This window comes from Homalodisca vitripennis, unplaced genomic scaffold (genome assembly GCF_021130785.1).
Source record: "Homalodisca vitripennis isolate AUS2020 unplaced genomic scaffold, UT_GWSS_2.1 ScUCBcl_781;HRSCAF=3485, whole genome shotgun sequence".
Taxonomy (NCBI): domain Eukaryota; kingdom Metazoa; phylum Arthropoda; class Insecta; order Hemiptera; family Cicadellidae; genus Homalodisca; species Homalodisca vitripennis.
This window is the reverse complement of record NW_025776945.1, coordinates 62,199-134,287: the sequence shown is the minus strand read 5'-3', so window position 1 is coordinate 134,287 and position 72,089 is coordinate 62,199. Positions and strand designations below refer to the sequence as shown.

Here is a 72,089-nt window from a genome sequence, read left to right as displayed (position 1 = left end):
CATTGAATCACAAAAAGTACTTGTTCCGCCGGGAGTCGAACCCGGATCTCTCACTTGCCGGGTGAATGTGAGACCATTACACCACAGAGCGCTCACTTTTTCCGATTCAATTATTTTGTATTTGGCCGTATCTGTCACATATGCGTTTAAATAAGCAAACTAACATATGATCGGAAGACCAAACACCTGTCAAACGACTAAACACTGTCAAAACTAAAAAAACATCGGTATTTATTGTGTTTTATTTATTGTGTTATAAATTTATGACATAATTTGCTAATTAAAAAAAGTCAGTGAAAACACATCGGTTAGTAGAGTGAAACGCCGCCAACCGCATCAGAATACGACGATCCAGTCAGAAATGGCAGCGCATAATGTACTTCGCAATGTGTACCTAAAACAACCCGCCATTTCTGATTGGATAAACCTTTTGAGATGCGGTTTGCGGCATTCAACTCTACTAAGTGAGCTCTTTCAAATGAGGTATCACTCGACCCATGCTTCAATTTAAGATTTCCATGTTTTCCTCTGTGGGCCGTCCCCCCATGGTTGGCATGTCATGGTAATAGCAAGGAAAAATAGTTTACATAGCCATATGACACTGTGCAAAGTTTATAGATGTTATCTCCTATGGTTTTTTTAAATATTAAGCCGTACCCATACTTTTCAAACACCCTGTATATATATATATATATATATATATATATATATATATATATATATATATATATATATATATATATATATACATATTTATTTAAAAATGGTTTATTGTTGATTGATGGTATCAGTTGCATCTATGATCTGATTCACGTTTCTAAAATTCCTCTCTTATTATCTATCTTTATCTAAACATAAGCCTTTACGAGTAAGACACTCTTTCTTTGACAGGAATTCAGGTTTGATTGGTAGTTTAACTGTGTTACTATGTGTGTTTTCTTTGATAAAACCTTAAACTTAAGAACATCCACATCTCTTAATGCACACATTCATTTCCACACAAATTTAATGTTTAGAATTGGTTTAGACTTTATGCAATGATTCCGAGAGTCTCAGAACTGCCCAATTTATGAACAGACTTTTAATGTTTTAACTGTTGCAGAACGCACATTGCAACGACAAATTTACTGTTTAGTTTATATTTAGATTTCACCAGTGAATAAACCATATAATACATTCAATAAATTGTTTCAAACAAACATCGATAAAAAAAACTGTGAATGTTTTGCACATAAGGCTATTGAAACTGGCCATCTGCCTTAACTATTTTACTGTAGTTAAAAAGCAAAGTGATGGTACAGTGTTCTCCTTATATCACAGGCTACGAAAGTTAATGCCTTTTAACTAAAATGGTCTTTTTAAGCTTACGCATTCACATATTTTCTTAATCAGTGTACAAATTAATATTACTTATCGCAGAAATAAACTAATAAACAAATAAACTATGTAAAATCTAAGTTGGATTCCAAAACCCACATACGTATTTATTTTTTGGACAGTTCAGCAAAATAAACGCTACTGTGGAACCGGCAATAAATGAAAGCGGAAGTGAATTGAATCGATCGTATCTGACTCTTTTGGTCCGCAACGAGGCCATAACGACTCTTTTGGCCTGATTCGTTGCGGGCCATCCCCCTGACATGACAGAAAATGGTAGTTACTTCAAAAAGTATATTTATAGGTGCAGTAATGATGTACCTAGTTTTATTGCTTTACCTGTAATCGTTCGGGAATTATCATACCTTGCTGACTTTTTTACACCCTGTATAAAGATACTTAACTTTTCAAGCTTACGTTTATTATATATTTTCATTATAAATAATAAATATTATATTATAAAATATTATAAATATTCTTTGTGGGACAAAAAGCCAACTATTACTGTACGACTTGAAAAATCTTACGCACAATGTAAATTATAAGAGCCGAACGTAGACGAGTTTTAATTGAAGCTGGTTAAGTTGGTATATATTTACTTGATTTGGGAGATAAACTCAACTATGGCACTTGAAATATCTTATGTAGAAAATTAATCTAAACAGACAGTGCCTTTAATATAATGGATTACAGTAACAGCGCAATATACAACCAGCTTCGGTATTCTATACATACTAGTTTCACAACTTGTAAAGTTGTACTTCGCATTAGATAAAGGAAAAGAAAATTAAATTGTAATATTCTATAATTTAAATATGTTCGGTCAATTGATGCTTTAATATTTAGTTTACTACTGATAATTTTAAGTGGCATTTATTATTAAAATATAAATTTGTAATAATGTTACAATGCATTATTATCAATTCTTATTCACACATTTATTTTTAATAAGTGATTTTTTAGCTACTGAAGTAATTAGTAGCAAAACAGTTAAGCCAGGAAAACAATAACAAATCGACTTTAACATATTGAACATTGTTACAAAGTCCGTATTTTATAGTTTATTAACAACGTAACAATGTTTTTACTTCTGTAGTTTTTTGCGATAAACATGGGATAATTATTGCTGTTAATGTTTACTTTACGTGTTGAATCTGCAAATTAGATGAATAGGCTGAAATCTCAATCGACTGAATGTAACGGGTGGGAAAACAAACAAAGGAGTTGTTATGGCATTGAAATGAATGGGACAAACAAAAACATCCGTATATCTTTATATTTCAAATCTAATATAATTTTCAAATACTCCCTTTAGAACTAAATATTTCATTCAAAGAACTGATCTTACAAATTAAGCATACAATTAAAATACCTAACAATGAAGTCTTCTTGTTTATGTGTTGCATGTTTCATTCGATGGTAAGACTTGCATCATTAGTGTATATATATATATATATTACCATTTTAATCTATGCTAATTATATTGGGCTACACATGTTTATATGTCAAAACATCAAATCATTGCATTAAGTCCATCGGTAAATAAACCTTATGTAACACGCAGCGATATTCCATGTAGTGACGTGTACAATCATGAAATTTGGAGTGCTTAAAAGAACTAGTCCGTAAGTCAGATAATTTTCTACAGAAATATAGCTATGTAATAGCATTTTCTTTAGTTCTTCAAGTGATCCGCAAAAGCTCAGACAATAAATCATAATTAATATTTTTTCTAATACTAAGATATGTGGTAAGTATCATATCAATGCCCGCGAATTTATTTTAATGTAATATGCTCCTTTCAGATGTATCAGGTCACTTATAAACTCCGGAGGTAAAATCGGATAAAATAAATTATGTCGATGTATACATACAGTAAAGGAAACCATTTATAATATTACGAGCATATACATAATATGTAAAACATTCATACAGTTAACAATATCACGACTACATCGCTTATAAGAGTTTATGGGATGGGAATCATTATTAAATTAGAAAAAAAGTCATGAATATTATATCACAGCCCCCGAATTTATTTTAATATAAAGTATGGCTTTCAGATGTACCTTCTCATGTAAACCTTGTAGGTGAAGTTACATAGCATGAATAGTGCCAATATAGCACAGAACGCATTTATAATAATACGAGTATAAATATTGTTAAAGTTGTCATAAGGTTAACATTATAACGCAAACGGCTTCCTTTCCATGGAAATCGTTACTGAATTAGAAACAAATCTACCATTGATCAACTCTAGTTGGGTTCGTATAAAGAACAAATTAATTGGATTGGCTGATTGTGAAACTTTTACTTTGTGGCTGTCAACAAAATTAATGCATGATTTCCTCTTTGGAATACATTACTCTCAGGATGTCATTGTTTACTTCGTTGTTGTCCCACATGAGCGAAACGTTTAAGTTGAGAGATTGTAAATAAATTGCTTAATACATTTTTTTTCAAAGGAATTCTTTTCTTGAAATTAAATACCCGTGTTTGTGGAACCTCTGTTCCATAATACAACGCAAAAAAATCAACAAGCTACACTCTTCTTGCAATGATTCAAACCAGATATAAAATACTCTGCAAGTTAAAAGCGTTCATTAATGGTTGAATAGTTTGATAGTGAGATATAAAATTAGAAGACTCTAATTTATAATTAGAGGTTGACTATGTTAATTTTAATTTAGTCCAAAAACAAATACTATTGTTATGTAGACATTGTTGGGAAGGTCAACGGTACGATGAAGAAAGGGTTAGATGCAATGATGCCACTCACCGACGTACGTCGTCTTCACATGTTACATGGTTAGCACGGAATAGATGACGTCACATCCTCTAGACAGGCAACCCACACAGTTGACATTGTGTCCATAAATAAACGGTCAGTTGGAATCACAAATAGGATTAAATAAAATCAACAACAATAATCACTCTCATCGGGGGGAGGGGAGACACGTGGTTATAAGGGAATTCATATATGTCATATGTCAAGGGCACAACAAGAACTCCGGAAAGCGGAACAAAGGGGTTCTTGACACCCTAAAATAGAGTTTGAAGAGTAAGTTACATTGTATAGTTACAAAGAGTTTTAAAATACATGAGAGACGAGCGAGAAACCAACCAGACACCGAGATACATGAGGGTATTCAATCTCAGTGGATGTTATCTTGTCTCGCCTATCGAGAGTAATTGTCTGATCCTATGTTAGCGTCTACAGTGCAATTCATACGAGAATGCTGAATTATTATAATAGGAGTGACCTAACAATAAAATTTAAATGATTTTTTTTGTCTGGAATCTGACTCCCTGGACCCAATCTCGACCATCTGACTATGGACTCTTGTGTTCTTATGATAACGAATATATAGTTTACTAAAACAGTAAAAAATAATAAGTTGTAAAGACTTTTCTTCAGTTTCACTATTATATATCAGACGATAATGACAATGAATTACTCTTGCTTCCATTTGTGTAAGTGGATCGAACAATTACTAGTCTTACTCGAATTATTAGTACCAACATTTTAATTAAACTATGTAGTTTTAGCCCTTTAAGTAAAATTTTTTCCACAAATAACACAATTATTATTGTACTTTTGTCTTTAAAGTGGTATTTAAAATCATTAAAATTATTTTATCTGAAACAGATAATCATATGTAATCCATTAACTCTGTTATTAAATCCTTCTGCACTAAATGGTAGAAAAAAGCATGCTTTGCTTATTTCTAAACACCCCAGTAAAAAAAACACGCCTGTATCATGCTGTAAAATATATATTACAAATATAAATATATGCATATAATATTTCTTACAGCTATAAAAAAACTGCTGTATGCACAAATATATTGCCACATACACTTAATTGAGATGTTATAAAAGCATAAAATATGAAGTCTATATAATCACGAACACGTTATGATGTATGTAATACGTGGTGGAATATTTTTCATGAAATTCAGTTTGATACAATCTCTCTTGCTTAAAAATGTCCAACACGTTATCCCTTTATCATACAGCGCGCATTTTCATGAGGATATACACATATTAGAATATGAATAAACTTTAATAGCTAGAAAACACTATTAACATTAGTCAAGTGGTGACTTCTTCCCTCTCTGGTAATTCACTATTTTAAATTGTAATGTTCATATTTAGAAATGTAAATATTAATTATTATTTAGTAAAATTTTAATTTCTGTTATAACAATATTTGTATATGTTAAATATCCAAATATTATTTTAAAGTTAGACTAACAAGAAGGGAGCGAGGACCCGCTGGGAGTCAATTAGTTCGAAGGACGCGACGCGACGATCAGCGATAAAAGATAAGGGACAAGGAGCTCGGGGAGGGCTGGCAACGACATACCGCCCAGCCTACAGCTCAACCTGCAACTTTCCCTTTACCACTTTAGTACTAATATACAGAAGTCGATAGCGCTGCCTCCACACTTCGTTACTAGCTTTGGAGTGCATGGCAGGTTTAGGAGTAAGGTCGGGCTCACAGAAGACGTACAATGTACGGTGGATGGCGACTCTGCAAGATACGGTAGCATAGTCTTCAGGTGTGAATCTGAAATATTCGCACCTAGCCCATGATTAGGTAGTTGATAGGTCAACTTACAACTCTAGACAAGATCAACTGACGTATTAGCAACCCGTATTGCTCAGGTACGTTTCATTCTGCAATCACGGTTGAACTAGTCAGGATGCACGAACAATTTGTCTCGACCACCGTTAAGTTAGGTTACTTCCACCCAAAAGCAGATAAACGCTATGCTGCAAACAACGGATTCCATCTCAGGTAAGCATTGGTCGTAGAGTGTTGGTTATCCGAGTTAGGGTGTCCGGTGGACCGGCATACATATCATCTGAACAGTTGTTAGGCAGGATCTTGTTTGTTGCGAGGGATGACTGGGTGAGGCCTCTGTGTTTAAAGTTCACACCTTCTAACTACATTTACTGCAGTCTAGCTCTAGTAGGTATCAATTCGTGTCTTTTTATGACGCTGGGAATCCCAAATTTTACTGTTTTAAGGGTCATATAATGACTATACAGGCATTATGAATAACAGTAAAATTATATTAAAGTAATCCCCAAATGTTCCTGTTCATCACGTGTACCATCATAAAACTTTTTTTCTTCTCGAAGTCATATGATTTATTTTTAGAGTCAGTTTAAAAAACTTATTTATTACATCATGATGGTAAAACTAATTGCTCTCTAAGTAATTGTAATACATATCATATTCCGTTTCAGTTAGGTACTTTAAGTTTCATAATTTTTTTTCAGAATTCTGTATGATTTCTATTTTGGAGTCGTTGGAAATTTTAGCGAGTGAATATTGTAAAATATTTTTGCTTAGATTAAAGATGTGTGATTGTGTAGTTCCATAATAATAAAATTAGCCTACCAAGGCTGTGTTTTTATTCCTGTTACTTCGTGAAATTTCAACATAAATAAATTTATTAAGACTCCTAAATATTAACTTAAGTAAAGAAATAATAAAAAGTAACATGTTTATTTACTATAATCTATTAATGGTACTTTGTGGCCTGAATATTCCATTTACTAATTATTGAGTAAGTAAACAAATAGCTATATACATTTCAGAATATTTGATTTTTAAAGTATGTGAATACTATTTCAGATTTAGAAAAAGGTAACTAAAAAACCTGGTAGGAAAGATAGATCAACACTAGATGAGACAATATTAAGATTTTATCATAACTATATGAACAACAGTGAAAGGCTGAACATCAATTCAGGATCGTTCGTTTATTGATTAACCCTTTGCACTCCAACGTCCGAAATATCGGACATCGTTGTTTTGGCCAAACCCTCGGACGTCCGACATTTTGGACGTTTGCTTAGGCCAAACCCTCGGACGTCCGAAATGTAGTGATTTGGAAAGCGGTTGCCGAATAAAGGGTAATAAGAGCAAAGTAACTGGAGGAAAAGTTCAAAAAAACTTAACATTTCAGTACCACGTAATGATTTTATTACCTCTTTGTTACAAAAGCAGACGTGTGCCTATTCGCATTGTTTCTTATTGCAATCCAGATAACATTTACTACAAAACATCTCGTATGTTGATTCCAGAAAGATTTTAACACTAACACCGATTTATCAACCTATATTTTAATATAATGAGCCAAACTATAATACTTTAATTAATTACTAGTACATCATTGTATTTATGTTATTAGAACATAACAGCTGACTAAAATTTACAACCCAGTTACGTCAGGTATTTTTTCCCCTCTTCTTTAATTAAACAGGCTCGTGTGAATTCCCATGACGCCTCGTGGTTCTCTGGGGGTTAAACTTCTGCCATACATATGTTATTTTGTGTTACTATGGATTTTCATTGAATATTTATTTTTCCAGGGAGACATATATCCAGGGAGGGACATATATGTTGGTGTACTGTCTTTGAAGCTATATGTGTTTTTTTATTTGTTTTAAAAATTGGTTGAGTTCCTTGTATATTTCTATGTTATGAAGTTTTTAATATATCAATCAAATTCATATTATGTGATCTAAGTAGATTATTTAATATCTTAAAGCGCAGGTCTCTCGCAAACTCGTAGGCTGGGCATCGTAGAATAACGTGGTCAAGGGATTCTCGTTCAGCGAGGGTACAACTTAAACAAAGTGTGGTGTGAAATATTGTTTGATGTCAAACAACTTTGTATTGACCCGAGCATGTCCAAATCTCATTCTAATTACATTGACTATCTCCCACCTTTTGAAGTTTGTCATGATGAACCAAGGGCTATGGCCTGTCGTACTTTCTATTTCTTTGTACCATGCCGCTTTTGGTGTACGTTGGCATACCTGCTTATATGCTACTGCATACTGCCTTTGTTGATAGGCTTTGAAGTCAGATGTTGGGATGTAAATATTGAACAATTTTGTGCCGTCTGCTATGGCTTGTTTTGCTAGGTTATCTATATATTCGTTATGATAAAATACCTACGTGTGCTGGAACCCAGTGAAAAGTGACGTTCTTGCCACTGTCTATTACATTATGGATGATACTCACCGGAATACCTTCCCCTTTGGAGTAGTTGTAATACGTTACTCAGTGCTGTTATGGCTGCTTGTGAATCGGAGAATATTATGATGTCTTTTTGTCTGATGGTGGGCGAGTGTGAAGGTTGCTTGCAATATGGCTATAAGCTCAGCTGAGTAGCTGGATATTCCTTCTTGCAGGGGAGAACGTACCTCTGATATCCAATTCAGGAATGTTAGAACGCTGCACCAGCACCATTCTCGGTTTTTTATCCATCTGTATATATTTTTAGCGATTGTTTGTATATTTTCTCTGAGGTTACTTCGAGAAAACGTTGTTTTACAATAGTGTTGTTGCTTACCTTTTTTGGATATTCGAGTGTGAAGACAAATTTTATTTCATTGTCCATTGTTAATATAGGTTGTTTAAAAGTCCCAGAAGGTTTTACAGCTTTCTTTAAGTGATAAGTTTGGGTCAAAAGAATTGATTTTTGTAAGGGAGTGTAAATACAATGGTTTAGTCTTCCTTCTCCCAATATGGTCTACATTCAGTTAGCATGTTGAGAAACATGAGACTTCTGTATGCAGGATGACATTGTTCTGATAATATTTTATAAAACTAACTTATCTGTAAGTATTGATCTTCTGATATTTAATGGTAGTATGTTAGCTTCAGTTTGTAGAGCAATGATTGGAGTGGTCCTTAAATGCCCCTAATGATATTCTTAAAGCTTGGTTTTGTATTGCAACTAGTTTCTTCAATTCTTTGTTACAGACATGACCAAAAAAAAATGATCCATAGTCTAACTTACTTCTTATCAAACTTTTATAAATATTCACTGCAAACTCTGGTGTTGCGCCTTTGAACCACATACAATGGATTTTATAATTCCTATATCTTTCTGGCATTTTAAGGAAGTATTGTTGATGTGATTCTTAAAGTTTAAACTTATTATCTATAAGTATACCTAAGAGCTTAATGCAATTTACAGTAGGAATCACTTGGTCATTAATTATTAACTGTCTTTCGACGTTAGTGTTTTGCTTGCGTGAGAATATAATTACCTTGCTTTTAGTAGCGTTAAACTCCAAGTGAAGCTGGTTGAAGTTCCTTTGGATTCTGCTTAGTGCGTTTTGAACATTTGATCGTACTGTTTCTACAAGTTTTCCAGATGAATAAATCATTACATCATCTGCAAATTGAAGTGATTTTACAAGGTTTGGTATATGAACATTTATGTGCGCTATGCTATATATAGTGCAAACAATAAAGGACTGAGCACACTGCCTTGGGGCAATCCTCTATTAGTATACCTAGTTATGATAAACTTAGGACTAATGAGAGTCATTTGTCTGTTTATGAGCCATGAGTTAATATAAGTCACAAACTTTGATGGAATGTTGTAGTACTTCAAACTTGTTTATCAACTCTGGTATAAAAAACTGTATCATTTGCATTGGGATAAGTCTAGTGAGGTTGCAATAGTTGTTTCATTGAAGGTTAGTGAAGTTTGAATATCTGCTACAAAATTTTATCAAGTAATCATTGCATCCTATTTTTTTCTGAACCCATATTGAGTACTAAGATATGGGTAAGATGTTTGACTTTTCAATGTACCGTTCCAATCTATTTTTTAATCATAGTATTGAGCAGTTTTTAAAACACACGGTATTAATGCTATAGGCCTATATGAAGTTTCCAATTGTTTGTCTTTATCTTTTTTTGAGAAGTGCTATAATTTTAAATTGTTTCCACTTACTTGGTAGATCAGTGATTCCATTCCAAATATTGTTGAATATTGTCAGTATGTATAGTCGTGCATTATTTGGTAGGTGGCGTAACATAACTGTAGGAATATTTCGTCCAAACCTGGTGCAGTATCTTTCCTTTTAGATTCTATTGCTTCATTCAATTCCTTAATACTAAAACTATTTTCTATTTTTTCAGAGTTTTCGGAAGAGTTATTGCTAGAGCTACCTCTTACTTCATGTTCCATTGGTACATGATCTGGGACTATGTGACACATAAATTTTTCACATAAGTTTTGGTCTGCTAATATGGATGGTGTACTTACGTTTGTATAAGATTTTAGTCTTAACTATTTTCCAAGCAAATGAGGAATTATTTTTACTACTTATTTCCTGACACAATTTTTCCCATCCTTCCTTTTTGGCTTTCCTGATAATTTCCCTGGCTTTCAATTGTGTGGTTTGATAATATTGATAATTAACTGCTGTCATGTTATTTTTAAACTTTTTAAAAGCTAACCGTCTAAGGGCAACAGCTTGAGAGCATTCCTCATTCCACCATTTTTTTGGTGTAAAACCTGCTCTGTTGGATATATTATACCTTGGTATTGCTTTTGTCAGCTGCTAACTCTATGATATTGAGTATTTCATCCCATTGTACATCTAGTGGTATATCTGGTAGTTCGTTTACCTGTTTTTCTACAGTTTCTGTATATAGCGCCCAGTCAGCCTTTTTTGAAGTTCCTTTTTATTGCTTAGTTTTACACACATGGAATTAATGTCATAGTTTATAACTAATAGGGCAAGTATTAAATTTCATAAAAATTGGTAGCATGGTTGCTTCCTAATGGATCATTACTTACAACCCATTCTTCTAGCAAAGCATGAAGGTTGGGAGTGGCGAAGGTGAGGTCAATGGTGGATGCCTGATGGTACATAGTTGGTACAGTGATGTGTTTTATTATTATTTAATAGTATGAATTGAGATTGGTTGTATTCATTAAATATTCTACATCCCCTGTTGTTTGCTTGCGTGGCATTCCAGTTATGGATGGTGAGCATTAAAATCACCACACAGCAAGGTATAACCTGTGTCCTTACTGAAGAGTTGATTGTGCCAGAGATTATTGTTTATATTCTTATTAGTACAGTATATATTATAAATATTAATAGGCCTATTGTAATTATTCACCTGTATAGCCTGAAGTTGGGTTGTGCTATCATTATGTTCTAAGATGATGTTGTAGGAGATTGTATTGTGAATAATAAAAGCAGTGCCATCATATCCATCCAATTCTATCAAGATGGCATATTGTGTAATTATTATCGGGATAGAATTTCATCCTTTTGTAACCAGGTCTCTTGTATAATACCAATGTGTATTTCTTTTTTTGCAAACATTTGCATTATCTCTGGCCATTTAGGCTTAAGAGATCTAGCGTTCCATTGTATTAAGTTAAGTTTACTTACTGCCATTTTTATCTGGCGATTTAATCGATTGTTTGTTTACTATTTGATGAGTTTCACTAAGTTAGGTTTTGGTTTTGTTAGTTAATGAGCACGTCTTTGTTTGAACAGTTGAATCACTGTTCATAAAACTTACTATAATTTCATCAACTTGTTTAAGAATTGTTATTGTGCTTGAATTAAGCTTACCTCTTATTTCCTCGAGTTTTGTTTTCAGGGAGTGTTGAAAGATGTGATCTTTCTTGTGCGCCTGAGTCTGTCTATCTGAACCGGCTTGGTGGAGGGTTGTTTTGATCTATCAACCGTAGATCTAGGCGTATGCATGACATTAATCCTATTAGGCCTAATACTGTTAGGTGTATTGAACCTTAAATTCTCTAGCAGGGGGTTGGTAGTTTTCAGGTGTTTGGTTCTCTGATTGACAACAGAGGTGTGTATTTGTTGCTTACAGTTATCTGGCTACTTGGAGTAGAGGCTTTGGAGGATGGCAAGCATGGGTAGGATTCATCATCAGCTAGGTCCAATTGAGCGGCCTGTGTATAGGATAAACTTTTTGTATATTTACCTGTTTTTTTGTAGGTGATGGGAAAAAATTGTGAGGAAATGTGATAGCTTTCCTTCATGATACTCATTCTGTCTTTTATATTTTTTTGTCGTACGTATTCGGGGCAGAATTTAGAATTGCTGCTGTGTTGTGCACCGCAATGTATACATTTACGAGGTGTTTGACATGGCTCTGTATGGAAAGGGCCTGCACAGTCCCTACAGATTCTATCTCTATTGCAAGGGGAACTTGCCACGTGTTCATATGCAAAACATCTATAACATTGTTTTACACGAATCATGTAAGGGTTACTACCTTCATGCGAACAAAATTCAAATATACATGGTTAGGAAGTTTCTCAGATTCAAATGTAATTTTAATAAAATGAGTGTTTAATGAGTTTGTTCATTAACTCGTCGTCTGATCCTCTCAGCATGTATGATGGGATAGTTGGATGATGCCTCTTGCATTATTTCCTGTTCACTTACCTCCAGTTCAGCGTACACTACGCCTATGGTATGAACTCTAATGGAGGGTACAAATACATTTATATTCTAATAGATGTTGCGAATTAACTAGGTTATTTGCTGCCGTAAAAGTTAGTACACACAATGGATAAGTTTTTAACCTGCACGTGAGATGTGTTCAATATCTGTGTAGTGCTGTTTTAGTATTTTGCCAATGGTAAATGGATTCATTTTATATTTCTTTTCTTGTCTTGTACAATAATCTCAAAGGGTCCAGTATTTTCAGGTTTATAGAGTCGTTGTATATGTGGTTTTTTGTGTTGTTGCATGTTGTGATCAACAGAAGTTTTTGAGTTGTCATTGTTTTCTTTTACAAGTTCTATAAATTTTCTTTTATTTTCATTGTCATTTTGTAAAGTGTAGTTATGTTCACTGGTTATTATGGATGCAATCGCCTGATTTGTCTCCATGTCGCTCAAATTGAGCGTCAGTGGCTGAACCCGTCGACATGACAGGTCCAGCCTGAACAGATTTCGTTATGAACTATTGAAATTTGTATGAAATATATTTGAATAATATGTGAGAATAAAAGTTGGAGGGTTAGTACAAGGGTGTTATTACAATTACCAATACTCACTATGTTACGTATTAGTAAATACTGGTAGGAAAACTTGGTATGGCTGGTAAGTATGAGCAGAAGTTTAACCTATAATAATCGAACTATGCAAGCACTTCAGCAACCAGAACTCGAAATGATTAGTAAAGTTAATTCACCGTCTTATTAGTGACGTGTAAACTGTATAAGAATAACGTTTCTTTATGTAGCACAATGTTATTTTAGCACAAATTCCAACAGTCGATAAAACAGTATACACATTTTAAACAAGAATAATATGTCGTAGGAATATGTAACAAATTCATAATACGAGAGTCAGTTACGCTGGAATTATTTAATATATTGCTCTGAAAGGGGTTTTATTTCACTGAAAAGTTTTGACAGAGACCGAAAGCATGAATGTGTATGAACGTAGTATATGAAATGTTAAGGCCACATCGGTACATTCATCTGTTTGATATTGTGTACCTTCCTACTGTATTACGTTTCGGGATTATTCTGTAATTCTACACATAATTGTATACATAAATTTTCTCTGATATGGTAGTTGTTTTATAAAGCCCTAATTAAATAGTTTCTTCAGCAAAAGTAATAATTTTCGTCGCAGTAGCTCTCCGTGTATGTTATACAGAGTGCGAACATAGTAGACCCGTTTATTATTTTAATATTCTTAAAAAATATTTCCAGAACAATGAAATCCATTATTAGAAGTCCCATTTTATCCAATTTATTTTCATTAATATTGTTAATATGTTAATATATATTTTCATATATATTAACATATGTTAATTAATCCTATCATTAAACTATACAATGCATTCGTAAGAAGTAGGCTGGAGTATTGTGCAATAATTTGGACCCCTTATTCGTTACACAGCATTGCTTCTCTGGAGCTAATTCAAAACAAGTTTCTAAGGTATTTGTATTTTAAAAAATGTCATGTTTCTTGTGAGCGAAACCTGTCAACAACTGTCTTAAGAAGTATTGTTTCTTTTGAAACTTTGTTAACAAGACGAAACCGATTTTATTATTCTTTAAGAAGTTGCATATTTTACCTGTTCGAAACCTCAGTAATTTTCCAACTTTACTAACGTTATGACTTTGATCGCGTTTTGTGGCCTAACCGCTGGACGTACGGCAAAAAGTAATTAAACATTTTTTGTACAAAATATAATTCTCTTACTTAAATTTACCGTCAGATTTGAGCTGCGGGATTTAGTTCACCCGCTATCGTTCTTATACTAACACTCTACACGGAACCAACGGAACGTTTCGCCTACCGTTATTTTTTATTTTATTGATTTTATTGTTCGTTCGGAAGTGGAAAACGTCTAAATTTCTGACTGTTTTCTTTGGCTACATAGGAGCTGATGGTGAGGAGCAGGAAGAAATGTGTGGCTGCCTCGACGATGAGCGCTGTGACTTGCATATTTAAAAATTGTTTGTTTCTTGCCTTAACTACGTATTATGACAATATTTGTCACTTAGGTAAGGTCTATACTATTATTTTATAAAAATAAAAGTTTGTTCAGAAAAACATTGTTCTTTTACTTCACTGCTTACATGCAAATTGGTTTATGTCCACACATATTGCATGTAAAACGACCTATTTCCACTGAGTTCCTGCAAAAGGTATTATTGCCAAAACAAAATCATTTTTTAAACTTCTTTTTAGGCTGCCCTAACTGAAATGAGTACTTGAATCTCATGTTTGGAACTAATACAATCAATGAATTTTACCTCCTCAAATATAGAAAACGTTAAACACGAACGAAACATTCGTTTACGAAACGTTTTTAGGAGATCTTTTAGGAGATCGGCTTCTAAAAAAAAGAAAAAAGAAGAAAGAAAAAAAATTATGGTTGCCTGTAAAGTCGGTTTTACGGGCGAAGATTTTACGTGACAACGTCTTTTTCTCGGTAGAATATTTATTGATATGAATATTATTAAATTGCACAATAGGAAAAAGGAATTGAATGAAAATAAGAATTGCACAAATTTTAACTATAGAAATATATTTTGTTTACTAAAACATTGTACATAATTTGAAATTAATTAAAATTTGTTATTGTAAATGGTAAAGTTGAATAAAACATTTACTAAAATTGGAATTTGAAATTCTTGCTAAACACAGTTAAATTCTAACTCCGCGCGTGGTGATCGGTCGGTTTAGTTCGTTTGTTTGGTCGCACTGTTATGACAGGTTAGAGGTTATAATTTGTTATTTTAAATGTTTGACTAGCAATACGCGCTGTTTCTTCTCAATCGACTGAATTACGATTGATTGCAGAGTGATTTAAACTAATAATTTACTTAACACTATCAACATTTGTCAATAGTATGACATAACCTATAAACTCAGTTTCTCAACTTTTGTGTCAATCTAACAATTAATCAATCAATCATAGTTTACGATAATGAAATATCAGTGTACAATTATTTACCTTTATTGTTGTACATTTGTCAATAGTATGACATAACCTATAAACTCAGTTTCTCAACTTTTGTGTCAATCTAACAATTAATCAATCAATCATAGTTTACGATAATGAAATATCAGTGTACAATTATTTACCTTTATTGTTGTAGTTGTAAATGACGAATCTAAGCACTCCACATTTTCACGAATAAACATAGTTATCTGCTTTATCCCGTGCGGCGGACCCACAGTTATCTGCTTTATCCCGTGCGGATCCCGTGCGACGGACCCACTGGACGGGAATCGTAACGTTACCGGGCGTTACACTTTTTCATGAGTGACTCCGAGCCGCAACCTAATTTAAGACGTTGTCACGTCAAAACGTTAAAAGTAATAGCTTTACTAACACCTAATAAAGATAAACACTTACTCACATCATATAGACCAATATCTTTAATTCCTTGCATAATTAAAATATTGAACATTATGATTAAAACAGATTGGAATGGTTTGTTAAAAACCACAATATTGTTCCCAAGTTTCAATTTGGATTCAGGAAACAAATAGGATGCAACGACTACATCCTGAATCTTACATCTGATATCTGTATTGCCTTATCATATAAGGAAAATGTCGTCCCAACATCATTGGATATATCAAATCCTTATGATGAAATTTATATACCAACGCTTCTGTAACAAATAACTAGAGCTTTTATTCCTACTACATTTCTACATTTTATGCCTTAAAACACACCGACACGTAACAGTAACACTTTTTTCGACATCTAGATAACATACACTTTTTAGTACGACTCTAGCTTACGCACAGGCTGCTTGCCCATGTAGGCTAATTTCCATTTTAGAATATATGTAATAAATAGTTTACTTAAATTATATAAATAATATTTATCCAACTACTGTACTTAAAATTAAATTGTTTTATTTTATCGCCACTTAGTAAATATAGTAAAAGGGTAATTTACTATTTATCAAATGTAAATAAATATAATATCTTGGTGTATATGTTTTTGGAAATAAAAAATGTTTCTATTCTATTCTATATTCTATTCCTGCAAAAATTGTTATTTATTGTCAGAAACGGCTCGCTGACAGGCAATTAAAAATGTGCACTCCAAAAGCAAACTTTACAAGACAGACATGTAGAGGCCTGCCACAAGGGAATGTATTGAGTCCTTTACTGTTCTCTATAAATTTGGTACACGTACACACTAATCTAGAAAAAATATAAAATGCTGACAGTATGCAAATGGCACTGTAATATACTCATACAATAAGAACAATGATATACTATATGAAAACATTCAAGAAACTCTAACTAAAATAGCTAACGATTTTATGAGAATTGGTCTAGAACTTAATGGCAACAAAAGTAACACCACACAGTAATATCCAGAAAAAGAAATAATAATTGGATCACACCCTTATATATTAAAAACACACCCGTTCTCATTGTGGACAACTTGCGGGTACTGGGTATTATTTGTATAAAGATTTCACTTTCAAACCTCAAACCAATAATGTGTATAAACAATGCTTATAAAACTTAAACATCATAAAATCTGTTACACGTGGCAGATGTGGCACACACCCAGACTTTGCTTTACAAATATTTAAAGGTCTAATGAGGTCAAAACTAGACTACTGTAGTTTTATATAAACTATGTATGAGGAGCAAACTTTCAAAACGTGTTTTGTCCCGAAAAATAAAAAATGGGTTATGCATTGAGAAGTAATTGTTTTGATTCAAGGAAGGTCTTTAAAAACCAATATCGATCAAAAAAATCTCTCCTATTATAAAATAAGGTCCAAATATTACACTTTCGATCAAAAAAGTGTAATTCATTGGGGGATGGCAGACCTGGTCTGCTTTGCACGCTAGCTGAATTTGAAGCTCCTTGTTTTTTACTGTGTTTTGGCAGTTTACAAGTGTTGTTAGCACTCATGGTGCGTAGTAGTATATAGCGAATGACTTGGCGCGGCATATTTGACGCCGCAGTGCTGCTCACAAACATTGCAGTAAGTAAAACTATATGTGGAATTGTGTCTGATAACTGACAAGAGGGACAGTGGAGGCCGGCGAGATAACAGCAGTCAAGTTTCTGCGCAATCACCTGGCGCACGCCCCACTCCGCCTCACCAAGAGTACCAACCTAACCTGTAACTAACCTCTGTCAAGGAAAAGGCACTGGATCACCCACCCTCTGCGAAGATTTTCTGTTGCGCCTTCAGATGGTTCACTGCTACACACGCTACATCCCTGCTTGGACATTGCATATGAAAATATTGAAGCTTTTATCGTTTAGTTTAGAGATATAACGACTGATCCACTATACAGTATTATTTTAATAAGTTTCATTGTAACTTAATTAATAGTTTAGTTGTAATAAGTGGGTTACTAATGATAGTTTAAATAATAATTGTGTAATTGTATAGTAATTATAACAGTGATTGTATTGATTTAAGTGGTAATTTATTAATTGTACAGTAACTGTTATTTATTGAATTCATTTATTTATTATTTATTTATTTTTAATCAGTTTTCATAGATTTAGTTATTTTAGTAACCCGACAAAATGCCTCGTCTGACTAGATCCAGTGAGTTACTGAATATTGTTAACGGTCTATACTTTATAGACAACTATGTTATTGACCTGGCCTCTAGGATATATAACGAGCTTAGGTCCATCACAGCCACTTTTGGGGAAGACGCTATTGAGAAACTTATTCCTCATGTAGTTACACTGTTCAGCAAATTAAATGAGCTCGCTAAGGAAAATGTTGATCTAAATAAACAAGTGGATGCTGTGAGTGAAGACCTGAATCTAGCCGAGCACAAGTGCGATGAACTCAACACCAGTAATAAGGATAAGGCTGTTCGTTGAGATGAGCTGCAGGACCAGTGTGAGGAGGAGGTCACTCGTCTTACCACGGCTCTTGAAAGCATGCGTGAAGAGAACTTTAGGTTGAAGGGCTCTTTAAGTAAGCTTGAAAGTATGGACACAGCCAAGCTTCTAGCAGAGAGTGAAAACAAGATAATGGGGTTAATGGAAGAAAAAAAATGTCTCCTGACTTCCATTGAGGTACTGGAAGCTGCCTTTGGGTGTCTGAGGGCTGAGCTGAAGAATATGGAGCGGTGGCGGACGAGTGTAAGGCGTGACGCAGCTGTACAACTTCCAGACCCAATCCGAGAACAGTCTCTCAACTACAGCACTCATGACATCACGGACAACGCTTTAAACGAGCTGCATTTGCCTTCCTCGGCATCTTCTGTGACCCTTAGTCACGAGAACTCCTCTGCACGCAACGTCTTTATAGACGACTTCAAAGACGTGTTGTTGCTGGGTGACTCGTTTCTTCGTCACACGAGCAGGAACTGTATGAACAGGGGTTCTTATGTTGAGTGCTGTCCAGGGGGTAGGATATTAGATACAAAGAAAAGATTGTTAACATATTTAGATGTAAGTTTATCATTAATATAAATTCATGTAGGAACTAACAATCTAAAGCGTGGGTATAGGGGAGGTCCTGGCTACAATGGGGGCCACGGGAAACGTGAGGCTCTCCACGCAATGGCAGACCTGCTGTTCACTGCCAGGACGAGGTTTCCTCAAGCTAAGGTTGTCCTCAACAGTGTTTTAATCAGACGTAATATCACATACAAAGCACTGTTTGACTTCAACGAGCAGTTGGAGTTGATGTGTCTCAACTTCAATGTTGGGTTTGTTGAGGCAAACTGTTGTGTTGGCAGGAGGGATCTTGCTCGCGATGGGATACACCTCAACAGGAGAGATGTGTCGCGTCTGGGTTCCTTGTTTGAAGATGTAACAGCGTAACTCTTACTGAGCAGTACTGACCAGGCTGCAGCCAATGTTAACCTCAGCTACAGTCCAGGGAATGAGATTGCAGTGAATAGTGATCCTGCTGTGTGTGACGCCATCCATGAATCACAAAACTCGGGAAACTAGCTGAGGAGGGGGGTATAGGTAGTTTGAAAATAGCTCACTTAAACATGCGATCTCTAAACACTGGGTTCTTTGAAATGTGTACGCTAGTAAATAACTTTGGTTTTGACACCTTTGGAGTAACGGAAACATGGCTGCACTCTGGTACTCCCTCAGACACTTACATAATACCAGGGTACACAATGATTAGATCTGACCGTTCACAGCCCGGCTCAGAGGGTGGTGGGTGTTGCTGTGTATATCAAGGATGGCGTGGTATACGAACAGAACTACCTTGCGGAACATGTTGACCCTGGTATTGATTACGTCTCTTTAGTTGTAAGACAAAAGCGGATGAAATTGGGGATATGTTTTGCTTATAGGCCCCCTCGCCTTAGATACACTTGTCTCACCTCTCTATTGCGCTCGCTGTTTATTGATTTAGCGATTGAAGTCAGAATGTCTGTATTTATGGGTGATATGAACATTGATTTGTTATCCAAAGAAAGGAATGACGCCCAGTATTTACGTCGGCTCTTACATGAACTTAATGCTGTGCAATTAGTGAATGAGCCTACTAGAATAACATCTAATTCAGCAACATTGATTGATCACTTAATTGTGGTTAAGTTTACCAGTACGAAAATTGAGAGGGTTGGTGTTCTTGATGCGTCTAGCCTGAAAGACCACAGGGGAATTGTTATAACTGATCATAAATTGGTCTACTGTACCTTGAAGTTTTTAAGAGAGAAAAATGAGCACCACATTATAAGGTATAGAGATTTTTCTAAGTTTGATCAGGAAAAGGCACTTAAATAAATTGCTGAAATAAACTGGGAGAGTGCCTTACAGATAGACAGATGATATAGAAAGGTTCCTGACAAACAACATTATGAATGTATTTGACCAAAATGCACCTGTGGTATGTAAAAAGGTCAGTAAGAAAAAAGCCCCTTGGCGAAATGAAATTATAAAGCGTATGACAAGAACAAAGAACAAGATGAGGAAAAAGTACTGGAAAACAAGGCTAAACTCAGACTGGGATAATTACAAGGACATAAGAAACAGGTTAAATGTGTTGGTCTGGCGAACAAAAAGGATTACTTTTCTGAGAAGCTGGCTTCATCAGATAACCCTAGAGACTTCTGGTCTTGCGTTAAGCAAAGTGGAATAGCAGGCCAAATTTCCAATAAGAACTTCCCCCCCGGTCTTAAGCCCAATGACATGAATAAGTTCTTTTCTGAAATGGGTTCTGGAAATAACATCGACGATAGACTACTTGACTTACTGAACAAAACCCGTCTATCTAACACAAGACAGAATTTTAGTTTCAGACCAGTTACTGAGGTGGAAGTGAAGGAAGTTATGAGTGAAGTGAAATCACGTGCAGTGGGACATGATGATATATCAATAATGATGATAAAGACCGTCAGTCCGTATAGGGGCAATCGCCCATTTGGTGAATACATCGCTGGCAAATGGGCTGTTTCGAAGCAGATGGAAAACAAGCATTATGCTTCCACTTCCAAAAGTAGCTTCTCCTGCCACTGCCCAGCATTTCAGACCGATCTCTATTCTGCCAGCAATGTCAAAACTATTAGAAGAAACAGTCATCCGACAAATAAGCAAGTTTTAGAACGACACCAAAATACTACCTGCACTCCAGTCTGGTTTTCGACAAAACTATAGCACATGCACTGCACTTGTTAACCTGTTCAGTGACGTAATTGATGCAAGAGATGACGGTAAAAGTAGTACAATTGTGCTTATTGATTACTCTCAAGCATTTGACTCGATCTCTCACGAACTTATGGCAGCGAAGCTTTATTATTATGGATTTGATGACTTGGCTATAGATTGGATGAAGTCATTTCTCACAGGAAGAAAAAAAGTCACAAGACTGGGGAGTGAGACTTCGGATCCGCTCATTAAAGAGCGAGGTGTGCCTCAAGGTAGCTGTTTGGGGCCCATCTTGTTAAATTTTTATACAGTTGACCTCCCCAATTATCTTCAACACTGTAAAGTCCATCTATACGCAGATGACTGTCAGCTGCATCTGTCTTACAAGCAGAGTTTGATGGAAGAAGCTGTTAACAATATAAATTATGACCTGCACAACATATGTGCATGGGCTGAAAACAACGGCCTGAAAATTAATTTTAAAAAGTGCAGTGTCCTACATACAGCTTCTCAGCACGTTGTACAACGGCTACATGGTAGTGGGTTGTGTGTGATGCTCGGAGATGAGGAGTTACCAGTATGTGACAAGATAACTACTCTCAGGTTGGGTTAGACAACAATCTGACATTTTCTGACCATGTCACATTTACTTGTCAACGAGCACTGGACAGACTTAGAGGACTTTACATGTTTAGAAGTTTTCTCCCAGAGTCCGCCAAACTTAAGCTCATGCAGTCACTTATCCTGTCTGTTTTCTACTATTGCTATCCTGTATACGGAAATAGTATCTCCAAGGGGGACTGCGGTAGGATCCCACAAATTCAAAACACAGCCATTAGGTTTGTGTTTTGTTTGAAAAAATATGACCATGTGACAGCTTACTGCGAGGCTGCCAAACTTGCCCCAATGGCGACCGTATGGAGGATAATGACGTGCTGTATGGTGCACAAGGCCCTTACACTTCGAGTGCATGGGTACCTTACTGACCGGCTCCAGTGTCGAGACGAGGTTTCCCTGCGCAGCACTCGCCAGCATGGAGTGCTTCACTTTCCCAAAATTAAGTTAGAATTGGGAAGAACAAGTTTTTCTTATTTTGGGCCAAAGATGTACAATGACCTCCCCGAACCCATTAAAAAGTTATAAAGCCCTAGTTTCAAGAAAAAATTTTTAAAATCTTTGGTATAGACATTGATGTTGTATATTTATTTGTTATCTTACTTCTTGTATTTACTCTTAGGCCTAGATAAGTTTGTGTCATTTTTGTATTTACTTTAGTTTTTAGACGACAGTAATTCTGAAAAGCAGTATTGTACTGAGAAGCGCTGGATTAATAAAGGCATTTTTATTTACTTATTATTTATTTAAAAAGTGCTTTGTCTTCTGACCAGTTTAAGTCAAAGCATGTTTTGTCCCACAGCCAATCAGAGTGAGCCATATAGTGCAACTGATTGGTTGGCTTAGTCACATGACCATACACCAGTTTTATTTGTGAAATTGGAGGTTAATTTGCATTTTGATCTTGAGGGCATATTATTTTAGTGAAAGTTATCAATTTTTTGTGATGACCCATGGCGAGAAGATCTCTCCAACTAACATGTATTTATTCATTCATATACGGTTAACACCATTTTAACAATATACAGTAATTTTACTTGCAGCCAACATCAAGATGAACAACAATATATTCAGTATAAAAGAATAATTTATGATATTAAATACGGTAACCTGTAACATAACATGCAAAGTATGAATCAATATTATAACAAATTCAAAAGATAAATATATATATGTATGAGAACTTAACATATTCTGTTTCAACTTCCAACGGTCAAGGACCAATCAATATACAACAATATTACAAATATAATTCAACAAAGACGACTAAAACCCAAACTCAGTTACAAAGGGTCAAGCCAAACATGCAACATCACTCAAACCAAACTACTACTTACAAGCTATGGGTCAAGCCAAACATGCAACTGGACTTTATATATATATATAATCTTATACATAAATAGCAAAAAATGAACCAATATAATTTATAATAATGACTTTAGCAAAAGCCATAGCAATAGATAAATATACAAGGCTTGTAACAAATATTGACAATGATCATAACAAGAGGTAAAAGTATGTAATTACAACGAATAATTAACACACAAAAGCTACAACATACACCAAATGCATATCAGCTTCAACAAAAAAACTTAATTCATTTATAATGAGGACAGAAAAGTAAACAGATACATGCTATCAGATAATAATTACAAGAATATACAAAATTTAGGTGAGCGAAAATATGTACAAAAAAAATTCAACAAACCAACAATTACTACATAAATAAAATACAACATGCATAAGTTACTGCAGCAGGACATGCCAGCTCACAAAGCACTGAGTTTTCCTGAGTTTTCTCCTAAAAGCATCATCAGACCATAGCGAAAAAATCAAAGTCAATAGGAAGGCTGTTCCCCAGACGGTGGAGACGTGGTATGGTACTGAAGAAAGAATATTGGGTTGGACAGAATCTTCTCTCAAAAAGTTGTCTGGTTCTAAGAGACTGGTGGGGCACGAATGTCGATTCTCCCAAGCAGATCAGTTGAGTCCACAGTGGCTGAGATGATCCCCTTTAGGAGCATTAGATCAAGGACTTTAACGTCTGAAATCCAAGGATTGAAGTCCAAGATGGTGGCTTAGGTCATCCAAAGGAACATACGCATAACGAAATCCAAGTTGTACACCAATGACCCGAAGAAATTTTCTCTGAACACCCTCAAGAAGATCAATGTGGCCTAGTTGATATGGTGACCAGACAGGAGAACAGTAACTCCAGGGATGGGGCGAACTAGATGAATATAAAGTGTCCTTAACGCTCCAGGAGAAAAACCATCCTTGGACACTCTGATAATAAATCCAAGGGCCGAACTTGCCTTCCTACTAATACAGTCTAAATGAATGTCGGGACTCAATGTAGATGTCATTGTAACTCCAAAGTCCTTGACCACAGAAGATCTTGTAAGTGGCTCTTCTCCAAGAGAAAAATTGAAGATCAGAGTGTCAGTTCTTCGAGAGAAGGATAGTACTGCACATTTAGATACATTCAATTCCATTTCATTCTCAGAACACCACAATAGTACGTTATTCAAATCATCCTGGAGCAATCTGCAATCAAGTTCTGAGGCTACTTCATTATATATTTTAGCATCATCTGCAAAAAGTAATATTTTTGAGTGTTTGACAACATAAGTCAAATCGTTTATAAATATGGTAAACAATACAGGGCCCAACAGAGAACCCTGAGGGACTCCAGAAAGCACAGGGAAGGCCCGAGAGGTTGCCCCATTATATCTGACCTTCTGGTGACGACCACTAACATAGCTTTCAAAACCACCGCAGCATGGGTCCAGCGACACCCATATTGCTAAGCTTAGCCAAGAGATGTACATGGCTCATCCTGTCAAAAGCCTTAGCGAAGTCGATATATATACTGTCAACTTGATGACCTCTTGCAAAGGCTGATATAATATCATCCTGTATAAATTACCAGATTTGTTAAAGCTGATCTACCACTACAGAAGCCATGCTGGGCCCTAGATATGTGACTCTTAAAGAAAAAAGATAGTCTAGCAAGAACCAGAGATTCAAACACCTTAGCCAATGTTTGGATTGTATAGAAATTGGCCTGAAATTTTTTATATCGGAGACAGCTCCACTCTTGAAAATGGGTGTAATAAAGCTTGTCTTCAGACATTGAGGAAAGATACCCAAGTGCAAAAATCGGTTGAAGTATAAAGTCAAGTGGGGAGCAAGAATGCAACTGCAGTACTTCAATATCGAGGGTGGTATGTCATCAGGCCCCCGGCCCCTTATTAACATCTAGAGAAGAGAGGATCTTTTCAACTTCGTCACAAGAGGCAGAGAACTCAGTGAAAGAACCGATAGTCAAGCAGTCCCCATAGGAAGGTACTCCTAGTGGGTGGCCTGAACACTGAAGAAAAGTGATCGGCAAAGAGTTCACAGATGTCCTGAAGATCCTTCAGCAGTCTTATTACCATTGAAACACAATCCAAGCATTAAACCTAGCAGAGTCCTTAGTATGATTTATGTGAGCCCAGAAAGCCTTAACATTGGTCTCCATAGCTCCTTCCACCCGCTCAATATACAGCTGATAGCAGAGTGACGAAAGTTCCTTACACTGCCCTCTCACGCGACTAAATTCCGTGTAAATATTCATATCAGAAGTAGCCTTATACTGACTATGAAGCTTCCTCTTCAACAGAACCAGTCTCCCTCAATTCCGGGGAGAACCAACAGGGAAAGGAAGATTTCCCTAAACCTTTCATTGGAGTCTGAGATTTAATTAGGGAACTCAGGCTAGTACAAAAGTGTGTAAAGGAATACTCAATATCTTCACAATCGTCCAAGATAGGGTACTGCCAGAGCTGCAAGGTCTTGAAAGACCGCTTCCATGTTGCATCTTTTGAAATCATACTTATTAACTGTATTCTTGTTTTCATATTGCCATTGCACACAACTTCAATGTCCAAAGGGGGATGATGGGACTCGACAGGCATCAACGGATCCAAAGCCAGCTCAACCGATACATTCTTCAATGAGGAGAATACAAGATCCAGCACAACTTCCCGGTCATTCTTAACCCCATTAAACTGTTGCAAGTGAAAGAGGTTAACAAAACCCAATACAGGCCGAAAGGAAGAATCCCGCTCAGCATCCATGGAACATGTCCAGTCCCTGTTAGGCAAATTGAAATCTCCAACTATAAGAATAGGCCCCTTTGTGCCTGCAGAAAAGTAATGCCTCCTCACAGGCAACACAGAAGTCCACATACTGGCTGGCTGGCATGCTGGGTGGAAGATAAACAGCACTTAGAAACATAGAAAAACCAGTAAATCTAACTGATGCAAAAACACACTCAACAGGGCAAGCACGATGCACTATCTCTTGGGAGACCAATCTGTCATGAATACCCAAAATAACACCCGCCACCGCTCATCTTGTTTGAGGTTTCATCTGAACGATCGCAACGATATATCTGATAATGTGTAAGGCCAAGTTCATCATCATCTATATCGGGTACAAGGTTTGTCTCTACGAGGATTATCCCCACATTATCCCCACTTCCAAAACCATTAGCTTCTTTGTTTTCCCACACTTTATTAACTCTAAAAAATACATGTTTGTACCGAATAACAACCAATAGAAATCCTTTCATAAACCAAGTAGAAAAAATACAACCACAGAATAGAAAAAAAACCACAGGGAACGTCGCGGCTAAATGACATAGCCTAAACAAAAAAAATCAAGTTGTCGGTGTTGTGGTTTTAGGAGCTATGTTTCGCCACGTTGGTTATAATCACAACATAATTCCAAATCGTTGCATCAGAATAACCTGCACCCACAGCATGTGGTCTTGTGGTGTATGTGGTAGTAGTGATGTGGTGCAGTAGAAGTTCAGAAGACGAAATTTAACAGTTCAAGTAACTGTCATCCTACCGCTTTTATCTTCCTCTTGTAGAGTAACTACATAAAAGTGATTGGATATATTTACTTTGTATCTGTTACATGTAAGCAAACGTTATTAGTTGTTTTCGTGTTTTATACATTATTGTAATGTGTATTTACTGTATTGATATTCTGAAACATAGGTTACGAAAGAATGTGACTGGTTATATTCAAAAATAAACCAAGTGTTAATTTCTGATTATCCTACTGGTTTTCGGTTGAAATTTAAATTTTATTGTAGCCAAGTTTGTATTTTACAATATGCTTAAAATTCTTAACCATTTTAGTGTCAAGCACTTATTGTGGGGGTGATTCAGTCAGTGCTATACATTTACAGTCCCTCATTTGTATTTATGATATTTTTGTAGTGATCCTCACTTAAATTGTTCAAACTATTTCACAAATAACATAATGGGATGATTTTTGTTTTATTATGTTGCTTGGATGAGTAGACTATAGGCCTAACTTAACCCTTAAAGCGCTAATCTAAATTACTGTCAAACGCTAAGACATAAAAAAATTTTTTTTTTTTAATTTCCCAATGCTAATTTTGGTATTTATTTACAATACCGTGACCATGAAAAATGGACTTTTTTTTCATGGGTTGGGCATTTATAGCCAAGTATTATTATCACAGGTGCATATAAACTGGGGGGAAAGTATATCATTGTATTATATTGATGCCTTTCGGGCATTATTGCATTAAGGATGGAAAATAACCGACAAAATTTTGTCGAACAACACTTGGAGGGATAAGGATCGGGGCATCACGTGATCTGGGATTCGACTTTTGCAAGCTCGAGTTAATTTTTTTTCTAAAAGAGCAAGCAGTGCGCAGCGGGCAGGCATCGTTGACAGGATTAACGTCATCATTTCAGTAAAATTGCCAGAGGTACTGTCAAAAACAGAGTTTTCAGAGGATTTCAAAAAATCGTAACTCCTTTGATTTTCGTTGCCGACGAATTTTTTCTTCACTATTGTTTTCTGGAAAAATTGTAGTTTTCAAGAAAAAAAAATGAACATACCTTTCCATGGTCACGTTATTGTAAATTGATACCCTAATTTTTGTTTCATATACCTTGGTATTACTTTAATAAGAAAAAATAATAAACATGTAATATTACATATTTTTGAGAATTTTATACACACGAAAATATTTGAAATTTTCAATAAACTGCATTGCAGGATAATGTACATAGGAATACTATTTGACGGATTACATTACATTTATACAGGTTATTTATAATGAGTAGGCTAAATTGTAACTGAAGTTCCTGTGTAATTAGTATACATAAAATAAATAAGTTCAGTTTAAGATTTTGAAATGTAATAATGTGAAATTCAACACAAACTTATTTATATGATAGCCTACAAGAGAAATGAATCAAATATTGTACTTATAAACCTTATTTATTTAGAATAAATAAACTGGACTTGTATGGTGAAACTGGTATAAAATACAAAACAAATAATTGAAAAAAAATATTACACATAATATACCAAAAATGCGCTCATTCGTCAAAACTTGGATCATCTGGATTAGCTATTATAACAAAAAATTATACTAAATGTTAGTAAAAACAAACTAAAACACTATAAGAATAACAACGGACTGATTCAAAACACTTTGTTTAACAATATAACCAACATACGACCAACACACACGTAGTTAAACAGCTGAATAAAACGAACGCGTCTGTAGGCGTATGCCGCATCACAGGCCATACAAAAAATGGCGGCGATTGCTTTCAACCCGAGTAGATACCGTTACGTCCACCAATGGTGACAGAGCGTTTTGTCTAGTCCCGACAGTCAAAAGGAACATCGATCTGCTCTCTTACAGAAGTTTTAACAACTAATTCTTCGCCATTTCAAAATTAAAGCTTTTGCGTTTGTAGACGTATTCCGCGTTTAAAGCATCGGCAGTACCGCGTCTTTAGGCTTTAGCCGCGTTGGAAGGGTTAATAATATTTGAAGGGTAGGGTACGATAAGCGGACCCGGTTTTTTATATCGAAATTGGCAAACGATATTATGTAATCACAACCATCGATATAATCAATCGATACTGATGAATTATTTTGAACAATTAATTAACTTTAAAAACCTATATCAACAGCTGTAAACACTTTCAAATAATACACGTATGGTAGTATTTCAATTTTACATGCAAGTAACATTTATTATTAAAAATGGCAGTCAATTTTAGAAAACTACACGACATTGCTTTGAAAGACGATATAAGACATGTTTTAGTGGCTTCAACATTTTGGACTCGTACTGAAAAACCCATGTTTATTTGAAATTTGTGGGAAAGAAACAACTGTAACTGTCAGAGAAGCAAATATGGTCGTCTTCAGTTTTCATAATTTTGGTTATAATAATTTGTTTGATCACTGTAAACATTAAATTCATATTTAAATTTAAAAGATATGATTGTTATTGAGGACTATAGATACTTTTATATCGATTGGTAGTCTAGGATTTGAGATGCGAATATTAGGTATCGATGATTTCATTCTTCGATATAAAAAACCGGGTCGTCCGCTTATCGTACTCTACCCTATTTGAATTTAAAAAAACTATTGGTAAATTGTGAACTTAACGGCTGAAGTGACAAAATACTAGTTTCGCATTATTAACCTATTGCTATAGTCCTCCTGAATATACACTTTCAATGGGTGGAAATGACAAAATAGCAAAATTATAGAACATTAAAAGTGGAACTACTTTTGGCTGCAGTATAATAAGAGGCCACCACCACAATAGAATCATAGTATATCCTTGGAAACAGTAAAAAGTAACTAGATGTTAAACTATTTGGGTAGGGTACGATAAGCAGACCCGGTTTTTTATATAGAAGAATGTAATCATCGATACTAATATTCGCATCTGAAATCCTAGACTATCAATCTGTAGTCCTCAGTAACAATCATATGTTTTAAATTAAAATATGGATTTAATATTTACAGTTATGAAACAAATTATTATAAGCAAAATTAGGAAAACTGAAGACGACCATATTTCCTCCCCTCACAGTTACAGTTGTTTCTATCCCACAAATTTCACATAATGGATTTTTCGGTACGAGTTCAACATGTTGAAGCCACGTAAAACATGTCTTATCATCTTTTAAAGCCATGTCGTTTAGTTTTCTAAAATTGACTGCCATTTTTAATAATAAAATGTATTGTATATTTCAATTTTACATGTAGGTAACATTTCGCTTAGGTTAACCAAAACTAATTTCGTACATGGATTTATCACTTATTTGTAATGCAAGCCTAGTTTGTATTCATCAAGTTCCAACTCTTGCAAACTTTTGACAACATTTCTGTACTCAAAGTTCATGAAATAAAGAGTTTTGTCTATTAATTGTCTTGTGTTTTTAGTCCAACATAAGCTTTCCATAGATCAGTAATGATTTTTATTCCATGTTTAGTATGTTTTAAAACTAATGGGATTAGTGATTCGGCATCACGTTATTTTCGGAGTAAATCTCTAAATGGAATCTACCACGTCTTCTCTCCCTCTTATAAATGTCTACGTCAGACAAAATTCTTTATTTGTAATCTTAAAGATCAGAATGGTGTCACATTACATGAAGATTTTCAATTTGTTTCAAAGTTAACAGATACATCTGGTCAATAAATAGTTCTTATATATAAGTTTAAATCTTCTATTTGGTGGGTTTTACAGTCAAGTAATTATAGTAATGTCAATTTTCTTCACTCATCCAGTTTAAGAACTCATCCAGCAAGTAAAATGGTCGTTCTTTAAGCCATCGTGTCAAGGCTAATTTCAGTCCATCATGCCTATTACCCATGTACCTTATAAAAGGTCATGTGGTAGGCAAAATGTCAACAGGCTTATTTGCTCTGAGACAACTGGCAAAGTACTGTAGCTTGGAAACATTAAAAATAATATATTTTTCTTTAGTTCACTCACATCTTGCTTATGGGATAAGCATATATGGAGCAACAAAAAAGGGAAATTTAGATAGTATTTTAATACAACAAAAGAAATCATTAAGAATTATGTGCAAATTAAAAAGAGAAGACTCAGTCAAACATCTTTTTGCTAATCTAAAAATATTAACTGTATATGGGCTCTATATTTGAGAAACTATGACTTACGTGAAACAGATCTTTGACCCGATTTTATATGTAAATAATCATATTCACAACACTCGATTAAATAGACAGAACACATCACACATCAATTAAACACATCATTTAGATTTTTTTAAGAAAAAACTAAATATATAGGAACAAAGTTTTTGTATATGCTACCAAGGCATATATTTTACTGGAAAATAATTTATGTAAATTCAAATCTAAAGCGAAAGGTTATTTAATAAATTTATCTCTTTATTCGCTAGATGAATATTTTCTCAGCTAGAAGTAAGCAATTCTGACCTAACTGTTATAAGGAATCTAGGAGGGGCCATTCTATGTTTGGTATATAACATAATATATTTTAATATAAATAAAATCTATATTAAAGTCCTATCTAGTACTAAGTCTTGACCTTTTGTAATTTGACGCTATTTATTGTACCTTTGTACATAATATGAATAAAGAATTCTTGAATCTTGAAAGTCTTCCACGATTTTCTTTTTCCAATCCTTGCTTCGTCGATTTCAACTACCACTCCTTCGCTACACAATAGTTCTTCTTTTTCAGATTTGTATCCAACCAAACAAAACAACTGAAATCATATTTTAAAAACGTTTCATTTCATTTCTGCATGTACTTATACCGTTTAAAACTACTCATTTACCAAAGTGTCTTAAGTAGTTCGTTTCCAACTAAAATAGTACATGATTTTTTATTATGCTAATTATATCAAACTTTAAATGTTTAAAAATTTTTCTCCATTGCGTTTTTAGACACATTGTGTTTGTTCTGACATTTCTTGCAGCGAAACAAATCCGTCTGATTCTCACCTTTAATCCTGGTATTCATCTCCTCATTATAAACTCGACACCTCGGATTTAAAGGAACTAGCTCCTTTTCTTGAAACCATTGTTCAGTATTAATGAAAACTTTATGATGGCTAATACTTGCACATTCATACCCATCTTGTCGTCACTAGCCTTCTTCAACATAAACGAAATAACAACTGCTGGTAATGATGTCACTAGCATCAGCTGATAATGGTGTCACTAGTAACAGGTGATAATGATGTCACTAGTAACAGCTGGTAATGACTTCACCAGTCTAAATAAAGCTGGGAATAATAATTATAAATATCTGTAGGTCAAATGTCGTACTCGATAGTATCGATATTTAAAATTGATAATCATCATCTGATTGCATTGGTGGCCGCTAATTGTACTGTAGCCATAACACATGAATACACAACGAACTTATATTCCCACTTTGAAAAAACAATGACCAATTAAATAAGAGTAAATTAGTTTTTTTAATATTTTAACTGCTTACATAATCCACAATCAAATACGTAAATATCTTTCAAAACTAATCAACTGTATTAGAGTTAACGCTTTGTGATTGAGTAATGGAAGCCATTGTTATAAAAAGGCAATGAAGGGTACTGCAGGAGATAGCTGATTGTGCTTAACTAAAATGTTTTGACCACTGAACACTTTGATAAGCTATCAAGACACTGATATGTTATCTGATAACACTGAAAGTTGTAGATAACAAGAAGCACAGTACACAAATTTACATTTCCATTTCAATTAGGCTATTAAAAATCCAGGTTATTTGTGATTTCCACCCCCCTAAAACCACATATATTTTGTTCAAGAGGATGAGCAGAATACGTTAATAATGTTGACATTTTTATTGGCTACTCTGGCTGTTAACCTCACTGATACCAATCTATTAAAATTTCGTAGATAGTAAAATATTTAATTTTGAAAATACAAAACTTGTATGTAATTTTATGATTTTAACCCTTTGAGTGCCAAGAGCCAATTGGATCATCTTTACCATTATATGCAAGAAGTGCCAAGAACAATGTCATCTACCGTATTAATCAATTATTAGCTATCGTAGATTTTTTATGGTATGAAATTAAAAGTAAAGAACTGATTTTTTTACTTTGATTCCATCAAATACTACTATAAATATATAGAACGTGTTAACCTACCGTCCCTTGAATCAAGAAGCTTCACTCATGACATTCTGTTTATGCACAAGCTTGTAAACGAAATCCTTGATTGCTCACCTTTTTAGAATCAGAATCATTTTATTGTCGTCCAACAATTACAAAATTGTATTGACAAAGTCAAATATGATATTAAAAATATCACTAAGTAGGCCTACAGAGCCTAAAATAAATACAATCTATATCTATGTTAAAAGTTTAAAATTGTAAGTCACTAAAATTAGCATTAAAAATCTCATCTACAGAATAAAACGTTTTTCTCTTGAGCCCCTCTGCAACAACATTCTTAAACCTACCAACAGAAATTGATCTAGCACTTAATGGTAACTTATTGAATAGCCTAGCTCCGGTTATTGCATAGTTCTGTTGAGTTTTACTTAACCTAGCATATTGTACATCAATTGTATTTTTAATTCTAGTGTTGTATTCATGGTTAAAGCTTGTAAGATTGAAAGAGTCAAGATTTTCCTTAACAAAAACTAAACTGTGTAATATATATATATATATACATGGAAGCGTAAGTATACCCAGTTCTTCAAAAAATGGCCTACAGGACTCATTGTCGCTAATTCCTGCTATGCAGCGTATGGCTTTCTTTTGCCACTTAAACACAGTCTTGGCTCCACTAGAGTTGCCCCACAGTAAAACCGCATACAGAAGGTGTACATTAAAAAAGCGTAATATGCACTAATGACTAGATTAAGACTTGTATGCAATTTTAGTTTTTTTAGTAGAAATATCACTCTTGCTAATCTAATACATAAATGGTTTGTATGGATTCCCCAGCTAAGCTTTGAGTCTAAATTGATACCAAGTAGTTTTACAGACTTATTTTCAGAATTACGTAAACTAAAGACAATTTCCTCGGTCTTGTTATTATTAACAGTTAATTTATTAGCAGAGAACCAGAGATAGGACCTTTCCCTCATATAGCCCATAATGACATAATTTAATTTTGAGTCTCTGTCTGATGATAACAGAGTAGTATCATCAGCATACAAAACAACCTTACCAGGGACAAATTTAGGGAGATCATTAATGAAGACAGTAAACAAGAAGGGGCCCAAGACTGAGCCCTGGGGAACCCCGCTCGCTACCCTCTTAAGTCCTGATCTCTGGTCACCTACTTTGACAAGCTGAAGTCTATTGCTCAAATAAGACATAATCAAAGACAAAGCATTGTTCTCCAGACCATAATATTTCAATTTTTTAATAATTCAATAGACATGCACAATAAAGTTGTCTCCTATATATAGAGACTCAGAAGAGTCAACAGTTACAGTTTTTTTTATGGTTCTTTGAACTTGCAATTTGAAATGATGTGCAATATTTCTCTTTATAGGTAAAGACATGATTGAACTAGTGTTTCAAACACAAACAAACCACGCTTATAAAACTGCAGAAGCAGTTAACTAAATACGTTCTAGCTAATAGTTAAGTCAGCCTATTTTGCACGGATTTCTGACTAATAGTAGACTACTAAAATTTTTCATCGCTTCGCTATTGATAAAAATTAATTTTTGTACAAATCAACCCTAAAAATTAAAAATTGGTTTTAACAGTTTTGACATTTTTATGATGGTTTTGATTATACACATTTTTTACAGGCCAAAACAAAAATATAAATATTGGCCAATACATAACAAAGTTATGTTGTTTTAAATCAGCGTACGAGAATAATTGTTTGGATTGGCATACTATTATTACTAATGTTTTAAAAGTAATCTAGACTTTTTTTTACTAGAATCCAAACAAAAATTACTGGCACTGGAAGGGTTCATGAATGTTATTGTATGCTAGTTGAAATTATTTGTTTAAAGTGTAGGAAGTTGTAATTAAGTTTATTTGCATTGTTTCCAAGTTAGTCTATAGTTCCTTTTATCCACGTGGGTAGGACTTTATGTTGCAAGGTTAGTGGGAAGTATAGTTAGCTTAAGTGAGGATAATTCTCGTATTAAATAATTGCAATCAATTAAGCTATGTCAGTGTTTTGTAACCAGTAACTACAATAGGTTCTTATTGAAACTGTGGGCATTTATATTTGTAGAATACAGTACCAGCTTTCTAACTCACTATTACAAGGCTCTGAAAACGGTTTTGATTGTTCCAGGCAATAACCAAGGTTTACAAGATGCCAGATCTGGAGTCAAAAATGGGTGATATATCATTAGGTAAGCGAGTATAGGCTACATTAAGTTGATTAATATTAAGCGACTTGATTAGAAGTGTAGATTCAAATAATTTAGGCTATCTTGAATTTTAATTAAGTGTTCAGTAAACATACTCTGGTTATATATCTTCTATATAAAATCACTTGTAAGTAGATCTAGATTGTAGATCGTGTTTTTACGTGTTTTTAATTTTTCCCATACACTCCCACATTATATGTACAATACAACCGTTAAACTAGTAATTTTGACCCAATATGAATTATTTTTCCTCGCAGAATCCCTTAATATAATTGTTCAAAACTAAATCTTTACTTTTGTTTTTAATCAAAATACTCATCTAAGAGTATATATAAAATTGGATTTTTCTATATGATCAAGCCATTCTAATATTTATGTCTTATCAAAACACTGTCAGTAGTTAATTCGCCTTGGTTTCAGGTGAAATATATACGTCCGAGAAGACTGGCTGCGATGACACTGGAGATGGAACGGAAAATAAGCCTTTCAAGACCGTTTTGCAGGCAATGAGGCATGCTGGGAAGGAGCCACTCCCAACTATATATGTAGACGCAAAGGAGGAGGGAAAGGTGTGTACATTTTGCTTACTCTATTAGTTTCTTATTTTAGGCATCTTGATTGAGATTATTTTGATGTAAAAGATTTTTACTCATTAGACGTATCTACTATTATTTAATTACAATTTGTCATGCTAATGGGGGGAGGGGGTAATGGCCAAGTACTGCTAGTAAGAGTGGGTGATAGATGTAATCTTCTCAGATGTAGTCTGTGTTAAAGGATATCCTTATCCTTTGAAATATCGGTACTTTGAGATTATACCGACCACACCAGTATGAAGAACACAAAAATATAAATTTATAGAAACAAACATGATAGAACGAAAAAAACAACTCTGTAATTACAAACTTACAAGCATTTCCAGGTATCGTGATCGGTATTGTTGTCGCTGTTATCTTATCTTTTTCTCGAGAATCCCGATTACGGCAGGCCGCGCGGCATCACATGATTTGCAAGGTACATAATTGCCTTTCCATTAAAATTCAATTTATATTTCTGATCAGTTCCTCTAGAATTTGATATTTTACTGATAGGTACTATCTCGAGGGATGTTTTTCTTTCGTTGACATCAGCGCGGGTGCTGCCGAAGCCCGCGCTGATGGCCGGAGGCACTCGCATTTTGGGTGGCGGAATGTGATCAAGAATAAAAACAAGTTTTGAGTGTTTTTTCAATAAAGAGTTTAGTTTTAGTTTGGTAATGTTTGTTTTTGTTGAATTTTTGTGTTTGCAGAAATGTAGAGGTAAAAACACGGAAGTACAAGAAAGCGACGCGACTCAGCAATCACGTTACCTACTAGACCGCTCGACTTTGACCTCTGTCTGAGGATGGGGAGGGATTTGCGATAAGACAATTCCTGTTTTATATGGACGAAATATTGTTTTATGCTAATCTAGTAATCAGTAGAAGCGAAATGTTAAATAACGATTCATGTCTGGGTGTGGTCGGTATAATCCCAAAGTACCGAAATATCTAACAGAATGATCCTTCTGACGTAAAAGCATTTAATACCTTTCAGCCTAAATGTGCTTCAAATTATTCCAGAAATTCGAAGTGGTGGCAAAATCTCAGCTCAAGAAGGTCCAGAAGATATGGGTACGAGAGAGTTACAAGTCCGCAGACAAGGCCAAGAAAGAAGAAACAGATGCGGATAACAGGTTGAAGAATCTTGAAGAAGCAAAGAAGATCAAAATAGAAGAGGACAAATCTTTACCAAAAGCGAAACTTATAAAAATCTTCAATGGTAAAGAACATAGAGGTAGCCGTGTGAAAATATATGGCTGGGTTCATCGGTTGAGAAAACAAGGTATGTCATAATTGTTTGGGGTTTCATATGAAAACCGAACAATTTTTCATAATTCTATGGGATTCTTTGTATAGAAACAAAACCATTTCAATATTATCACCGATATTACTTGTACAATCTGCATAATCATTTAGAAGAATTTTAGTTTACAGTAAAATTTGATGGTAATATAAATATGTAATTTATCAAATTTATACCGTCAGGTTGGTAATATACAAGTGTCTCAACATGAATGCTCATGCCACGTTAAGCGGCTTCTGCCAACAAAAGTCAGCTTAAGACGTACTAAACTACATTGACATGAAATATCAATGTTTAGCCATAGTAGATTGTATATACTTATTTATCAGATATGATCATATAAAGACCAATTCAAATATATCAATATTTATGTTGAATATTGGTGTCAGAATCAAGAAGGAACACTAGTAGCTTCTGGCTGCACATCTGTGGTTCCAATTTTAACATTTAAAGTGTAAAACAGCGTTATATATAAGAATTCATCTCAAATCCATACATTTTTCACTTCAGAAACTTAGATTTTTGTGCTTCAATGCCAATGAGTTCTTAAAAATACGATCATCTATAAAGTGTAATTCTTTAATTTTTATTCAGTATAGATTTTTGCATAAGACTTAGAGCCAAGATGAAGATTGATTCCAAGGCAGACGAGTACAAAATAAGAATTTACTATATATATTTATTTATTGATTTCATACAGGCCTACAGTAAATGAATATATACATTAATAGAGGTTTTCAAGTCATATGTGCAGACTGATAATAAAGGACTGATTCCACTTTTTATGTCAGATCCCTTGATTTTGGTTCTCAGTTATCGTTCCGTCAACTTGATCATTTTTTAGGCACAGTCTTTTAAAAAATATGATCATACCTAATATCTTGTGACTCAGCATTAAAAATAAAAACTGCTATAGTAAAGTGTCATCATTGAATACAATGTAATAGAGGGCAACAGTGCTCATAATGTGGATTCCTTAATACACACATGATCACAACTACTTATTAGTTTCACACCGTGCAATCTTGTCTTCAAACAAAAGTATGCTAAATTTGCTATTTGAATTGTCGTTTTCAAAAAATAGTGGCAGCTAAATTTTTTCTGGAAGTTGGAAATGGGAAATAGTTTTGTTGTTGTGCTTTTGACTTCTGTTTTGCAACCGACTTATGTGTATTAAACGGACATCTTCCTGGTCGACTAGCAATCTTTTAATGTAAACAACAACTGTCGTAATACAATTCCATATTTACATGGAGTTGACGTGAATCGAAAGTCCATCGCCATCAGTCACCATTACGGTCCTATATGTTGTATTCCGTTTCAAATTTCAAATGATGAATCCATTAAATTAAATCTAAAAATAGTTTCAGAGATAGTAATATAATTTAATACAATCAGTTTACATTGCAACTTGAAACGTAGTAACACATTTAGTCTAATAAAATGAGCTATACAAATTTTGATTATGATTGAAAGTATTATGTTTATTCTAGAGTTTGTTCACCTTTAGTTAGTTATTTGCATACCATATTTATTTGGCAGGGAAGTCGCTGATGTTCATTACACTACGTGACGGCACGGGTTTCCTGCAGTGTGTGCTCAACGACGTGTTGGTGCAAACATACGAGGCTCTGGTGCTGTCCACAGAGTCTTCGGTGCTGCTGTACGGTGTGCTCAAGGAGGTTCCTGAAGGAAAGAGTGTAAGTGATAGAAGTAATACCATCCAAGTACTTGTTTGGAATACGTTGTGCAAGAGAAGAATGAATAGGCTGTGAAATTATGCATCGGACTGTAAGTCTTTGGACTACGAGAGGGAGAGAATATTTGCAGCTGGTTCTAGCTGCTGACTTGCTGTCTGATGAAGGACTCCATATTGAGCTGTAAATGATTGGACATTCTCAATTGCATCAAGAGAATGAATGGTCATAAACATTCTCAGTGAGATATTAACATAGCTATTGTGTTTTCGTTTGTCGTCAAATGTAACTCATCTTAAAATCGTCATTGTTTACTGAGGTAACAAAAATTTTAGCCCAAACAGAGGCAAAAAATAGCAATGAATCCAACACAAGTTTCAGTTAAAGGTATAAACTGTGTACATAAGAATCTCACATGATTCTTTCTGTGTTCCAGTTTTACAAGCCTCTCACTGTCCTACTTGATTATTTATTTAGTTGAATGTTTGAGTAGTTTTAGTGGGAGCGAGCATGTTGTGACATCTAAAAAATTGTGTTATAATAGGATGTTAATAGCCCTGCAACGTAAAAGTGAATTTTTACATCTGTGATACAATCAAACAACATAACGAGTATTACTGGTTTATTATTTAAATTAAACAGTCTCTTATACAATATTAAAGTTTTTATTTAATTCTCTTACTATCATTCCTACTTTGTAGAATGTAGATTCATCCATAGGACTTCTTTATCTTCCATTCCTAGGTTATCAGTCCTATACAATCATTTCCAAAAATACTGCTAACAAAATTATTACTAACACTCACCAAACATATTTAAACATGACCAATATTTTGTTTAATACTTTTACATCACACATTGTAAAACATATAAATTTCAAATTACTTCTTGTAAGGGACAAATTATCCACCATCGCACCGAGGCTTTCAATTTAAGAAGAAGGGGGCTTGGTTCGCTGGCTACATATATCATTCTTAGATCTCTCCATAAGTCTATTCTATATAAAATTGTGCTGTATAAATTTAACTATATAAGTTTTTGATATTAATTAAATGTCACTGGATGAAGTATAAATAACTGAAGTACAGGGTCATCTTCCCCTCTTTGGTATCCTTCATTTTAGTCATTTTAGTTTCTTGGTCATTTTTCAGCGGATTTGAATGAAAATAGGTATTTGGGAGTTTTTCAGGTGGAGTAGCACGAATTTGACATCCAAATGGCGGGAAATGAGCCACATCCATACTAAAACGTGTTTTTGTAGTTCTTTATGTTAAAACAACTATTTCAATACATACTGTAACAAAATACAGTAGGGCGTCAAAAATCTAAACTTATTGGGACTGGGTGGAATTCGTATTTTAGAACATAACCTATAAATTCATAAGTTACACTAAAAATGGTACTAACTTTTCGTTAAAGTAAAGAGCCTTTTCACAGATCAAAGGTTCCTCTAAACTTCGCCTCTGAGATAAACTTATTTATCATCTTTCATGGTTCTTCTTATTTTTCTGACTTTAGACCCATCGTCTGGTTCAGAATGCTGCATTTTTCCTTTTTAAACGTCCAAGATGGTAGCTTTACCCCCTTCATATGTTTTGGCAAAGACAAGCCACTTTCACCTCTTTCAACTCTGTTTAATATATCGAGTTTGGTTTCTATAGTTAGAAATTTATGTTTCCTCATCAGCATCCCACATGACGCCATGATACAACACTGGTTCATAATTAAAATACAAATTATGTACGCACTACGAACCGCAACATGCAACTATGACTACACTACTGAACAAGTGAAACAACTGGATTGGTGACAGTGACATTACGATGCCGATGCAGACAGGGTTAAAAATAGACTCACCCACTGAGGAAAGGGTGAGTGGATGGTTAAAAAAAATAAACACTCGCAAGGTCATTGTCCTCTCAAAAAAAATGCCATGCTAAATACAATTCACATGTTTAATGCGGGCATTTGGATTTTTATGTTTTGATTATTGATGCTGTACTGTTATGTAATTTTTAAAATAATATTTTACTTGAAGTTCAAATTTTCTATGTTTATTTTTGTCAATATCGGCATGTCTGCTGGTTTTATGCGTGGACGTCAGCTATTCAACAATACACATACAGATGCTTGATTTTTCAAATTTTGGTATAGTAATTAATACAAATATATAAAAATACATTTTTACGTAAATGGAATTCATTCTAGAAGTTCATTTTATAGTCTACCATTTCTATCATTTAAAAGTGGTAATGGAATATGACTTTTTTTATGTATCCGTTTCCCAGAACCTATGTAAATGTCTTTGCAATAGCATGGTATTTTTAGGCTTGTTTTTCCCCAAAAGGATTAACAAAGTTAAAAGTAGATTTCAAATATAAGTTTCTTTGGTTTATTTTTTGGTTGTACCAAACCAACTGTGTACTGGCAAAATTGTGGTCTCATATCAAACGTTATGCACCACAGACCTCTGAACCTCATTGTGAGACTGCATTTCCAAATATAATGTAATTTCCAAACGTTATAGAATGTAAAATTATTATGTATACACAATGTTATGTTGACACATTAAGACACATTAAGACACATTGACAGAAACAAAGGAGCTGAAAAAAGTTGGGAGCAATGAATCAATACCGAATTTCTCACATATACCGCTAGTGATGAAATTTGCTAGGCTACTAGTGCTTAGTGGCATTTCCTGCAAATACTGTTGGTGCCAAAAAAAAAACCATCACAACTGCACTTGACATAAGGGTTAAATACAGCTGGTCATATTTAGTGTAAAAAAATAGTTGATCGTATTTAGTGTGAAAATGTACTAGAGAACATTTTTGACCGGGAATTTGGAAAAAAGGTTTTAAATGGCTATCCTGTATATAAGATTTTAATATTTGGGTAGTTAAATTTTAAAAATTTAATTGGCTTCCTGGATAAACATTAGTTACAAATCAGATGTAGATATTTTGAAAAATAACAACAAAAATAATGGAGTTAAATTATAAAAGGCAGCATGATCTCTCGGAAAAAATCAAGATGGTTGCTAAGTCAGATGTCTCAATTCTGCAGTATTGTCTTATAAATCATGAGTCAAACTTCTATTAAATGGTTTGTGATGGTTGGAGGTAATGTGACACTAATTGTTCAGGCGCCAGGTGGCCACGAGCTGCAGGTGGACTACTGGGAGCTGGTAGGACTGGCGCCTGCTGGAGGTGCGGACAGCATACTCAATGAGGACGCTCACCCTGATGTTCAGCTTGACAATAGGCACATCATGATCCGTGGCGAGAATGTGAGTTTGATTTACTACTCTCTTGTGAACAAAGTACAAAAAGAATTAGTGATTCATATCGTGTCCGAAGTCATACTACAAATTCTTGACCACATCTTCTGCCCATGAAGTCACAGCTGTTTTGTGTTTCAGACGTCCAAAATACTGAAGATGAGATCAGTGATAATGCAAGCATTTAGAGATCACTACTTTAGCCGAGGCTATTGCGAGGTCACCCCTCCTACTCTGGTGCAAACGCAGGTGGAGGGTGGCTCGACACTCTTCAAGCTTGACTATTTCGGGTACGTACTAGAGCACCCTTCTCCTCAAGATTCAAGATATTTTATTGTCATTAAGCACAATACATATTATGCAATAGACAAAGTCAACATATTATATAGCCTACTTTAATCTAATCTTTAGTCTAGGCACAGTTATAGGACAAAATACAGTATTGCCAGCTAGAACTAAATAACAATAATATAAATGTGAATAAAAACAATAAAATTACAATTAAATAATTTAAAAATCTATACAATATGTGCTAACAATCCTAATCTTAAATTAACAATGGATTAAAAACTTAATGAGCTAATATCACAGGCTAGGTAATCTTCAACAGTGTAAAAAGCTTTATTTTTCAGCCACTTTGCAATGGTAACTTTAAAATTATTAAGTGTAACATTCCATGCTTTCTCTGGTAATTTATTAAATAATTTTATACTGAAAAATATCTGGCTGTTTTTGGTCTTTTCGAGTCTGACTGGGGGTAGATCGAGTAAATACTTTTTTCTTGTGCAGTGTGTATGAACATCTTGTCTATTTATGAAACTATTCAAATTTTTCTTTTACATCAAGTAATGAGCAGTAGATGTATAAACTTGGCAAGGTCATAATTTGAAGTTCTTTGAAAAAAGGTGAACAAGATTCTTGTTTAGAAACATTTTTTTTAAATCCTAATAGCTTTTTTTGCCATAAAAATATTTTTTGGGCACTGGAACTGTTTCCCCAAAGAGTCACACCATACCTCAAGAGTGAGTGGAAAAATGCATAATAAGCAGTTATCAACATCTCCTGAGTAACAGTATTCCTTAGTTTACATAATAGGTATATAACTCTAGATAGTTTAGTACATAAATAATTAACATGATGTTGCCAGCTTAATTTACTATCTAGGATAACACCCAATAACTTAACAGAATCGTTACTGTATTACCTCATTACTACATGTGTACAAGTTTGTTATAAATATATTTTAACTCCAGCTCAGGCTAGTTGTAAATCAAAACCACCACGCTCAAGATGAGTATTGTGCAACACTTGACTTGTTAACAACCGCCACACGCGAGGTATCTCGTTTTCAAGTTATCATCTGTTTTGCTTTTGTGATACAAAGTAGAAGATTATGTCAGGTTGGTGCTGCAATCTTGTGAATATTTATCCAACTACTTGGATGTGACATCCATCATGTTGCATTTTAGGTGGGGAGAATTAATATTTCTGCTGTTGTTTTGTGTTTATTCTATGATAATTAGTTGAGTAAACAAGGGAATTATTGAATTATACACATTTATATTTGCAACCTCTTATTGGCATTGAAAATATTAATAAATCTTGTGAATAATTACAGCTTGTTCTAAAAAAAAAAATAAAATTTAAATTTGTTAACATGTATATTATTATTTTAATTGACACAATATTACTGCACTTAATTAATGAAAAGTCCACATATAGTTCACTTAGTTTACATATATAAAATCCTTCATGTAATAAAGAATTTGACTATCGGTGACAGTTCAGGAGTGGGTAGGGTATGTAGTGAGAGAGGATGGAGTTCATCGTCAGAAGTCAGTCGCATTAAAAATATAAGTGTTAGTTGTCTTTCATCAGAGATCTATTGTTTTTACTAATAAATGACAAACTTTATGTTTGATAACATACAATACGTAAACGTTAAGATTGGCAATACATTTTAGGTTCATATCTTTCTGAAAAATTAATAATTTCTTATATTTATTCTTAAGTGACGAACAAACTGTAGTAATCCATTTACTATACCCAAAAGATTAATACAAATGTTGGTGGTAATATTTAAATTAATAAAATTCGATGAGATATTTTTTACATCTCAAATTATGAATTATTTTGTAGTACAAAAATTGTCTGCTAATTTCATGCGCATATTTTGACACTTTCTATGTAGTTGTACTAATAATAAAGGCATAATATCTTTTCAGTTATTGTTTTTGGAAAGTAATAACACTTTAAAGGTTTTTGAATAATTACAAATGAAACAAACCTTTTTATGAACTTAAATTGCATCCACACTGGACGAATATTTTGTGGTTTGTGTGTGGACGCCTTGACAAACATTTTTAGAGTGAATGATATCACGCCACCATTTTTGTTCGGCCAAATTGTTTTTGGTATTAGTGAACTTTTGTTGAGTGCGATGAAGGAGCCCTTTGTACCACAACCATTGCATTTAGTTTATTGTCCAGATTCATAGTTTTTTGTGAAATTTCGTGTTATATACACAGTGTAATGCAGTAGTAACCATGAGTTTCAAAAAATGCTTACTCGATGAATATTTATAGTAATTTCAGATGTGTGATATGATGTTTCAGAGAGGAGGCGTTCTTGACCCAGAGCTCCCAGTTGTACTTGGAGACCTGTATCCCGGCTATGGGAGATGTGTTCTGTATCGCACAGAGTTACCGGGCCGAGCAGAGTCGTACTAGACGTCACCTGGCAGAGTAAGTACGCCTCACCATACTCTTTCACTATCTTCTACAAAAACAGAACCTGTATACTCATGTATAGATGAGCCGCTTTGAAAGCGACCTGCGCAGAAATTTCTTGCGCATAGGGAGTGTGAGGAGCAGAAGCTCGACCACACTTACTGCTACCCCTCTTTCACTGCTTGATCTATTTCCATTACGAGACACAAGTGGGAACCAAGTACTTTGCTTCCCTGCGTTTGTGTTTTGGAACATTACGCTATGTTGTGTTATTTCCGTTGTTATGTAACAACAAATATTATTATTTATGTTAAGAATAGTCCATTGCATCTATTTAATGTATTAGTATAATTAAGAAGTATTTTAAACAAAATGTTTATTGTTAACAGCTGTTGTTATTATTATTGTGTTTATAAAACAGCTGTTATGTAACACATACCCTACGAGTGGTAAAGTGGCGACTAAGGAGTGGTTGGTAAGGAATGTTGAGGGGGATGTGAGTCCGCGCTTCTTCTTCCTTTCCACATTTTTCTCTCTCACTCCCCCCTCCCTCCCCTCGCACTGTTCACTTAACAGGTCACTTTCAAAGCGGCTCAACTATAGTATCTACTGTCTATCTATAGCATTCTTACTGCTTGTTTTTTTACACTTCTAAAATTCAAGCTCTCTTTCCATTCTCCTGCGGAATGACGTCAATTGACAATAAGCAATTAATGCTGATTCAGCAGCAATCATACTAACGAAGCGGTTTACTATCGATGCATCAGGAATTCGACATTTATTATAAACAGCCAGCTAACAGCTGTGTTCACACTTGATGCATTGTACTCGGCACTTGATGAATTGTCTGTTCGTCTGTTATTTCAGCAATCAAGTATTGTTGAATAATTGCAACAAAATAGAACTCCTCAAACTCCTCAATAGCTCTTCTGTAAATGAGCAATTTTTTGCATAGTGCAATACTTTACAGCAGTGGTTCATAAACGTTTTTGGTGCTGTACCACCTAATATATTTCAAAACCTTTGTATAACACTGATTTATATGCAATAGTAAACCATGTATCTGTAAAAAATGCTATTTTGACATTACTAATATTTAATACTATTCTTAGGTAAAGAGTTGCTGTTTTACCTTTACAATAAATAAAAACAAAAATTTATTTTAAAGGTTACTTTGAAAACTTTTGTGTAGATTTCTACGTTTAATATAATAAGTGAAATTTGTAATAAAATATTACTAATGTACAAATTTAAAAACTAAATGTGTTGTTGACTAGCAACAGAAACAAATTCAGGATTATTTGGAAAATATTAACAAAAATAAATAACCTTTACCAGGATAATTTTATATTTTTCAAATGTAATTACAGTAATGCGAATACAAAACAATTTTATTTAACCCTAGAACTGGCAATCACCACATATGCGGTTCATTTGGTCTTCCAAAATTGGCATCGTCGCATATGCGGTCCATTTGCACTGTTTTGTTTTCACAACTCGTGAAAGTGTTTAATTATCAACCAATCACGTTTTATCTCATACCAATGTAAGGAAGAAGAATCAATCTACATATCGATACCGGTTTTGTTGGTCTTTGCTTTTATGTTACACTTGGCGGGACATACGATCGACATTTTTCGCAAGAGGTGGTACTGCGTCAAGAGTTTTCAACACAATAACCTCGAATTGGTCTCGTTTTAAAGGGGAGGAGTCAAGCTACGCGGCAATGTTGCAAACATGTCGAAAAAGTATTCCCTACAGCTGTGAGAGTACCAGGACACTTACTTTCTGGACGTGCCTCGTAGAATAAAATACGGGTACGGATTTTTATATAAACTATTATAAGTATAATTTTATGCATTTATAGTGCAACAAACTATATATTGCCGAAATCAGCATAAAGTTTGGAAGAAAATGTATATCTCAGATTCTTTCTTGATACACAGGAACTTTGCTAGGCAACGGAATATTTTGGTAAAAAATTCAAAAAAAATTGTTGATAGTAAAACAAAATTTGGTGTGGTTTTTTTTATAATTTATTTAATTTCTTTAGGCATATTTAGATTCTGTAAATCTTTTCTGAAAATAATCATGTATAATATGTTACATTTGGAGTAAGTTAATTGGTATAAATACTTGTATAAAAACCCATTACATATCAATCTAAAATTCTGTGGCATTTCAGGAACAACCATTGCCAGTTCTAGGGTTAACAAATGAATGAGATACATGGGCTTGGATGTATCAACTCAAAATTGTAATGTCTGGTGAAATGGCAAGTCATTCTCAAAAGAGGCCAGTCTATTACTGTAATTGTTATTTAGATATATTAAGGATGAGAATCCAGCTTCACACAAGTACAAAGTTGTGAATGGTAGAAAAATTTCACTGCTCTCTCTGCGATCTCACAGTACTCTTGGCGTCTTTGGATCCAAAAATTGATAAGAGTAGTTTGGTTAAAAACTTCTTTCAGATTTGAATCACAGTTTAATTCAAACAATTGCTCTTTTTAAGTTGTTTAAAAAATTCAGTTATTACTATTTTCGCGATAACAAAATGAATTTTTGACCCACATATCAACATCAAAGTTTTCTGGAAATAATTTATACAAATTTTCCTTTAACTCTTTGTAAAACATTGTAACGTTTACTGATATCACGTAATAGTGTGTTACTAAGTGAAAGCTTATTTTTGTATACAAAGGTTCAAAAGTGAAGGGAACAGTGGAACCTTCCCTTTCTTAGCTTCACCATCTGCAAAACCTGAATCTTCTCACATACTTGAAATGGAGTATTGTATGTTCCTTGAAGGCTCCTGTTAACATCATTGAGCTTAGGGAAAATATCTGCCAAGTAAGCCATCCTACAAAGCCATAATTCATCAGTGAATCAATATCCCATGCCCTAATTCGATAACAGGAGTAAAAAATGTCCCTCAAAATGTTAAGAAATGGCCCAAATTGAGGTTCTCAGTGATAGCCAAGAATACAAACACAGAATAAATGGCAGCTCTCAATATGGGCCATGTCTTGTCACAGTAAATCTATTCTAAATCAGATATTTATTATTCAATATAAATAATGTTGGTGTCATTAGATCTGTGATAAAATCCTCTAAATAATTCTTGAGAAAAATTGCAGGTTCTTAAGATATTCAAAGTTTTAATGGCCGCCATTTTGAAAATACTAAAGATAATTTCATTATACATTTTTCAGTAACTGGCCTTGTTATCATATATATTTTATAGGTTTATTATTGTTTGTTTATTAGTGTAGCAGAGGTTTGTATAACATGTTTACACTTGTTAGTTTTCAAAGTGGTAATGTGTGGTGTAGTGTTTTAAAATGTTTATATTGAATATTGGGAAATTGTTAGACTCATACATTCTCAAATAAGGAAATACGCAAACAAGAAAATAATAAATATGATTTTTTAGCATAGGTTATATATAAATGAAAAGAGAAGACAAATTTTTATTGTATAAAACTATCTGTCCAGATACTCTCATGTTGAGGCAGAGTGTCCGTTTATCTCATTTGATGATCTGCTGGACCGGCTGGAAGACTTGGTCTGCGATGTAGTTCAGCGAGTTCTCGACTCCCCATATGGTGAGATTGTCTACGAGCTCAACCCTGTAAGTACTTCACCATGATAAATATTCACAATGAAGAAGATTTTTCTCATGTATTGTTGCATTTCTATTTTATTTTGTTGTTTTTTAGACATTTTATCTTATATTACCTTTAAATTCTAATTGCTTTCATATCTTGGCCATTATAAAGATCAATAATTGATACCTTGTTATTATCCGGAGGCCACTATTTTTCAAAGAGTTTTTCTTACCAAGGACCTAAAAAGATTACATTATTTTAGAGAAGCGACTTTATTTGAATTACTGTCTAAATCGCATGTCATTATGACGATCAGTTCTTGTTTTTCTACCTTCCAAAAGGAAACAATGTTGGCGAGAGGGAGGCCACTCTGTCCCTATCCTTTTATTTGTTACTAGGCTATATAAGTAGGATATGTACGTACATACATACATATTATAAATATAAAAATGTAATGACCGTTCACATGATCAGAGCTTGAATACAGAAATTTTTCTTTCATTGCTGAAGCGCACTGATGGCCACATGGGCATTTCCGATCGGTACGTTCCCAACCACGGGTCATGTGCCAAATCGGTCAACGTGATCTAACATGAGAAAAGTCGGACAATCTGGGGCGTGATCTAAGGTCGGGAAAATAGCGATAAGAAACGCCCTGGCCACCACTCCACACTACTGACAAAAATAGAAAAACGAGATAGTACCCAAATTCAAGCTCAGATCACGTGAACACTCGTAAAAGTTATCTTTAACTTTGGTACTACTAACAACATACTTATGATAACCTAATTTAAAGCTACTTATATCAGGGTGGCCACCCGACCGCGAAAACTGGGAATCTTTCTGTAGAACTAAGAAAATCTCATAAAACATTTCTCCATCTTTAAGAACTTATGAAATCAAGATATAATTTCATTCTTCCTTGAATCAGGACCTGATTAATCTCATCTTATTTTTATGTGACATTGTTCATAAAACTGCGAATAAAGATTGACATATATTCACAAGCCTCATCTGACACCTGTTGCATTCACTAGTGTAGTAAAGCTTATCTCCGTTGGTTCTACCCGTGTCACAGCAAGTAGGATAACAGTGAAACACGTAACAATCATTTGATCAATTAAAGTCGGCCCACCGATCGTCTCGGGCCTAAGCCACTATACGAGTGGTAGCTGTAAGCAGCAAAGCGATGGTGGCCAAGATACAAACAGTGTTTTTTTGTTTGAGTTTTATTCAGTCACCGAAATGATTCTCTGAACAAAGTTGTACAACTCCTATTCTTGAATAAGACCAGCGTTTTGAAAAGATGTTTGTTGATTGTGCAGGCCTAAAATGTACAGTGTTCGCCCTATAAATTGGCTTAGAGTTCGATTCTGTGAGTATTATTATCTTTTTGACAGTCTGATAAGAGATGCAACCTGGTTTTTTGAGTACACCAGAACATCAGTTGGATTTTTACCGGACCTGATAAGATACCTTTTTCGAGAAGAGAATGGTTTGTGACACTAAGTAAAGCTAAGAAGGAGGCGGTTGGGCCCAACACGATGCGCAGCAATGACAGAATGATCTGAGTTCTAAGCAGCAGGGAAAAAGGTGATGTCCGGAATTTGCAACAGATCAGCGGCATCATGTGGGTATTACTATTCTGCTCACACATGTTGTGGCCAGAGTCAAGCGTTCTCCGAATATGTAATCTTTAGGTCGCCACTCTAACGCTTACCGCCCACCACTTCCCACCTGTACCGTGGCCGAGGTCTTGGTTGACCTTTGAATGATTGCTCCTCACACATGTTCTGGTTGGACATCAGATTACATAGGTTAAAACAAAGAAAGTGATGTTGTGTTTTTATATCACGGTCATATCTAAACTTTGATTGAACTAGGTGTGTTTACACTAACAAAATGTTGCGCGAGTTTTGCGTCCGAGAGTAATAAATCGCTAGCCTAAACGGGCCAGTGTCTGATAGTTGTGTGCAAGAACTGAAGAGCAGTGTCGGTCATTAAAATTTAAATCATTGAATTAAAAGACATTTATCTCATTTAATCCTTTAAATCATTTTTAACTTCTTTTTCTTAGTCATAGGCTGATTTTAATTAAATTATCGTATAAAGCGTATAAAAAATATACAGTTAAATTCTAATTACGTATAGCAAAATTATTAATACGTAACTGATTACAGTTTTGTGTATGCATCATGTAGAAATTATTAAGTGAATTTTTCTAATCATACCATAATTTATTAATATGAATTTTTTAATACAGTAGCTGGTTTGCAAATATACCGGTTAGGAATAAATCTATAAAAGTACATATTTCTTCTCTTGACTATGTTTGAGTTCTGGAATTATCTAAGAAGCACAAAAATTGTTCATAAGTCAAAAGTCCATGATTAAAGTTTTTGGTAATTGCAGGTTACGTTCGAAAATCAGGTAAATCTCTATCTTTAAAGATTAAAATTCTCACCTTTCCTTGTGTATATATTTTGGAAAAGTTAAAAGTTTTATAAAAAACCTCAACAATTAGATCCATGTATGTTTAATTATAGGCCTGTAAGAGACTCTTTGGATTTAAATGGGGACTTAAACCCAAAATGATATATTGGATTTATGAAACCATAGTAAAACCAATGGTCACATATGCTGCTCTAGTGTGGTGGCCGAAGGTCGAACAAACAACAGCTGCAAGAAGGCTACAGAGTCTTCAGAGGTTAGCTTGCTTAAGCATCACGGGAGCAATGAGCTCCTGCCCAACACTAGCAATAGAAGCGGTTCTGGGTTTATACTCCTCTTGATACAGATACAGATACAGATAACTTTATTCATGAGCTTCAAGCACAGAATGGTGTCAAAATTTTTATAATTATAATTTATTTATTTATTTTTTGTAGTGTAGTGTCAAGTAGCACTGCTGACGTCAGGTCTTACGCGAGCGATGAACTCCTCCATGCTGTATAGTGGGATGTCTGCAAGCCATTGCCGGAGCCTCTTCTTCAACGTGGAGGATGTGCCTTCTTTTATTGACTGTGGAAGCATATTGTACAGTTTTGCTCCAGCGTATGAGGGTTTCTTTGAGAAAATAGAAGTTCTGTGGATGGGAAGATTAAAGTTGCTATTGTGCCTTGTGTTGTAGTTGTGAAAATTTCTGTTTCTTGGAAGAGGTGATTTTAGAGCGAAATCAACTGTCTCTAGGATGTATAATGAGACTGCAGTTAAAATTCCAAGGCTTTGAAAGGAGTTCCTGCAGCTTTATCTTGGCTGAAGACCTGCCATGGATCGAAGAGCTCGTTTCTGGAGCACCAGCACTCGTTTCAAGTTTTCTTGCTTTGCCCCACCCCAGAATATTATACCATATCTGAGGTGAGACTCGAAGAGGGCATGATAGCATGTTCTTGTTGCTTCAGCCGTGCTGATGGCTCGAATACGCTTCAAGGCGAAAATTGAAGAGCTCAGCTTCATGCAAAGAGAGTCAACATGGTAGTTCCAAGACAGCTCATCATCAAGAACTATATCTAAGTGTTTTGTTGAAGTTAGGGTTTGAATGTTAGGAGGACCAGTGACCTTATTTTTGAGCTTTCCCATAATCAACTGTGTAGTTTTTTCTTCATTGAAGACCAGATCGTTGTTGATGCAGTAGTCTTGTGCTGAGCTCACAGCAATGAAGTTGTTCACTTCCAGTGCTTCTGCCGCCTTGTCGCTAGTCAGGAGCATGGTGTCATCGGCAAACATGATGGCCTTGCTATACCGGCTGACATGGTTTGGAAGATCGGCTGTGAACAAGGCAAACAGCACTGGACCCAAGACCGAGCCCTGGGGGACTCCTCTCTTAACATTCAGTGGCTTTGATCTGATCAAAGTTGTAATACCATTGGCGGTTCCTTTCAGCTCCACAAGCTGCATTCGACTACTTAGGTAGCTTTTAAACCAAGAGTGTGCTATTCCGACAACTCCAAGATGTTCGAGTTTGCCTAGAATCATCTTGTGGTCAAGGCAGTCGAATGCCTTGCTTAAGTCAAGTGATGTGCTAATAATTGTTTTCCCAGCATCCAAATCGTTAATCATACTCCAAGAGCTGTTGCTGTCGAGCGGCCCGGAACGAAGCCATGCTGTCCTTCAAGGTTCATGTTGTTCCGCTGAAGATGAGCTCTGAGTCTACTTAAGACAACTCTCTCCAGGACTTTTGAGAAGGTGGAAACCAACAAGATAGGCCTGTAATTCTTGATTTCATCTTTTCGCCCTTTTTTATGGAGGGGATATACTTTTGAGGTCTTCATTTTAGATGGAAACACACCTTGTGCCAGAGACTTATTTATTACGTCAGTCAAAGGAACCAGCAGTTCCTCCCCACAAGATTTCATGAGCCTTGAAGACATATCATCCACACCAGCTGAAGAAGATGATTTAGTTGCTCTGATGATTGTCCGGATTTCGTTCATCGTAGTTGGAGCGAAGACCCTGAGATGATCGTCAACAGTAAAAGTATTATCAATAGGTGTATACCTTTTTGGGAGATTATTTTTTATCAGGGTTTCTTCGGCACCATTGATGAAGTAGTTGTTTAAATGTTCAGAAATGGTGTGTAAATTGCAAGTAGTTCCATTGGCTATTTTTAGTGAAGATATTGAGTCAGTTAAGTTTTTTAATGTTTTTCTTTCAGCATCTATTATTGTCCAGATGGCTTTATTCTTGTTTGCAGATTCAGAGATGAATTTCTCGCTGGCTGACTGCCTCAATGATCTAAGCTTGAGGTCGTAAAGTTTTTTTTCTTATGAGCCGCATCTGCTTTGTCTTCTTCCGGTCTTCCATTCAGAATAAATCTGTCACGTGCTACAATATAGGCGTTCTTCTTTTCGCTCACCTCTCTCTGTCCATAGGCAATTATTTTATGTTTTACAGATTTATTGCGATATGTCTTGTATGGACAAGCAAAATCCAAATTGGAACCATCAAGAGTGATGAATTTGGGAGTAAGCAATGTCTGCATTCTCCTCCGTAAGCACTCCATCCCAGGACTGATAAGTGATCGTCTCTTTAAAGGTGAACATTGTATTGCAGTTTGAACTGGCGTCGAGTAGAGACAGTCGATGTACTTTTCAACGATGGTACATTTATAGTACATATTTGACCAGTATGGTCGGACAGGTGTTCATCAACTATATCCACTTTTACCAGATCTTGGTCGAGACTTGAGCACACTAGGTCGATGGAAGACTGTGACGTACTTGTTATTCTAGTGGCGGAGAGAGGTAACCTATGTATACCAAAGGAAGCTAAAAGCTCATTTAAGGATGATTTATCTCTTGAATCTTTCAGGTGATCAACATTTAAGTCTCCCACTATGCAGATCCCACTGTTGTTACAAGGTAGTGTCTCAAGCACATCCGACAGTAGCGCCAGTTGCATCTTCGAGGGGGGGCATCTGGTGGTCGATAGGCACCCAAAATGAGAAGATTTCCTCCATTAATTAGTGGAGATATTTAGCCTGACAACTCCAAAAGGAGTTCTCTGCTAGACTGTTTCAATGTGTAGACTCTCCAGGGGGTTAACAATTGAGTCGTGGCTGTAAATGGCAACGCCGCCCTTTTTGTGATTGGTCCTGCTGAAAGCTACTATTAGCTTATAGCTTATAAGATGAACATTTGAGATGGAGTCGCAGTCTAGCCCATGTTCTGTGATAACGAGAATGTCAGGTTTTATGACTATCAAGCAGACAGTTTCAAGCGTTTCTATCTTGTTTCCAATGCGGTCTACATTCTGGTGAAGTTATAGTTGTCTTTTCAGAGACGAGTTGATTATTATTTCTTCCCTTTGTTTCTTGCTTCCACCTGTCTTTGTAAGGGGGGCCTAATGCTAAAAAACGTTTGTTGCCTTGCTTCCTCTGAGATGAGTATTCTGATGTAAATAAACCTTGAGAAATGGCATTATCTGCATCAGTGGTTGAGTCTATGGATGGGTTGCTTTTGTTCTGAATGTCATTGTCCTGCTCTGTGGGGTTGTTTATGTATCTGGAGAGAAAATCCTCCATGCTCATGGCCAGGAAGTGAAGAGAACAGCTGCGATGAGCGCAATGAAGCTTCTAGGAACAAAGGTAATAAATGCTACCTCCCTAGAAGGTCACAATGAAGAAATATTGGAAAATTTTCCTGAGGCTGAAATGCTAACCAAAGTATTTGATACTATGGTTTAAGAAATACTCCTTTGAAAAACCATATACGGTCTCTATCGGAAAGTAGGGAGGAATGGCATTAAAAGGGAGGCCTACCCTAAAAAAGGAGTCTGAAGTTTTACACCGATGGTTCACTCCTAGACTCAAGGGCAGGATATGGAATACATGGACCTGGAGTTGACAGGCTGTGCCCCTAGGAAGACATGCCTCAGTTTTTCAGGCGGAGGTCATTGGCAATAGATTCATGTTCTAGAAGACTCACACAGTTGGGGACAAAAGGAATTATCATACCTAATACTCTCTGATAGTCAGGCTGCACTGAAGGCACTGGATACCTGTTCAATTGATTCGAAAGAGGGTCTGGGAATGCAGGAATGCTCTAGCAGAGCTAGCAACAAACAACAGAGTAACACTCGGCTGGGTGCCGGGTCATGAAGGAATTCATGGGAACGAAAAAAGCGGACATCCTCGCCAAAAAGGGAGCAGAATCCACATTGGTGGGCCTGAGCCAGGTTTTGGAATATCCCTTCTCCAACATTAAAGCTCTGGTTTAAAGATTGGGAAAAGAGGACAAGATACAAGAATTGGAGTAGAGCCTCGGGTTTAAGAATATCCAAAATGTTTATCTCTCCTTATGCAAAAGGGTGGACAGCTCTCCTAGACCAGAATAAGTAGGATATAAGACTGATATTAGGAATGTTGACAGGACATGGCCCTCTGAGGAAGCACCTTTTGAAGGTGGGCCTTAGTCGGAGCAGCGAATGTAGACTCTGTGAGAAGAGGAGGAGTCAGCAGAGCACATTGGTTGGATTGTCCTGCCATCGTAGAAGACTAGTATAAGATACTTGGGAGCATATCTCCTCAGCCCCAAGGACATCAGAGAACAGGAGCCCTTAAATCTGATTGGTTTTTGCAAAAAGCCTCGGTTTTTTTGAGGGCACAAATTAAAGTAAGGAAGGCGCAAAGGTCTTTTAGGACTAGGTGCGGGGACAAAGTGTCCTCTTCCCTCAGAAGGGAAAAAAAAAAAAAAAATGTTGTAATTATATTTAATATGAAATTGTGTAATATTTAATATTATAAATACATTCTTATACAATATGAAAATGGCCAAATCTAGTTGTGTTTATAATAATATTCCACAATCATATTAAGACTTTAAATTTGATATAATTTATTTCTTTCTTCGTAGAAATTACTCTTATCGATTTCACAAAGAACTATATAGATTTTTTTATATAATTCAAATTGGCTCTTGGTTCCTATACTATATTTTAAAACAGTAAATGTCTTACTTAATAAAAGGACTTAAATTTGTTGTTTTAAATTTAAAAGTAGTAAATTATTATTATTGTTTGCGTATCCTAGTTATTGGAAACACATTTGTGCCATTCATAATAATTCACTAACTTTTATTGTGTGAATACATGACTGATCTATAAAACCTTTACAGCATATGCAAAATACTTGGAAAGTTACACGTATGTTTACTGTTAATTTTATTAAATTAATTTTAACAATTTAATAATACATGTTTCATTTCATTACAGGAATTCAAGGTTCCCAAGAAGCCGTTCTTGCGTATGAACTATTCTGATGCCATAAAGTACCTGAAAGACAACAACATCACTAAAGAAGATGGTTCTTTCTACGAATTTGGAGAGGTGAGCAATACGTTTCTGTATGTGTGTAACTTTGTTCCTTCCAATATAATTTATTTATTCTTTAATTACTTGTTTAATTTCACCTCTGTACTTCTTGTACAAATAAAGAAATTATTCATTAATTCATTCGTTGTGATATAGGCCTACATGTAAACATGTTTCTTCGTTATAGTATAAAAACTAACTTTTAGTCTCATAGCTGAATGTATCCAGTAGTCATTCTAGACAGATTTGATTTGAGTATGTCCAATCTTGAGAGTATTCACTTTTTAAGTTGATTCTTGATTAAACTTCCTAATGAAATCCTTTGGTAGCAATGTCTATTTAAAGTTCTAATCATAATATTAGCAATGTCACTTCTGTTTAACTTTTCTACTAAATGCTTTAATTACACTTTTTAATAATCCATCAAAGTTCTTATAGAAGTTGTGATGGTACCCAGTTGAAATCGATTCACTTAATACACCTCACTCTCGCAAATGTGATTGATGAATCTTCATACTGTGTAGCCTCTTGCCATCTTATTTGACCTAACTAACAATTTTTTTATATGTTCCGATTTTATTAGTAACCATAATGATGGAGGTACTAGGCTCCTTTTTACTGAGAGTAGGAGATCAAAATAAAGTATTACAATTAAGTTATTTCAAGATTTTTTAGGGGTTATTTTATAGGGTGTTAGATTTTCATAAGACTCAAATTGCAAAGATCTCGTGGATTTAGTGCAGGCAATGCACAGACAGACCATGGACTTGGTCTACTACGTGGGCCCGAGGCAGATTAGGATCAGAACAGCTGGTTCTGGTGTTTGCACATTTTTGAAACGCTCTTTATCACTTGTACCTTTCTGCTGCCTCCTGGTCACATCCTACCCACCTTCCTCCTTCCTACATCCTCCATTTATAATTTCCTGTCGAGATCTGTTTAGTTGATAAAGATACGATCAAGTGAACAGAGGTTTCGTCTCTACAACCATACATCTGTTCTATCACCTTTGACTTCTTATTTAAGTGAAAATTTATATAGATGTTTTCGGTTTTTTTATGATATTGTTTAAGTTTTTAAACATTGAAATTTGCAGGACCTGATAAAACTGGTTCTGAATAAATACCCTTTTTTACATTTAGATTAAGAGCTTCCATTGAGGAGTATGTAAATTAATTTACAAAGATTAAATGAGAGATCTAGAAAGTATTGACGTGTTGAAATGAATGTTAATGGTGAAAAGATTGAGTAAATGTTGAAGATTTTGAATTAGTATTACTTATACGGAGATATTCACTTATGAATTGTGAATTCACTTAAGTGTAGTCTTGGAGTATCATTATATGGACACTTTATGAAAGTGATTATATTATTTAGTATTTCTTTATTGTAAGAGAAGAACTTATAATACAATTTTAGTATTAACGTTAGTTCAGTGTATGAATAACGAATTTATTTCAAACAGAAAATGTCCATAGTAATTACTATTAAAGTTCAATATTTGTTTTATTGAGTTGAGAGTATTCTGAAATTTCAAGTTTTAACAGAAAAATTAAGGTTTACAGTTTATTTTCAAATTATTAAAAGTGTACGTAGAACCAGGTGATTTCTTTGTTTTTATTGGGTGGCTGAATTTTATTTAGACAATTAGTTTATAAACCTTTGTATGAGTTTTTGTTAAAAGATAATACACAATGGTTTTGTTAATAGATATCAAATGTCATTAATTATGAAAGTCCAATCTATTGAAACGAATGACTTTAATTTTTTACTTTAATTTAATTGCATGTACAATATAAGTACGCCCTATGGCTTCCCGAAATAGCAAACCTCTGCATTAAATTATTATGACTGGCCAATATTTTCAACAATTTTAACTTAAAAGACAAGGCTAGGACTCATTAACTTACTGATTTGATTACATTTTTGAGTGTGGAAACATTGATTGCAAAACTTCAATAGGCACTCTACTCGTGATCTGCAAGCCATTCAAAATTTACAGTGTGACTCTGATGTGGCCACGTAGGGTCTTGAGGGGACAACTGCAATATACGTAATTTGGCAACCAACCCACACTCTATAATTTATTCCATCTCTGTATTCTTGTTACAAAGCTGGATTTGAATGTTTTGACAAAATCCTTGCATTTGCAACAATGTATCTTAATAAATTAAGTGGTGTATCTAATGAAGAATTGAAGGGTTATCATCTTTGATTGGCACAGGATATCCCCGAGATGCCGGAGAGAAAGATGACGGATGCCATCAATCAACCGATCATGTTGTGCCGCTTCCCTGCGGGTATCAAGGCCTTCTACAATGGCGCGCTGTCCGGAGGATAACCAGCTCACCGAGTCTGTGGACGTCCTGTTGCCCAACGTCGGGGAGATTGTGGGAGGTTCCATGCGTCTGTGGGATCACGACTCTCTGATGGAGGGCTACAAGAGTGCTGGTATCGACCCACACCCTATTACTGGTATACTGACCAGGTAATAGAGACAAATTGATAAATTGGTTGTTTGTTCCTACACATATTTTAACCCTTATAAACGTCACAGACGCCGTATGGCGCATAGACAAACTACTATCTCCAAACGGCAAAGACGCGGTACGGCGCATCGACACAAAACTGCGTCTCTATAGCAAATTTAAGTTCCTTTTAAATCCGATCAATGTCACTAACGGTATGCGTCAACCATGTGTGTGGGTTATTGACCTATGTCAAGCGTTACATATAGCTGTCGCGTTACATTGTTTGAAACAATAGACGCGGTGTCTAGACACTCTCCCCCCCGCCACACGGCACAGACGCCGTACAGCGCGCGCGCTTTTGTTTGCAGTTTGGCTTAAGGTAGTGCGTGTCTAACCATCGCTGAGTCGGTTTCCTTCGTCGTGTTTTCTGTTTTATATGGTTTTATTTATTTGTTAAAAGTATTGATATCTTAGTTTTAGTATTCATTTAGTGTTTTTAGTGTCATTTTAGTGTTTTAGTGTCACCTATTTGTGTGTTCAGGTACTTTGGGATATTATACCGACCACACCAGTATGAAGAACACAAAATATAAAAATTTATAGCTAAACAAACATGATAGAACGAAAAAACAAACTCTCTTTAATTACAAAATTACAAGCATTTCCAGGCATTGTGAATCGGTATTGTTTGTCGCTGTTATCTTATCTTTCTCGAGAATCCCGACTACGACAGGCCACGTGGCATCACATGATTTGCGCGGTACATAATTGCCTTTCCCATTACAATTCAATTTATATTTCTGATCAGATCCTCTAGAATTTGATATTTTACTGATGGTACTATCTCGAGGGATGTTTTTCTTTCGTTGACATCAGCGAGAAGGCATTGCACTCGCATTTTGGGGTGGCGGAGTAGCCTATGATCAAGAATAAAAACAAGTTTTGAGTGTTTTTTTCAATAACGAGTTTAGTTTTAGTTTTGATCATGTTTGTTTTTATTGAATTTTTGTGTTTGGAGAAATGTAGAGGTAAAACACGGAAGTACAACAAAGCGACGCACCAGCTTAACGGGCGGCGAGACTCTGCAATCACGTTATCTACTACTAGACCGCTCGACTTTGACCTCTGTCTGAGGATGGGAGAGGGGTTTGCGATAAGACGATTCCTGTTTTATATTGACGAAATATTGTTCTACGCTAATCTAGTAATCAGTAGAAGCAAAATTGTCAAATAACAATTCATGTCTGGGTGTGGTCGGTATAATTCCAAAGTAACCGTGTTCATTATTAGTGATAAATAACATGTCTCTTAACATTGACAATCCTGAGTACAGTGACTTTATAATTTTAAAATTTTTACTTTTTTATACTTACCATAATTATAGAAAGTAAAAATAAAAAAGAACTTTACACATTTAAATTTTTTTTTTTTAATATTGTGCCGTTTGCTGGAAAGTCGTGAAAAGATATACTGACGTTATAAGGGTTAACATTTACCCCCACTGCAACTTTTTTTACTCTCAACCTGATTGACCCTGCACCATGGTGTGCTGCATAATGGTTGTGGATTTCTTGTACAAAAGGCATATCCAGAAACTGATGAGCAAGGAGTGTTGTAGCATCTTCTGTATGTCCACCGTAACTCCCTTGTTCTAATTGCCAAATACACGTCATAAAAAGTTATTAAAATGATATTTTGGAACTAAAAGTGAATATTAAAGACACTAATATTTCAAATAATATGATGAAAATCAGTAATGGTTTATAATTTATTTTTCTAATCTTAATATTTTTTGTATGTGTTGATTTGATTGAGTGTTAATCTTATAAAACTTAGTGTTTAGTTTATTATTAGCCCTATTTTTTACATTATTTTCTTTTAGAATTAAATGTTCTTAAAGTTTTGGTTAAAAAAGTTTACCCTGTAATTTATGACCCATTTAATGAAATTAATGTACTTAAAATTCTAAACAAAGTATGTTTTTTGAGACAGAATCTTGCATATTTTGTCTGATATCTGAGAAATGAGTTGCTCTTACAGGTCTGGGAACCTATTTTATTCAATTTTTTCAGTTCATTTTACGTAAAATCCAATAAATTCAACAACTATCCTTACGCCATACAAACATCAGTTTCACTTTATTTTCTGTCCTTTCCTAGAAAATCAGGCGAAATATTTCACTAGCCGTAGCTCGCTAACAAAGTGGTTCCGGAATATGTTTATATATGAACTTTTTTTCATTATTTTGAATGAGAGAATCACCTGAGAATTTTGTTGTTGGGTTAACTCGTGGGACACCCTGTATACACATTATTATATATATAGGGCCTATATGAAATACAGTATATATAAGTAATAGTATGTCACCTTAAACAAGTTTTAGTGAAACGTATAATTTTTCATTATTTCGTACAATACCTAGGTGAACACATTTTTATACTACATTGCCTACAGGTGTGGTTATTTTCATGATCATCGAAATAACAACAAACATCAGGTGTCTGCATTAAAAGGAAAAGTAATATTTTCTGCAGTTATGCCGACTAAAAACAATAAATGAATAAAGAATAAGATTAGGAGTCACAAACCTGTTCAGTGCTACTATCTAACAGACAACAGTACAACCATGTACACACAAATTTCATGATGAGGCTCTGATGATCTTCTCATAGCATGGTAATTAGTAGTTATAAAGATGTTCTATCCGTAATTGTAACATTTTTAGTAGTAGAATTCATTGATTAAAAGTTGTGTGAAGTACCAGTTATCTGACTGAACCATTATGTTTCAGAGGAAGTATGGAAACCTGCCTCATGGTGGTTACGGTCTGCGGGGCTGGAGCGATTCCTATGCTGGTTATTGAACCGTTACCACATCCGCGACAGGTCTGCCTGTACCCACGGTTCCTGTGCGTTGCCGTCCGTAGGACATCAGACCGTCAGATTTTACCCTTGTCTACTTATTACATTTTCATATGTTCCTTTGATACAACACAATCAATATCTTTTTTTCCACCTAAGTTCTTATTCTGGGCATAGTTGGTGTATTTAATACGCAGACAGCTTTTTATTGTATACTCCTGGAGCTAGGTAACAATGTATATAGCATTTATCTAAAAGAGTTTTATGATTTAGGATACTTTTTATTACGAATTTTATGTGTTTAAGCTGTATAACATTGACTTAATTTTAATTTGATATACTGAAACAATTAATTTATATTGTGTTGAATGAAAACATAAAAAGTTAATTCATACCTGGAACATATAGTAGTATCATATAAAATCTGACGAATTAGTTTTATTTTATAAGTTGAACTTTTATATTCAAGCTTTCAGCTCTTAAGCTTATACTATAGTATCAATGCACTTATTGATCTGTTGGGTTTTTATTTTAATTTTACATCGTGAGATAAATTATTCAGGGTCAGTTGTTTGATTTATTTATTTACTGTACAAAGAATATTGCATTAAAAATTGGCATTAATAAAGAAGTGTCTGTTATTATTTCTATCGTCCTAACAAATAATTTTTTTCAACTGATCTTACAGTTGAAAATAGTTTTATTAGTTTTATAGTTCTGTCGTGCACCAAACAGTTTGATCTTGTGTGGTTGCAGTGAAAAGGAGATTGGAACGATGATCTTTTTTTTATTAACCATCCAAAGTAATGGGAATTTTAAGTTTCACTGATTTGGAGAGACCGATTGTCAATATTTTTGTTTATTTTCTTGGTATAATACAACCGCAAGTTGTATTCATTGTTTACTTTTTTAGTGGCAGCTGCTAAAGTTAGATATGTTTTTATGATATCAGCAGTTTTTCGTTTGTTAAAAAAACTGATCAATTTTTGGTGTAAATAATTAAGTGTACCCAAATGTGAGGAATATTTTATCAAAAGCGTATGGTTGAGTCTGCTATGAGTAAAACAAGGCTTTACGAAGTGTGATATAAATGTTTCAAAGAATGGCTGTGAAGACATTGAAGATGATGAACATTCCGACTCAGCCTCAGCACATCAACAATTGATGGAAATGTGAAAAAGTGGGAAGAAGAAATGGTTAATTGGACAATCACCGTATTACAATCAGAGAAGGTCACTGATAATATTAGCATATCAATTGGCTCATGCTATAAAAATTTTTGAATTTTTCTGGAATGAAACATGTAGGAGCAAAATTTGTTCCAAAAATTTGTTGAATTTTGAACAAAAACAGCAGCGAATAGAAGTTGCTCAGGAAGTCGCTAAATGAAGTCAACAATGATACAGAACTAGTGTTATAACAGGTGACGAAACGTGGGTTTACGGATATAATGTCAAAAATCTACGGCCTCAAATCATCCCAGTGGAGGCATTCTGGATCGCCAATACCGAAAAAAGGTTCAACAAGTGTAGTCGAACGTGAAGGTTATGCTCAATTTTGTAATTGATCTTATCTCCATCCAACAATAATTTAAACACGCTAAGGTTTAAATCTCAAGTGAGGCAATGTTTGGTGAGAAATTTTCGATATAGAAACAAAATTAGTTCTGAAAATAACCATTATAACATTTAAAATAATTACTTTTAAGTAAACAAACAAAAATGATTGGAAATTGATGGGCTGAAAGAATAACAATGTTTACTGAATTTAGTAACTACTTATTACTTAGTAAAACAGTAAATAAAAATAAAACCAGTATAAGAAAAAAAAATTTAGAGCCATTTATCAAATATACATTTTAGTTACATATATACATATACATTTGGAAAACTACATAATGTAAGGTCGGATTTCTACAACCGTGGCTTACGAAGAAATAAAATTCATATAATGATCAAAACCCATTGAGCTTTTAACGATGTGTACCTTAGCGATTATAACACTTTTTGTTTCAGGTGCCTACATTTCTCTACAGAAATTTTAAATACCATAATTATAATTCTTCATGTTGGACTAAGAGTGTGTTAACACACACAAGTGTGGACAATTTAAAACAACATTACGTAAGAAACTGTTTTTTGTAGATGCTTCCACATCTAGTAGACCTAAATCTTGCCCAATGCTACCTTCTTTTCTTCGAAACACCTTTGTCAGTGATGAAAGACTTGACCAGACAATGATCAACATCCATAAAATATTTTTCACCAGTTCTCCATAATTTTCATAACACAAAGCAACTCAACTGAAGTGCATTTTCTCAATCAATTTGCCTCACACATCTATCTTTCTAATGCTGCTGCTAATGAATTTCATAACTAATCAAAAATATTTAATGCCAAGGCAACTAAAAATTTGTTTTTCTTTTAAGTTTAAAGCTAATCTTTATTATTACTATGCTCTAATAGGTAAACATAAAAAAATATTAACCAGGGGCATTTTAGTAGTTCAAATTAGTGTATTTAATTGATAAAGAAATAGAAAACTGTTAATATTATCTCAATTCAAATATTATTTCAACAGTGTAATAAAACTATATAAACTACTAAATTATTAGTATATTTTCTTATCATTTATTTCTAGCCCAACTAATATATGGGAGATGTATATTTTGGGCCTTTCTTTTCTGGCTTTATTTTTTTTCCAATCTAGATCACAGTAACCATATTCATGCATTAAAACAAACAATCAAAGGGTAGCGTCACATGCAAATGTCTCAATAACTTAAATATCATGCTAATACAGGCCAAAACTAATACAAATTAAACACTAAATATACTAAATAGCGATAAAATGATTAACAATTAATAAATATAATCTATATATATACTTATATTCTAACGGTAATTAAATCTACCTAATTTCTATGGATCCTGATCACGGTCTTGTCCTTTGAACTGGACTGTACTGGGGCACTCCACCCGTCACATGTTGGACATAGAGGTCCCGGCTCCACTGGACAGCTGTGGAGACACAACGGCGGGAGAGGGCGACACTGTACTGCCGTGAGACACCCCAACCAGGGTGTCCCAAGCCCCTGTCCCAAATACCAACGCGCTCTGGCCTCGACTATAGCACGGCCAACCGTCTTCATAGGGCACGGTGACATCGACGATCCGACCGGACGGAGGCGAACCAAGTCATCCGGAAACCTCACGATTGACCATCAGGCGGTCCAGAGGGCCACGCTGATTCTGGAGCACTTCCACCCCCGGCGACGGACGGATCGCAGCGATGAGGTGTATCAAGAACCGCGTCATGGCCGCTTGGAGACCACGGACATGGTGTCAAAACAGTGAAAAAGCCGTGGACACGGTCATGGCGGCCAACACCGGCGGACCACCGGCTTCCCACCGTCTGCAACCATTGAGGGTGGAGTACAATAAGTCGCGCCCTGTGGATGAAACCTCCAGTCAGCGAACCGCACCATGGCGCCCCTCGTAGAGGAAGTGGTTGGAGGAGGGGCAACCAGCAGTAACAACGAATGGCCCCCTGCCCTGGTCCGGTTTGTTTTGGAGAGAACGGACCGGAAAGTGGGATTGCAGGGAGGATCGCAGGACAGAAGAAAGCTTTGACCAGTGGAGCCGCCGTCCACAGTAATAGTCGACCTCTCCCCAGGGACGAGACAGTTGGAAGGATCTCCTCTCCTCACACCACCCCCACCGGAGATCGGGAGGCGGTTAAGTGCCAGCCCGGGCCAAGGAAAAACTTGTCGGCAACATTCGTGTTACCGGCAATTTTTTCCCCATTCAGGTATGACATGAGGAACGCCATATAGACTCTGGCCGCAGTCCGATGTGACCGGCGGAGACAGCGAGACTCAATATTGGATAGGTGTGCAATCTAGGATCGGGGTATGTCAAGAGGCGAAAGGCGTGAGCCACAGCCGAAAGGTCCGTGAGGTCAGAGAGTGGCAGGAGGCCGGCTCCACACCGGAAGGGGGGAGCGCGATCAGCTCCGCACTGGCACGCTGCGGGAGATTCATGACTCGCTTGCACCCCAAACTTGATTGATCTATTAAGTTCGCGCAGGCTTCGTCTTCCTGATTACTAGCAGTGTGTTAAGTTAAAGCTCAGCTGCGGGACCAGGAAGGTGCGCAAGGCATGTAACTTCTGCCAGGGGGCAAGCATACTCCCGAATATAAAAGCGGCCTCACCCTCGAGCCTCGTGGAGGTACCACCGGGGTTTGGTCCACCCTCAACCCGGTGGGTACCCCCAGATGTTGATAGGGCTCTCACCCTCGCCAAGTACCCTAAGATGAGCACCGTCCAATAAGGAATTCTGTAAGGCCTTACAGCCCGCCTGGCCACGTGAAGCGTGGCACACTTGGCGGGCTTGAACTCAAGGCAGCAGGGACAACAGTCACGATCCGCGCCCTCAACGACGCTTCAGACCTCGCAACTAAGGCCTGGATTTACCAAAATTTAAAATCTGGATCCAAAGATAGTGTGAATGATTGAAATGTAAGTCTGACTGTGTGTGAGTGTGTAGAATATTTGCTGTTTGAATATATGGACGACTGCTATACAATGTTATATATTGTCTAAAAGCAATAAAGAACTGATTTGAATCTGATTTGAAGGCCAGATTATCAGCATACGCGAGGACGCTGATCCGCGTGCCTTGCTGGTCGGCTCCGTGCAGGTCCATCCAGCGCCACTAGCGGCCTGATGATTGACTCCAATCACCAGTTTAAACAGCAGCGGTGATAGGGGGCAACCCTGCCAGACACCAGCACCAAAGGGGATGTCCGGAGTCAACCCGCTACTGTGCCGGATGGAAGATCCTCAATGAGCCGCAGTTGTGTTGGCGGTAAGTCCGGCAGAGCGCAGTGCGGCAATGAGAGGGGAGTGGGGACACTTCCAAATGCTTTGGCCCAGGCCACGCAAAGCTCACTGCCGCTAACGCCGTAGCCTCATCAAGGAGCTCCTGAATCAGGAAGTTGTGCTTCGAGACAACCCCCTCAGCAGGCATAAGCCCTTCTGGGATCCTGATATAAGCCCATTGGCTGAGGCCCAACTCGAGAGACGAGCACACTCACGTCCATTATCATTAGCAAACAAGCCAGCCAAAATTTGTATTCAGACATAGTAAGAATACTGTAATTGATGGAATGATTACAAAACCATCATCAAATATAAGGAGATGAAATGCTCAATCAAGGAAATCGTTTTGCTCGATGACAATGGGCATCGGTTCCAGATCTTGGGTGATATTCAAGGCTAATTGTGAGAGAACTTGGGAGCAGTTGATCATCTGCTGTTCAACCCCTGACCTGAACACTACCTGACATCACGGCTGCTTATCAAGTACACAGCTGGGTGGTATGTGCTTTGAAAGTGACACTGGAGTTATAGCTATCATCATAGGTAAGGTGTTTGTTTGAAAAAGATTCAGACAAGTCAGGTCTTTTTTGCTATACTTTCATGGTAAGTCTCAAAGAGTTATATATTTAATAATAGTTTTATTATTTACTAAATACTTTCCTGGCATTATTTTCTAATCATCAAAGCCCATTACAGTTTTTTAACTAAATCACAAACTTAAAGTTACGGTACCTTGAGATTTTGTGGTTAATTGTAGTTTCTCTTATACTGTATAACCACAAATAATATTATTACGACAAGCAATAGTTTAAGTACTAGAATTATGTATGCTATACTACCTGTACATTACTTTTATTTTACTAAAATCTTTTTCATAAAAGTGAAGATTAAGACTGATAGCTGGATAGAAATTTTATTAATTTGGTATAAGAAAACTAAAAATTAAAGGTAAAATATATTGTGCTATTTGGTAAATATAAATAGAAAAATTATTTATTTCCAAAAACATAATACAGTTGTAAATTATAAGTTTACCATTTTACAAATACTTACTAGCCACGATAAAATAAAACAGTTTTAAAATTATAGTAGTAGATAATAATTGATATAATTTAAATAAGAGTTATTAAGACCATATGTTACAGCTAAATATTATGTCTACAATGGAAATTAGCCTACATGGGCAAGCAGTCCTGTGTGTATGGTAATAGTTGTATTGAAAGTTTAAATGTTTATCTAAAATGTTGAAAAAAGTGTTACTGTTATCGTGTCAATATGTTTTTTTAGGCCATAAACAGGATATAGAAATACTAGTTGATGTGGTGAAGGAATTAAGAGATAATATGGTATCAGAACAAAACCATCGGCTGGAAGTGAGACTAAATACACAAGACCGTCGATATGACGATCACGGGAGGAGGGGTCAAGGTCAGGTCGGTCCCCAGTCCTGAGTAAATGAAAGTCTCACATCCTTGAACTCCAATTTGTAACAACAGCTCTGTGACATGATTTTTAAATTTGGCAATCGTATCTGATTCAAATAAATTTAATTGTTTGAAAATCGTTACATATGTTTCTAAATAGATGTGAATATAGTAGGAATATAAAGGTAAATGGTAACTAATAGTGTTGCGCATAATAAAAAATAAAGTCGTTAATTAAGCATTAGAGTAACAATTACCATTTTACTAAACTACTATGACACTTCTGGTTTCAACGATCTCCTTTGAAAAGAAAGAAAAATTCCGTTTTTAACTGATGGTATAAACGAACGAACTGTCGTACTGAAGAGGCAGTTGAAGTTTTTGGTCGCTGAGTTTCCACTGTGTATTGAGACATGACTTTGGCCACACACCCTTCACCTCCATCACTGCAAATTCATGGCTGTAACAAAGAATTAGTGTCATTGATATTGTAGGGCTGTTGGAGATATTTTGTTTATTACCTGTCCACTGATGTTTGTACTATATTGTTTAAGATGATTGACCTGTTGCCATACTACTTTTTTGTGATCATTCAACAACCAAGAATTGGAAAAAACATAGTCAGCGAAAATATTTGGGAGAGGGGCCCAGACAACTCATATTTTCATATAGTGGAGAGAGAGTAAGGCCCCATTTCGTTCCTTAAAAAGTTCTTTACACCTGTTTCTATTTGTTGAGAACGACCTTTCAACAGTGCATGTTTGTAATACTAAAGTATTTAAATAATAATAATTGTTTTACTACAAAAGTAATTTTTAAATTGAAAATTTGGGGGTTCCGAACCCCTTGGATCCCTTGCTAGCTACATCCGGGAACAATTGCTATTTTTATGATTTGGGTGGGATTTAACAAATTACAATATCTTCAGTTCTATAGGAGTTATAAAACTTCACAAACCAAATTATACTTTTAACTGTTTTAAATTCACTATAGAATGTAAAAATTTAAGTACTATTGAATAATATTTCCATGTAAAATATATAAAATGTACTAAATGTAGTATATCATCTCTAAAAAGATTTTTTTTTGTATTATTTGCATCAATCTAGATAAACAATATTTAGGTTCCACTGTGCAAACAAGTCGTTATACCAAACTAACAAGGGAACAAAATATAATATTTTTCCCAAATATCTATGCATACTATTTTTCTCAAAAGCTTTTGAGATTAATGGTGTGGATGATAAACCCAATTAAAGGTTTGGAGAATTACTTTAACTGTACTCTGACACTAACAGCTGAGTCAACCACATATGTTAATAATAACACAAGACAAAGAGTCATGAAGAGTACAGTGAGAGGTGTTAAAACCAAGGTCATTTACTAATGGGACACCACCCACTCAACAGTTACTGGCCAAATTGTACTTATTGTTGAACTACAATTACAATTATTGTTTGGTAAAAGCCGCTGAGTTTTTACTCCAATATAATTTTAACCCGATTTAACTTTTTTAAGTATCAGAAATTCTTTGCTGAACACTTTACCGGAACTGTTAATTATCAGTTTAATGATTACAGGTATAGTATGAATTTGATAGAAAGAATACATAACAATATTCTACAACATAATAATATTGTGTAGCATTTCAGAAGTAAAAAAAAAAAATACCTTATATAGGAAATTGAAATTGTGGTTAAGTGTTTCGATACAAACCAATTTTTTCTTACGTTTTTGATATTGCTTATCAGATGGAGCATATATGAAGTAATCAAAATATTGTATTCCAAAATACTCTTATCAACCCAAACACAAATAAACCCAGTTAATCCAAAAAATATTTTAATAAATACGAATGGATTTACCAGGTGCGGAAACCTGAATTGTTAATAGCCAAATTAGAATTAACTTTGAAGTTTATTAATAAGTTTCATTTGTTGCAATTCAATTAAGAAGCTCAATGCCTCAAAATATTAATCGGGACTAACTTTTATTAATTTTAATATGTTTTTACCAATGCAAATCCTTGGTCCATCGCCAAAGGTAAGAATGTAGAGCTGGGCTTGAAGTTGTTACCCTTGAATCTGTCTGGATTAAACTGGCAAGGCTCGGGGTACGATTGAGGGTCCTTGTGTAGACCAGTAACAGGAATGAGAATCAGCGTTCCCTTCTCTATGATGAGGTCCGAAACAGGTACCTTGTAATAGGGTCGGACACATTCTCGTCATCAGCATGTGGCAGGAGTTGTTCATCCCTTTGTGACTCTGTTGGACAAGTATTGTATCAGTTGGAGAAAACAAACATCAGAATAATGCAAATGGTGAATAATTGGACTGACCTTGTTACGACCTCGTCCAGATACGTCATTTCCTTGAGTGCTTCCGTATGACCAGCCCCTGTGCCTGGACAAAACAGAGTCCACTTCCCTGTTGAAGCTTCTGTTGAATATCTGGGTGCCTGGATATCTCAAACAGAGTATAGCCAATAGTACGGGCCACTGTCTCGGAACCAGCAGAGAGGAAGATGACAGTGTTTGAAGTGAGAGTGCTTCTTCTGAGAACACTGTTAGAACATAAAATATTAAACTTTTGCAACTACATAAAGTATCTTCAACAATACAGAATATACAGTTTTGTTTTTATGTGTGTGTGTGTACTGCAAAGTTCCACGTAACCAAAAAAAAGACAGTTTTATTTTAATTTATTTCCAACAATATAACCGCTATGTAATTGAAAAATAATACAATTAAAAAAGTAAATTAATTATAGAAAAACCGCTCGCAAAGAAACCTGCACAGAAGCAAATATCTGAGTAGCCACGTGCAGGAGGGGCCCACCTTTAGTGATGGGGAGTGGGACAAGCATCTCCTCAGCTGTGTGGATTGTGTCTCACTCGCACCATTTTATTTACACTGCAGGCTACTTACCTACTCTGTAACTATATTTTATTTTTGTTTTGTAAGGCCTATACAAGCGTAAAACATTAAATTGAATGGACTAATGTAACCATAGACGTATCCAGGGAGCTTGCATTTTGGTTTGAAGTTAGCCACTAAGTGGCAGTGGCTAGGTTTAGGGGATAGAGCAAGCGTTTGAGTGCCAGCAGTGGTGGGGAATACTGGGAGAGGGCAGCATCACAGCAGTGGAGGGGTATTTACCCCACCCTGGCGTGAACTAAAATCGCCCAGTGTCCTTTTTGTAAGTTGTTTACATAATAGATTTGTATGTATGGTGTGAACATATAAACTTAGTTGGTGTGTTACAAAAACAAGTGTTAGATAAAAAAAAGTTATTTATCTGGTTTTCAAACTGGATGGTGAAATCTCTTTTGGAGGTTAGAAATTCATAATGGATGATTAGTGTGTATTTTATTCTCCAAAATTGCTGAGCATCAATGATCTATTGTTAATTTCTCTCATAATTTTTCAGAATTATAATTGTTTAGTGTGTCCAATTAGAAAGTTTGAACCTTTCTGAATATCTAGAAAACAAATAAAAAAATATTTATGATTTATGCCGAATCCTTTGCTTTTTCCTATCCTATCACCAGAACATGGTTGGCTTTGAAAGTTTTAGGTGCTCTTACTTTGAGGAAACATTTCTCAAGACTTTGAACATGTTAAAAAGTTATACCATCTCATTTATGAATATATTTTTCAAAGTTTACTTTTTTGTGTTTAAAACATTAATAGGGGTGGACTAATGGTTGGCTCGTGAATGAGTGTATGACTACATATTTTCTAGTTTTGATCATTTTTAATATATTGTGCTTTTCACTTAAAACACTGGAATTGTTCAGTTATAGCTATGTACAACTTACATTTCTCAGGTGTATTCTATGGACTGGTCAATCCTCCTGAGTGTAATGCATCTGGTCAATGACTGCATCTTCCCTCAGTAACGTGAGCGGGTACCACATGGGACATGTCTTTCCCCACTCTCTTCCTTGCTCCTTGAGTGATAACAGCATTTGGAAGTAGTCCGTTCCTTTTGGACATTGTTTTCCTTTACGATATTTAATGGTGGCTTTTGTCAGGTTGGTAAAATATTCTGCAGCCTTCACTGGACGACATGCTAATGTTAAGGAAGTCAGATATTTTCGGTGCTATAGTTACGAAAGCAAATCTTATAAAAACCGCAAAGGGGAAAGGTAAACATCTTTTCAACAATCGACTTGAAACTTGTTGAAGTCAGGAGTGTTTGGTTGAAAACTGCAAACCAAAAGCGCAACTTGCAATTACATCTAAGGTGAATTCAAACATGGACATTTTTGGTGATCTACATCTCTTGCA

The 72,089-nt window shown here is 35.2% G+C and overlaps 1 pseudogene; it reads left to right on the top strand.

Moving 5' to 3' along the window:
* Positions 1-26,678: 26,678 nt before the first annotated feature.
* Positions 26,679-64,847, top strand: LOC124371021 (annotated as a pseudogene).
* The last annotated feature ends 7,242 nt before the right edge of the window (positions 64,848-72,089 follow it).